Source organism: Capsicum annuum, chromosome 9, assembly GCF_002878395.1.
Source record: "Capsicum annuum cultivar UCD-10X-F1 chromosome 9, UCD10Xv1.1, whole genome shotgun sequence".
NCBI classification, from domain to species: domain Eukaryota; kingdom Viridiplantae; phylum Streptophyta; class Magnoliopsida; order Solanales; family Solanaceae; genus Capsicum; species Capsicum annuum.
In genome coordinates, this window is record NC_061119.1 from 29,599,370 (window position 1) to 29,671,458 (window position 72,089).

Here is a 72,089-nt window from a genome sequence, read left to right on the forward strand (position 1 = left end):
CTACATTGTCTCATAATGTAGGTTCAGGTGCTCAATCTCAGTAGAACGAGTGATTCTTCGAGCATCTCTTCTACATCCCTGCAGTTGGTAAGTCCTCATTGTTCGAGGACTTAGTTATTCATACTTCCAATTTATCAGTAGATGTTTCTTTATTTATTTTAGACAGTTTGAGTAAGCTAAGGGGGCTTGTCCTAGTGACTCTCTAGATTCAGATAGTAGAGGCTTGTCGGACTACCATATTTAGTATTCAGGTTTTGTTCCATTATTAAGATTTTTAGCATTTTTTTATTAGACTGATGAGATTAGTATTATGAGACGTACTCAGATAATTCAGATAGTTTTTCCGTGTTCATTATGTCTTTCGATTCATATTCTCCTACTTTGAAATTCAGACTTAGTAGAAAGCAGCCAGGATTAGCTTAGGACTACTTATAGTTTGGAGCATCGTGTGGCATTTCAGAAATAAGATTTTGTGGAGTTACAACATTTTAGTGTGTAATCTAGGTCCATCTGAGTACAATAGATTGTCAAATTTTACCACTGCCAAGCAAATCTGTGATGCCTTGGCTAATGCACTTGAGGTCACCTCTTATGCAAGAAAATTCAGAATTACTCTTCTCTTTACTGAATATGAGGATTTTAAAATCAAGGAGAATGAATCTTTTCATGAGATGATGACAAGAATTACCGCTTTAACAAATGAATTAATTTTCTTAGGAAAAGTCATCCCTATTGAGTAACAAGTTGAAAAGGTTTTGAGGGTATTACCTAAGTCTAAATGGGATGTTAAGGTTACTGCTAGTAGGGAAGAAAAGGTTCTCACTCGGATGACTTTAGATAAACTAGAGGAAAATCTGAAGGCTTATGAAATACAAATTAATGAAATCAAGAATTAAGTAGCAGCTCCTGAGAAAACTTTAGATATGAAGGCATCTAACAGTGATGAAGAAATTAAACTGGATGAAGAAAAAGTTTCCTTCATAACTTAGAGCTTTAGAAAATTCTTCAAAAAGAAGAAAGGAAAACGTAGCAAAAAAAATATTCCAATAACATTCCTACTAGATGTTACAAGTATGATAAGACTGATCATCAAAATCGAGATTGTCCTGTCTAGGAAATTGAATAGAGAAAAGAAAGAGATGAGAAGGAATTGAAAGAAAAAGCTAAGAAAAAGGAAAAAAAAGAATATTCTATGGTAGCCACTTGGAGATCTGATCAAGATGAGTCAGATGACGAAGAGATTGATGAAACTCCACTCATGGACATTGGAGATCTAGACTTCAAAGAAGAAGATGGTACTTCTGACGTAAGTGTTCTTAAGGTTAAGGAAAAATTGCATTTCTTCTCTAAAAGAAAACTCATTTACTTAATGAATGCTCAAATTGATAATTTCCAAGAATTAACTTTTGATCGGTATTAGTTATTCAATAGTCTCGGAAGTCTCAATTTTGACTTTACAAATCTAGAATCTTGCAAGAACATTGTTGAAGAGGAAAACTGCACTCTTAAGGAATAGGTTGGTCAACTGGATTCTTCAAATATGATTCCAAAATCTTAAATCTTAAAACTGAACCTTCCAGAAAAAGGGAAAAGTGTCAAAAGGGAGGAACAAGAAAATATTGAACATGAATTGACTAAATTCAAACAAGAATGTAGAGATGAAAAGGAAAATGTAAATAGATTAAACCAAGAAGTCTCTAAACGGAAACTTGATCTTGAAAGGGAAAATAGGTGGATAAATTCCTCAAGAATTGTTCATCAACTGAGTGAAAAAAGTCACGGTGAAAGGGCTGGGCTGGGGTTTTACAAAATCTTTTTGATTACTAAGGATTAGTACCATCTATTTGGTAATCATGGACATTCAACTACTGAATATCTAGTTGTTGCCAAAGGAACAACTTGGAGGACAAATCTGGAAAATAAATATGACTTCAACATAGCTCTGACTAATAAAAGGAAAATCAAAACTGGTCAGACGTCACACAACCTGTTGCCTTCATGGGCTAGAAGAAATTTGATTCATCTGTTTACTCATAAGAAAGGACCTAAGCTTGTCAGGATTCTTAAATTTAACCGCTGATCTTTCTTATTTTACAGGTGAGAGTGAAAGAAAGCAAGAAGCAATGATACTTGGATAATGCTTGCATAATACATATGACTGGTTATAAGATAAAATTCCTTTCACTTTCCAAAATAAGTTAAGGGGGAGTATTTTTTTGTAATGGGATAATGGGAAACATTAAAGGAGTTATAAAGATTGGAACCTTTGAATCAATGACACTGGAAGATGTCTACCTTGTTGAAGGATTGAAGCACAACCTGCTTAGTATATCACAACTGTGTGATTAAGGTAACAAAGTAATTTTTACTTTTGGAAGTGTCAAGGTTAATAGCTTGGATACCAAGGAGGTTGTGCTTACCAAAGTTGATAGACTTTATTGGCATTGTTTGACTTGTTTGAATATGGATAGAAGAGCCTTGATTGAACAGTCAATTGATGACATGAGATACTAATATGTCATGATTGAAATGGACCAATTGTGGCGGTTAATGATGAACCTTGAAAAATATATATGTATTCATACATATTTATACTATTTTTGTTGATACATGATATCTATTGTCCTATGGTGCCCATTGACTTGATTTTTATGAACTTTATTATGCATTTTAAAATGCTTTTATCTATTCTTCTGATGTCAAATGTTATGGTGATGGAATGATTCTAACGATTTGATATCATGCAAAGATGGTAAAATAATTCTAGCTTGTAGTAAAGCTGAAGCAAGGATAAAAAAGTGTTTCAGTAGGTTTATGGACCTCGCGAGTTCCCCATGAATCACTTCTCCTGAAAAACCTCAATGGTGGAAGAGCCTGTGTATACCAGGTTATTATTGGCCATTGCAGTGCATAACATCTTACATAATTTTCATATGATTTGTCTAATTGAGCATGGAAGAATAGATGATTTCTTTTTGGCTATTTTCCTTGAATTGTGTATTTATATGCTTACGATGTCATCAGCGGTAAGTTTCATTCTTAATATATTATAATTTTTGTACTTGACATTGTGGGCTTATGATGCCTACTAAGTAGAAATGTTTCTATATCTATACTACTAATGCTGCACTCTTTTGTACAGATTGGATTTTACGTACCAGTGGTTGTTGTTGAGTTCAAGAGTCCAAGTCTTGTTATCTGGATATCTCTCCGTTAGTTGTTTGATTTACAACATCAGACTCCATATATTCTTTATCTGTCTTTTCATTATTTTAGACAGTGTCCAATGTTTAAACAATATTATTTATTCTTAGATGCTCTTATATGCATGGCACAATGAATCTTGGAGGTTGTATTCTTTTAATATCCGCACGCTTATTTATAACAAATCCTATGGATTTAACTTATACTTGTCTTGTTTTTTTTTGCATTCGGTTGTATTATAGTCCAACTAGTTTGGTGGGTATTTTTTCATACCTACCGGGTGGGGATGTGTCATCATGACTCTTATGAGTTTTTGGTCTGAAAATTACTATCAGATAGCATTTCTAGATTCACCAATTTAATGTGTATGTGAGCAGGTATCTGGTAGCATGTTGCATATCCTTACAATGACGTTTGTATCTATCTTTGAGGGTCTACGAGGTCTTCAAGAAAATTCTATTCCTTGATTTCGAATTGTGCATAACTAGTTCCTTCTTGAGGTTCCAAACAATTTGTTGCTTCATTCTCTCATATATGGTGGAAAACCGATATGTAATATCTAGGGATAAATACCCCATACCCCTTGTATGTGGTGGAGTTAGAGTACAGAGACAAGGAAGAGGTAGAACTAGGGTATCATTGTCCCCAAGAACACAAGCTAGAGATTTATCTCCGGGACTAGAAACTACTCAGGATGATAATCTGGTTGAGTCAGTGGAGTTGTATTTAGAATAGACATCACCAGTGTTTATTACTACTCCATACTACAGGATGTGCTGGTATCGATGTTAATCTTTCAAGAGGGTATTTCTCATCAGAGTATTGTGTCAGTTTCAAACCGTGCTTCGACTAGGGTTGAGATTCATACTCCCGGCCAAAATATCACCCGAGTCCTTCAAGTTCCAGAGGCACAGTCAACCGCAGTGAGATACCCTAGAATATAGTTATTTCTTTGTCAGGTATCGCCCTATGCCCAGTGACTTTATCTTTTATGTCGATGGAGGGGTGGATGAGGTTCTAACTAATCAAGAGAGTGGACTACTAGTAGCTTATTTAGAATCCAAATTCATATGGATTATTGATCCATTGACATGAGAGTTATATACATTGGACTTGTTAAGCTTGAATGTTGGAGAACCATGTTAGGAGGCAGACCAGCTGGATTACTTCCCCGTATATGGTATCAGTTTACTCAGGTACTTTTTTAGAGGAGTTTATCTTGAGAATAGAGCTGATGTTGTGCTACTTGTGGATGAGGATAGGCTTTTTAAGGCTCTACGCAGTGGTTTCAGACATTGGGGGATGTTTAAGTTCTTCAAGGCCATCTCAGAAGACCATGACTAGAAAAAAAAATGTTAAATTGTGTAGGTATGGCCATGTTGTGAGAGTTTGTCCAAAAAATGTTTATGTTCGCCATACAGGAAAGTGTCACAACCATTTAGAGGCCGAGGTGGCTTGCACTCAAGTCGAGGTGGTGCATAAATCAACACTAATAATGGTAAAGGCATTGTTCACTTTGGGGGTTGCCATACCAATTACTCTGGTTTCCTTGTAAATTCGAGGAAGAGGCCTCCGACGTTATTATTACAGGTAGTATTTCAAATAGCTTGACCTGCTACAATTTTATTCGATTATGGGTTTATCCTATATTGGTTTATCTACATAATTATCTCTACTTTTGGCTATGGTTTATGATTCTGTGTTTGTTCCTATGTGTAATTTTGATACCCATAAATAATTCCTTTAGGGCAGATGTGTTACTATTTGCTTTAGGACTGGAGTATTTATTTTTTATTTCCTGCATTCCTTTTTTAAGTTATTAGGAGGTAGTTAGCATGGTTAGCACCATGACTTTAAAGTAGGGCCATTATCAATTTCAGGTTTTTCAGAACACTTTTATGTAACTTCTTTTTTTACAGAAAGAACATTTCCCTGCACAAGTTTCTCTCTCAGTTATCTTTTGTTATTCTCCTAGTTTTTTTCTGTAGCAATCTAGACATCGTTTGCATAGTGTTATGTGTGATTTAACAGCTTAAAACTAACATTTTGTATCAGAGCTTTCATCTTAAAGAATTTGTGATTGTGTTGAAGAAGACATGGATTCAGAGACCAGTTTCTCACCAATCGCTCCGCCAATTTTTATGGAGATAACTATCAGGTTTGGAAAGTACAATTTGAGACGTACTTGGATGCTTTAGATCTATGGGAAGCTGCAGAAGAGGATTACGATATTTCAGGCCTATCAAATAATCCCACCATGGCTCAGATTAAAGCACATAAGGAAAAGAGGACAAGGAAATCGAAGGCCAAGGAATTTCTATTTACTGCTGTGTCGTCAACAATTTTAACATAAATAATGTTTCTAAAAACTACTAAAAAAGTAAGGGATTATTGGCCAAAAGAAGTATGCTAGGGAGATACTTAAGAAATTCCATATGGAAAATTACAATGAAACAAGCACACCGATGAATCCAAAGGAGAACTTGAATAAAGAGGATGGGACTAATAAAGTTGATGAAGGAAATTTTAGAGCTTGATTGAATGCTTGATGTATTCACTGCTACATGACCCAAAATTCTATTTGTTGTAAGTCTTTTATCTAGGTTTATACATTGTGCTACGAAAATGTTTTTGCAAAAAGCAAAAAGAATTATAAGATACATCAACGGTATTATCGAGTATGGGTCAAATTCAAAAAGTGTGAGAATTTCAAGTTGTATAGATTCTTAGATAGTGATTTGGCCGTATCCACTGATGACATGAAAAGTAAATCAGGCTATTACTTCAGTCTAGGATCAGGGATTTTCTGTTGGTGTTCCAAGAAGTAGGAAATTGTGGCATAGTCCATAGCAGAGGCTGAATTCATTGCAGCAACAGTGTAATATCCCATATTTTGGACTAGAATAAAAGTCCGTCATTCCTATGCATAGACATTTCAAAAGCCTCGAACCCTATGTAAATTTAGTGTGATAATCAATTATGTAGTGTGGGGATCTATTTTAGCATTAATTTAGATTATAGAGGTTCCCTAACTGATGTTCAAGTTGAAAGCTTTCCTATCATTCAAGTTTTAGTGAACATCAAAACTTAGGCCAACTTCAATTGGCCATTAATTCTTGTATATATTTAATTAGAGGGATTAATATATATCAAATGAAGGAACTTTGAATTATCTTTCCAACGATACTAATTTTTCTAAAATCCAACACCAGAGCAAGAAGTTATGACTTTACAAATTGGAGTACATTGCCTGACATACGGTGTGCGATGCACAACCTAAGGTGTGCGATAAGGAGTACTACGCACACCCTAATATGTGCCATAAGATGTGCGACTCACACCATAAGGTGTACGATAAATGTGTGCCACACATGTCGGTGTCCAGGTTACTTAAAAGTCCGTTTTTGGGGCAAAAATGGTCCTTTTTCCACCCCTATATAATGCCTAAACACGGAATTAAGCCCTTATTTCAACAAAACATATTCTTTCTCTCAAAATCCTCTTAAGAACACAAGATAGGATTTTCATAGAAGATTCAAGCTCAAGTAATTCTCTCCATCAATCTTCATGAAATTGAGAAATAAGGTATGTGTAGTGTTCATCCACGGATCCCTTTCATCCGTGGAGATCAAGAATAAAATTTTAAATAGTAAATTATGATTTTCATGATGTTTTATGATTATATTCATGTGATGATTATGGTTTGAGTTTCAAGGTTGTATTTTTACGTGTTTCCATGAAATATGTGACTATGATAGTTGAAACCCATGAATTTTGGATGGAGTAAGAATGCTATGTTGATAAGTATACCTATGCCCAAAATTACGCATGTAAGGTGTTTGTTAAAATGCCTAGAATGATAAAAAATCATGTATTATAACTTAGGGGTGAACTATATGATAAATTTATGCTAGTGTATTATGTTCAAAGAGCTCACTTGTCATTGTTGTGCAATATATGTGTTAATAAAATGTACATGATGATTGGGGAATGGATTTATAGTGTGTCTATATGTCTTCCATGCAATGAAAAAGATCATGATTTCGAAGTAGCACATGAGTTATCCAAAAATTATTTCAATATGAACAAAATGTTACATGTTCGCTATTCCCTTATGGTTAAATAGTTTCCATGCCATTGTTATGAATAGTATATGTTGGCGGAATTCCCATGATATTAGAATATGATATTTATGACTTGATTATAAGCATTACTATTCATGTTAGATATTATGAGACCATGTACTTCATGAAATCCCTCACTTATGTATTATGGATTGTTATTGATGGTCATATACTCAAGAAAGTCAAGTTGTGTCAGTTTCCTTCCATCAAGTCCTGGGGGTACTTGTACCAGAAAAATATAGCTGTGTGCCTAGAGACATGTGATGTTATCACGATACTCAGTTAAGCCAAGATCTACAGAATTCAGTCACTCATGTGACTCAGGAAAATTCAGAAATCTCAGCAATCGCAGTAGTTTAGTAATCTCAGTAGTTTAGAAATCTCAGTACTCAGTTAGTCTTAGATAATCTCAAAAATCTCAATACATAGTAACTTCAAAAATCCCTATAATTCAGTACTCTCAGAAATATCATGAGCTCAGTACTCAGTAAGATCAGTAATATCATGAACTCAGTTAGCTATTCGATATCAGTATTATTCCATCAGCTACAGAACTCAGTAAACTTAAAATCATTTTATTTTAGTTAATCAATACAATCAGTTATTCATGTTTCGTCTCTTCAGATGAGAGTAGAAGTTAGCACGGAGTATACCCAATGATGGGAACTCACCTGTCAGTTTAGGGTGTGGTTCTTAGAAGCAATCCTTGTGTTCTAGAACAACGTAGCCAGCATTGGTTGAGACATCTACCTGTCATTTTAGGGGAAGAGGTGGCTCAACCTATCAGTTTAGGGTTCCCACTATTCTTATTTTGAGTACCTGCCAGTAAGGGTTCTCACAGCTGTTCTTACCAGTGGTGCGGTATTGACACCCCTCCAATCGGGGCAGAGATTAGACCCCAACTTAGCTATATGCGTTATTGGGGCATGTCAGTTAAACAACTACCTCCTATAGTTTTAGTTACCAATTTTGGGACTGTCAGCTATAGTCACCCAGTCTTAGTAAATAACTCAGATAGTTCTTCACATTTCAGTATATCAGGACTGCTAGATAAAGTCAACTTAGATACAGTACGGGACTCAGATAGTTCCATTAGATTCAAGACTGTTAGATATAGTCATCCATGTTATCAGCATTCAGTAGCAGGGCTATCAGATATAGTAACTCATGTTATCAGTTACATCAGTTGTTAAAACTCATGTTATTAGATATCAGAACTCATCTATCAGTTATATTAAATATCAATAAACTCATGCTACCAGTATTCTCTTTCATGACTGTCAGAGATGATCAAGCATATCAGTTCATCGTATTCATGGTTAACAGATATAGTCAATCAGACTTATTGTTTATAATTAAATTGCTAGATACAGTCAATCAGGCCAATTCTTCATAATCAGAACTGTCAGAAATAGTTTTTCATAGATCAATAATATAGTTTAAATCCTTCAGTATTCAACATTATAGTATCAGTTCCTCACTTATTAGTGATTCACATATCGATATCATTAAACTCAGTCTTTCAGTATCTCAGTAACAATAAAGTCATGTTGTCAGTATTCAAACTCAGTAATCAGTATCTCCATGAGTCCAGCTACAGTTACATATGCATGTATGTATTCTCACGTTCATATCAGTTAGCATTATTCATGCATGTAAACCTTTTGCATTTGGCCTACCTCACTCTTATACTCAGTACATTCATACCTACTGATGCATTTGCGCTATGCTGCTTTCTCTTATGTTACACCATAGGTTTAGAGGCACGAGCTCCAGATCAGTAGTAGCATTCCAGTGTTCAGAGTTTGTAGTGATCCCTTCTCATTCAAGGAAGATATGATTATTTCTTCATTTACTATTTTAGTTCAGTTGATAGATGGAGTTAGTTGGGGACATGTCCCATCAACTCCTTAGTCAGACAGTTTAAAGACTTTCCAGAATATAGCATGTCAGACAGTTATTTTAGATTTGTTTTGGAATTGTTATACCATTTTTAGACATTGTCTTATCAGATTTTTATTTAGATTTGAACCTTATGGATATTCAATACATGTTTCCGCATTTTCATGTTATATTATACAGTGTATATGTATAGATATCAGTCATGGGTTAGCTTGTGGTCCTTCGAGGTCATAAGCACCGTGTAGCATTCTGATTTAGAAAATTGAGGTGTTACAAACTTGATATCAGATCCTAAGGTTCAATAGAGTCCTAGGAAGTCTGAAAGCCACATCTAGTAGAGTCTTGTACAGGCGTGTGTTGTGCACCACACTTATGTGCAAGAGGCTATGAGATGTTTTAGGAACAGTTTTCCTTCTTTCAAGCCTCAGATCGTACTATAGTAAGGTTCTCTAAGAAACTCATGTAGATTCTCATCATGCTTCACTCATGTTAATTCCACCTTACTTTCAAGGTAACAAAAATAGTGAAGCTCAAGTCCTAAAGATAGGGATTTCTCAGACAGTATCCCATCAGTTAAGTTATGTTCCAAAGTTGTACGAATCTCATTCATGATCATAAGAACTCATTCTCGAACCTAGATTTAGATATTCCATCAGATCCCTTCTCAAAATCATATGATAGCATATGACGTAGAGTTATAAGCATGAACCCAGGAGTTTAGCAGTAGATAAGTTGTGATACGATATCAAGACAGAATAGATTATGTATTTATAGAATAGTTGTGCTATAGTGAATCAGTAGACTTGACCAGTGTGAGTTAGAAATTTAAGTTTATTGACTTGAAATTAAGCATGAAGGTGTGAATGTGATATTAGTAGTATGTGAGAAAACAGAGGCAGATGATGTATTTAGTAAGGCGAGCATGTGTTAATCAGAGTGTAAGTATATGATGATGGTTTCAGTGTAGTTCTGAGATTAGTTTAGTGTTCATAGACTTATGATGATGGCCTAAAGCTAAGGGAGAGATGATAGATCAAGTAACCAAGTCAGGCTCTCAGATTCCAGTAGTAGTGCCAGTATGTACAGAAAAAGCAGTTAGGGAAGGTGATTCCTGATCCATCCTTATCTCAGCATAAATCTTTGTACTTCAATCAGCATAGTGCCTATGCATGCTTCATGTATCAGATTCCATGGATATAGCTTATGTTCACACGTATTCCATAGAATTGTATGCGCTTTCAGTTCCAGTATAGGATGTTTAATTGTAGGGCACTCAGTATTACAAATCATATTCCATGAACTCAAAAATTCCAGACTCAGGTCATGCAGCTCATGACTCATGTACACGTATCATGCTCCCCAATATACTCAGTTTCCATGACTCATGCTACACCCCCACTAATCAGATAAATTCAGACTATATCATGTATAAACTTCATTCAAACCTTTTTTGGTAAATCCATATTATTGACATTCTATTCCTTAAATTTCAGTCATGTGTCAAGTTCAGTCAGCATCTATTCATGTTTTAGGTTCTCCTAATTTAACTCTTCATAAGCTCTCCTTATGGAATAGTGTAGTGGTGAGCAGTCACTTAGATGGGAGAGAGTTAATGTTTTATGTTAAGAGCAGACTGTTGCATGTATGTTTTATATGAGGGTGTAAATATAAAAATAGTCTTGAATATCCTGTTAGTATGCAAGCAAAGGGCTAGCGAGAGGCAGTACTTAGAAAATTGGAAAAAAATTCATAGTATGAATGTATATTCAGATCCTTGACTTATGTCAGCCTTCATTATGCGACTATCATAACATGGTTTCCATCTCAATTACAGTTCCAGTTATCAAGACCCAGTATTTAGTTACAGTATGGATCCTAGGTATAGTCTTAAGATATAGTGTCAGCTTCAGATCAGTATTCAACTTAGAAATTTAGTTCAATTTTAGACTTGCTTGACCATAGCATACAGTTATCAGCTACTCAATTATAGATATTCTAATACCCCAGTCTATGGAATATTTTCAAATAATGTAATACACTTGGTCCTGCATTTTCAGACAGTATAGCTTTCATGAAATCCATGATCAGTTACCTCATGTTACTCAGTTAGACCCTTTTCATATGCATAATACTTTATGGCCTCAATCCAACTACTCGGATTAAGTACAATTGAGTATTGCATACCCAGCATTCAGTTACCAGTTACTCAGTTAATCAGATAAGTCAGTATGTCTATGCATTCGTGCATTATGCTTCAGTTTCAGATCTCAGATAATTAGTCACGATTTCCTATCTAGGTGCCTTGTGCATCACCTCAACATTCTCTACCCCTCAGTAAGGTCAGTCCAACATCCTTCAAGGGACCTAGTATCCCAAGGGAGAGATAAATGATAGCCCCCAAACTTTCATGATTCAAACATGTCATTTCCTTTGATGAATCCAATCTAGAGTAGGGGTATTCGTAAGTGGTCCTCTATATCCAAACTCAGTAGTAAGCCATGTACTCAATGGATCAGTTTAGCCATGATACGATACTCTATCCATGTCACAGATTACAGACTCATTTCAATTTATGTATCATGTTCCAAACTCAATTATGTTCTTATGTTTCTACTCATGCATATTGATTAATCAATATTAGGCTCATTAGTATTTTTAGTTCATGGTAGCATTCTTTTTTGAGCTTACTCATTCTCATGTTCAGATTTCAGTACCAAACTTGGTATTTAGTTCCATGCTTATTTTTTAGTTCAAACTTTGTATCTTTACCACTGCATGATCACGAGCCAGTTCAATCATATATTCTCGCATAAGATATGCGTGATCAGCTTATCATACTTTTAGTTATGCATTCACGTATCATGTCAGTCATATAATCATGTATCCGATATGCATGGATTCGACTTATCATTTATGCATCGAATATGCATTCTTAGTTTGAGAAACTCAGTTTATCAGAACACTCATTCCTACACTCATAAATCAACTACCCATACATTATATATACATGTACTACATATGCTCAGTTTTCAGTCATGTCAGCTATGAAATCATGTTTAGTAGTTCATGCTCAGTAGTCACTTCAGTTGTATTTCTCCCCTATCAGTTAGTCTCATTTGAGGATGAATGTTCTCAAGAGGGAGATATTGTAATATCCCATATTTCGGACTAGAATAAACGTCCGTCATTCCTATGCGTAGGTATTTCAAAATCCTCAAAACCTATGTAAATTTAGTGTGTTAGTCGATTATGTGGTAGGGGATCTATTTTAGCATGAATTAGATCATAGAGGTTCCCTAACTTAAGTTTAAGTTAACAGCTTTCCTATCGTTCAAGTTTTAGTAAACGTCAAAACATAGGTCAACTTCAATCATCCATAACTCCTTGTATATATTCAATTATAGGGCCTAATATATATCAAATGAAATAAATTTTAATTATCTTTCCAACGATACCAATTTAACTAAAATCCGACACCCGAGCAAGAAGTTATGACTTTATAAAGTGGAGTACATCGCCTGATATAAGGTGTGCGATGCACAACCTAAGGTGTTCAATAAGGAGTGCAACGCACACCCTAATATGCACGATAAGATGTTCAAAGCACACCCTAAGATGTGAGATAAAGTGTGTGCTGCACATGTACGTGTCCAGGTGACTTAAAAGTCCGTTTTTGGTGCAAAAATGGTCCTTTTTCCACCCATATATAATGCCTAAACACGAAATTAAGCCCTTATTTCACCAAAACATATTCTTTCTCTCAAAATACTCTCAAGAACACAATCTAGGGTTTTCATAGAAGATTCAAGATCAAGCAAATCTCTCCATCAATCTGCATGAACTTGAGAAATAAGGTATGTGTAGTGTTCATCCACGTATCCCTTTCATCCGTGGAGCTCAAGAATCAACTTTTATATAGTAAATTATGATTTTCATGATGTGTTATGATTATATTCATTTTGATGATTATGGTTTGTGTTTCAAGGTTGTATTTTTATGTGTTTCCAAGAAACATGTGACTATGATAGTTGAAACCCATAAATTTTCGATGGAGTAAGAATGTTAGGTTGATAAGTATACCTATTCCCAAAATTATGCATGTAAGGTGTTTGCTAAAATGCCTATAATTATAAAAATCATGTATTATAACTTAGGGGTGAACTATATGATAAATTCATGCTAGTCTATTGCATTCAAAGAGCTCATTTGTCATTGTTGTGCATTATATGTGTTAATAGAATGTGCATGATGATTGAGGAATGGATTTATAGTTTGTATATATGTCTTCCATGTTATGAACAAGATCATAATTTTAAAGTATCACATGAGTTATCCCTAAATTATTACAATATGAACTAAATGTTATATGTTTGCCATTTCCTTATTGTTAAATAGTTTCCATGCCATTGTTATGAATAGTAGATGCTTTCAGAATTCCCATGATATTAGATTATGATATTTATGACTTGATTATAAGCATTCCTATTCATGTTAGAAATTTTGATGACTATGTACTTTATGGAATCCCTCACTCATGTATTATGGATTGGTATTGATGGTCATGTACTCAAGAAAATCAAGTTTTGTTAGTTTACTTCCATCGAGTCCTGGGGGTACTTACCCAAAAAATATAGTTGTGTGCGTAGAGCCATGTCATGTTATCACGATAATCAGTCAAGCAAAGATCTACAGAATTCAATCAGTTATGTGACTTAGGAAAACTTGAAAATCTCATCAATCACAGTAGTTCAGTAATCTCAGTAGTTCAGAAATCTCAGTACTAGGTTAATCTTGAAAAATATCAGAAATCTCAGTACCCAGTAACTTCAGAAATCCCGATAATTCAGTACTCTTAGAAATCTCATGAACTCAGTTAGCTATTAGATATCAGTATTATTCCGTCAGCTACATAACTCAGTAAACTCAAAATCAGTTCAGTTCTGTTAATCAGTACAGTCAGTTATTCATGTTTAGTCTCTTCATATGGGAGTAGAAGTTAGCACCGAGTGAACCCAAGGATGGGAACTCCCCTGCAAATTTAGGGTGCGGTTCTTAGAAGCAATCCTTGTGTTCCAGAAGTACGTAGCCAGCGTTGGTTGAGACATCTACCTTTTAGTTTAGGGTTAATGAGGTGGCTTAACATGTCAATTTAGGGTTTCCATGGTTCTCATTTTGAGTACCTGCCAGTGTAGGGTTCTCATAGCTGTCCTTACTAGTGGCGCGGTATTGACACCCCTCCAGTTGGGGTAGAGATTTGGCCCCAACTTAGGTATATGTGTTATTGGGGAATGTCGGTTAAACAGCTACTACCCTTAATTTCAGTTACAAATTTCAAGACTGTCAGTTACAGTCACCTAGTATCAGTAAAGAACTCAGATAGATCTTCAGATTTTAGTATATCAGGACTGTCAGATATTGTCAACTCATATATAGTATGAGACTCGAATAGTTCCATCGGATTCAAGACTGTAAGATATAGTCATCCATGTTATCAGCATTCAGTAGTAGGGCTGATAACTCATGTTAACAGTTAAATCATTTGTCAAAACTTATGTTATCAGATATATCAGCTATCAGAACTCATCTGTCAGTTATATTAAATATCAATAAAGTCATGCTACCAGTATTCACTTTATGACTGTCAGATATGGTCAAGCATATCAGTTCTTCATATTCATAGTTGTCAGATACAATCAATCAGACTTATTCTTTATAATTAGATTGCCAAATACAGTCAATCAGGCCGATTCTTCATAATCAGAACTGTCATAAATAGTCATTCATGTATCAGTAATATAGTTTAAATCCTTTATTATTAGGTAATACAGTATCAGCTCTTCACTTATTAGTGATTCATATATCGATATCAATAGACACAGTCTTTCAGTATCTCGGTATCAGTAAACTTATGTTGTCAGTATTTAGACTCAGTAGTTAGTATCTCTAAGAGTTCAGTTACAGTTAAGTATGCATGTATGTATTCTCACGTTCATATCAATCAGCATTATTCATGAATGTAAACCCTTTGCATTTACCCTACCTTACTCGTATACTCAGAACATTCAGATGTCCTAACGTATTTGCGCTATGGTTCTTTCTCTTAGGTTACACCATAGGTTTAGAGGCACAAGCTCCAGATCAGCAGTAGCATTCCAATGTTCCTAGTTTGCAGTGAGTCCTTCTCATTCGAGGAAGATATGACTATTGTTTCATTTAATATTTTAGTTCAGTTGCTAGATGGAATTAGTTGGGGACATATCCCATCAACTCCTTATTCAGAAAATTTAAAGGATTTCGAGACTATAGCATGTTAGGGAGTTATTTTACATTTGTTTTGGAATTGTTATACCATTTTCAGACATTGTCTTATTAGATATTTATTAAGATTTGAACCTTATGGCCATTCAGCACATGTTTCTGCATTTTCATGTTATATTATGTAGTGTACAGGTATAGATATCATTCATGGATTAGCTTATAGTCCTTCGGGGTCATGAGCACCGTGTAGCATTCTGATTTTAAAAATTGGAGTATTATAAACAGCAGCAGTAAATCAAACCTTATGGCTGAGAAAAATATTTTCTAATTTGTATATGGAAGAAAAGGTGAATACTGAGATTCATTTCAATAATCAAGCTACAATAGCTATTTAACATAATTCAGTCTTTCACAGGAAGACTAAGCACTTCAACATTAAGTGTTTTTTCTTGAGGGATGTGCACAAAAAAGGAGAAGTTATTCCTTTTTATTGCAAATCCGGAGATCAGCTTGCAGATGCATTTACAATAGCCCTTCCTATCAGCAAGTTTAAGTTCCTAAGGCAACAACTTGGAATTTGCATCTCCTGAGGAGTGTTATTAGTTTCTTTAGAACTGCAGTATTTATGTTTTATTTCATATATTCCTTTTTTAAGTTATTAGGAGGTAGTTAGCATTTTTAGCACCATGTCCTTAAAGTAGGGACATTATCTATTTTAGTTTTTTTCAAAACACTTTTATGTAGCTTCTTTTTTTACAAAAAGAACAATTCTCTGCACAAGTTTTTCTCTCCTATTTATCTTCTTTCATTCTACTGCTTCTTTACTGTAGTAATCTAGACATCATTTGCATAGTTTTATGTGTGAGTTGTCTTCTTAAAACTAACATTTAATATCAAATCTTTCATCTTGAGGAATCTATTATTGAGTTAGAGAAGACATGGATCCAGAAACCAGTTTCTCACCAATCGCTCTGTTGGTTTTTTATAGAGATAAGTATCAGGTTTTGCCAGTATGAATGGAGACATACTTGGATTCTTTAGATCTATGGGAAGCTGTGGAAGAGGATTACGATAGTCCAGCCATAGCGAATTATCCCACCATGTCTCAGATTAATGCATACAAGGAAAAGAAGAAAAGGAAATTGAAGGCCAAGGCATGTCTATGTACTGCTATATCATCAACAATTTTTACCTGAATAATGTCGCTAAAAATTGCTAAAGAAGTATGGTATAATCGGCCAAAAGAAGTATTCTAGGGAGATACTTAAGAAATTCCATATGGAAAATTGCAGGGCAACAAGCACACCGATTAATCCAAAGGAGAAGTTGAGCAAAGAGGACGGAACTGATAAAGTTGATGAAGGAAATTTTAGAAGCTTGATGTATCTCACTGCTACATGATCTGATATTCTATTTGTTGTAAGTCTTTTATCTAGGTTTATGCATTGTGCTACTAAAATGCATTGGCAAGCCAAAAACTGTGAGAATTTCAAGTTGTATGTATTCTCAGATAGTGATTTGGCCTGAGTGACTGATGACATAAAAAGTACATCAGGATATTGCTTCAGTCTTGGATTACAGATTTTCTCTTGGTGTTCCAAGAAGCAAGAAACTGTGGCACAGTCCACAAAAGAGGCTGAATTCATTGCAACAACAGCAATAGTAAATCAAACCTTACGGAGGAGAAAAATATTTTCTGATTTGTGTATGGAACAAAAGGTTAATACTGATATTCATGTTGATAATCAAGCTGCAATATCTATTTTGAATAATTCAGTCTTTCGCAGAAAGACTAAGAACTTCAACACTAAGTTGTTTTTCTTGATGGATGTGCAGAAAAAAAGAGAAATGATTCTTTTTTATTGCAAATTTGAAGATCAACTTGTAGATTCATTTACGAAAGCCCTTCCTGTCAGCAAGTTTAAGTTCCTGGGACAACAAGTTGGAATTTGCAGCTCCAGTGGAGTGTTATTAGTTGCTTTAGGACTGCAGTATTTATTTTTTATTTCCTATATTCCTTTATTAAGTTTTTAGGAGGTAGTTAGCATGGTTAGCACCATGACTTTAAAGTAGGGCCATTACATATTTCACTTTTTTCAGAAAACTTTTACGTAACTTCTTTTTTTACATAAAGAACAATTCTCTGCACAAGTTTTTCTCTCTCAATTATCATTTTTCATTCTCCTACTTCTTTTTTGTAGTAATCTCGACAACCTTTGCATAGTGTTATGTGTGATTTATCTGCTAAAAACTAACAACATCAATTACATCGATCTTTTGGTGCAATTACCATGGTAGTGTATGACATGTGTGTGGAGCTGATTATACTTGATATGATCGATTTCGACATCATCTTTGGTTTTGATTGTATTTTACCTATCTTGCGATTTTGGGATGTCAGGTCGAGGTTGTGACTCTTCCGACTTTGTTCTGTGTATGGTTTTTTCAGGGATGATCTTGTTTGTGGAAAAATCTTCTAAAGATGCTTGATTTTTACCAAATTTATGTCATCTTGTTGTTGTTATATGGATGTTAGACTATATAAGGAGAAGATAAAGAATATATCCTTTTGGCTGTAATGGTCACTGCTTTTCCATTTTTTCTTTGCCATTTTGCAAAATCTGGAATCAACTATAACAACTACTTCACTAATAATTGTTTGCATCTTTCTACTTGATATCACTACATTTTGTACTGCTCCCATCTTTATTGGGTTTGTTCTTTATTTTTTGCAATTTTTATTCTCAATCTTGGTATACTGTAGATTTCTGTCACTATATTTCAGCCGTTCTTTAAATGTAAATACAATTGAGCTAAATGAACATGAGTTAAGTAATCTAGGAAAGTTCTTACTTTCAATATGACAAGTTTAAGACCACAAGACTTAAAGTACTACATACATCAGTATTTAACACCACAAGATCCAATAGTCCTTTTTTTTCCAAAACTTCGTGTGCAGTCAAACTAAGACATTTAAATTGGAACGGAGGTAGTAGTTAATTTGTATCAACATATTTTTCTAAGTTCTTTTAATAGAGAGACTTTACTTTCAATATTCACTCTTTTAAGGGAGGAAATGACTTAATTTACTACATTAAATAGGACGGACTTGCATGAAATAAACTTTACTCGTGATCAAAAGCATGCTTAAGTTATATGGTTCTAATTCTTTGGTCTAGTATTGAAAGTAAAATGGTACTAAAAATTCTTTATGAGGAGTTTGGGACCAGAGAAACAGGTGTTTGTATGTGGAAATGAGGGAGAGGCAGCGGTGGCGAGCTAGAAAAGATGGTTTGTTGTGGTCATAGGTTAGACATTATGGACCAAAAGAACGGCGCCTTGTATCACAGTGTATGAACACACCCCTCAACATGGACGCTAAGTCTAGTTTGGAAAGGTGGAAAAACTGAAGAGGAGTGGCGTCTCTTTATCCAACTACAGACCAAATATGGTAACAAATGGAAGAAAATAACAGCTGAAGTGCCAGGTCGAACTGCTAAAAGATTGGGAAAATGGTGGGAATTATTTAAATAGAAGCAACAGAGAGAGCAGAAGGAAAAAAATGAGGTTATTGATCTAGTGGATGAGGGAAAATACAACCACACTTTTGAGACCTTTGCAGAGAATATTGTGAAAAAGCGGAGTGTTCCAGGATTACTTATGGCTACATCTTACGGAGGTTTCCTCCATTCTGATGCACCAAATCCTATGATACTCTTCTTCCTTCATTGCTTTATAATTCTACTGCTCCTTCAACTACATGTTCGATCGTCATATCCATCCGTGACTTTAAGTCACTCTCTGTTAACAGTCCTACATACTCCTACGCCTGGCATTCCATGGCTACAGACAGATAGAGCACCTGAAAATGCGCCCCTTATCTTAACCAGTTTTCCAATCATGGGGTTGCCCCTCCTTGTGGAGAAAATCCATTTATTACTGAACTTGAAGAATGCTGTAAGGAACTAGATGAAGGGCATTGTACATGGACTGCACATAAGAAGGAAGCAGCCTGGGGGTTAAGGAGGGTGCAATTACATCTAGAATCAGAGAAAGAAAGCAAAGTTAGGGAGAAGATGTAGGAAATTGAAGAAAAGATGAATGCTTTGAGGGAAGAGCAGAAGGCAACTTTAGATTGGATTGAAGCAGAAAACAAGGAGACACTAGAAGGCTTGAGGAGGGATGCAGAAGCAAAGGAGCATGAATTAGCCGAGTAATGGGTGTCCAAACACCTACTCCCTGCTAAGTTGCTTGAGAAGATGGGATGCTAATCAAGACTTGCAGAACCTAATGGTGGCTGCTGAAGCAAAGCCAAGAATTCTGGTGTGTCCTAGCCACCTAAGACGATTATTTTGAATTGCTACAACTTTTCTAATGTAAACTTTTTGTTTGATCGCTGCCTTCTGTTTGGTGTACTATGTTTTTGTTTCTGCTTTATAATTCAATAATAGCCTACAACTTGTATTTTTGGAATTTGCAAAGAATATGACGCAACTTTCTGACAACATTTTGTGCCTATATCTTTTAGAAGTAACATCTACCAACATCTTACTTTCTTGTGTTGTTTGGCAAAGTAGGGGAAATATAGGAGAAAAACAGAAAAGTACGAACTTATTATTGATTCCAATACAGGTATATTGAATGAACTCTGAGTGGAAAGTACAGAGTTGTGAGTGGATTTTCTGTAGTTCTTGTTAAAAGTAGCTGTCTTTCCATAGTTTGGATAAGTCTTTGATGGATATTATAATTTAGGCTTACAATGGAATATTCTAAAACTTATGTCTATTTTTCTTTATAATCATAGTGTTAAGGTCAACTTGAAAACAATTTTATTAATTCCACAAGATACCTGCAATCTTCTATCAATGAAAGTATTGAAGAGAACTATTTTTGCAGGCCTTCTCTAATCTAGATACTAATTTGCAATTTTTCTTCTTCCACCTTAATTTAATGTTCTTAGCACAAATTCTTGTTCTGTCTCTGATTCTATGTTCAATAATCTTCAATTTGTAGCACTCGGCCTTAAGGTTCTCCTAAAACAACCTTTTTGCCTCCATGACTGATACAAGGATGACTACGAAAACTGAAATAAACACCCAAAACAATCCACTAGTCAAGGAAAGCATGGACCCTTTGGATGACCCCTCTCGGATTCAACCAAAAACAACAAGAACACAATGTATTGTGGTGTTTAACGCCTAAAAACAGACAACAACAAACTATGTTAACAATAACAAGATGAAGAACAAAACCAAAGGAACAAAAACAACAAGTCATGGGTTTGGATTACAAGAACACAAACAAATGATTACAACAAAAACAAAATGGATAGATAGTTAGACCTTGGTTGGTATAATATTAAGAATCCAATAATATGGTACTCTTGGACCCATAACACTACATACAACGGTTAACCTAACTCCTACGTTGACACAAGAGGAACTTTTCCACCTCTAAAGACCAGCGGATCAAGCCAACATTGAAACACAAGTAATATCCTTGTTGCCCTCATTTCGGTGTGGTTGCTATTCCAAGCCCTAAAACTAAAGGTGTTTCATGTTTCAAGTCTTACATCAATAAACAACTAAGTCCTAAAAACCCTATCTTGTTCTATTAATATTACATTACAAAAGAAGATAAATGACTACACTAACCTTAATGAGAGGGGTGGCCATGGAGTGCATTTTGGGAAAAGTAAAATGACCAAAATGCCCTCAATGAAGATGGCCTAAAACCGTGAGCTATTAAGTCTCCAAAACCGTGAATCCTCGAGTCTTCAATGCTCAAAGAAATTTTCCACCCACGGCCTTGATGAATGGTATGCTAAATGATAGTCTCAAAATGGGTGTTCCTTTCATATTCGAGTGCCCTCGGGGTGACCAAGTCTTGAGCCTTTAAGTTATGGTCTCTAATCATGTCTTCAAAAATTAGGGTGGCCATTTGACTTGTATCATCTTCTACTTCTTGAAAAGGATTCGACCTCAAATCCAAACCTTGCAATAATGAAGAGAAGACTAAAAAGAACCATATCCTCATGACATGTGAGTTAGAGTTAGTACAGTAAACAACATCAACATGCCAAGGAGGTACACACTTGAGATGTAGTGTAATACCCCACGATTTTCCTAAAATATCAAGGATTATCTTCTAGAATGAATGATGTTCATTATTGTGGAATTATTTAGATTTGTACTTTCCATGGTGTAGGAAATTTAATTAGCTTTCCAACGATATAAGATTCGCCTAAATCCAATAATCGTGTAAGAAGTTATGGCTATTTTAAGTTTCGATTGCAAAACACTGTCATTTAGACCCTCAGCGCGTCGCGGAGCGGTGTAAAATCCTAATTTTCACTTTCTAGATGCCCTCTGAGATATTGGCGGGTCGCGGAGAGGGCTAATTTCCCAATTGTCAATTCCAAGAGATCCAGCGCGGTAATGGCGTGTCGCGTCATGTGCCAAAATGGTATTCAAAAGGATGACTTCACATCGCAGAGTCTGCCCAATTTCCATTCGTCGATTTCCAGTGAGCCACCACGATAGTGGCGCGTCACAGTGGCCACCTAGATCGAAAAAAGTGTAAGTTTTCCAGTTTCGTGTAAAAGTTTAAAAATGGTATTTTTGGTAAATCCCTAATCCCTAATCCATCCAAAACAGCAGATTTATCATATTTTAGAGCACTTTATGCTCCATTCATCCCTCTCTCAAAACCCTGAGGCTCATACTTCCTCTCTAAGGAACTCAAGGTTTCCTCCATTAAAACTCCAATATAATCCAAAATTATGGATTCCCAATATAAGAACACTAAGAATTCATCTCTAAAGCACCAAAACGAATCCAATATTAAAGCCTTTCATCAAAGATCGTCAATTATGGTATGTGGGGTTTGAACAAGGATAATCCTTTCATCTTTGTGCCCAAAACTTTATTTTTTTTACAAATTTACTGCTATTTATATGATTTCACATGAAATTCAAGTTAGGGTTTATACCTATTATCATTCTTTGCAAGATTATAAGATTTTCCATGATTTAGAAGTTGAATTACATGATTATGTTTATGTTTCCATACATTTTGCAGAAATTTCCAGATTTTAAGATGATTTATGAATGTCTACATTACCAAGTATGAATTGTCAGACATTTTAACATGAGATTGATGCTTGGGTCAATCGACCCCATTTAAAGATTGTTGTTTCGAGATTGTTTGTGCTATAAGAACCCCATGAGTAGATAATTTTCAGATTCTAGATAAAGAATTCACTTTATTTCAGAAGACTTGAGATTTGAAGAAAAGCGAAGCATCGTTGGTTTTCTACAAACTCTTGTGTAAATTCTAATATAGATTTCTTAATATTTTGATCTTGAGATTGGGAGAAGTATTTTGCACCAAGATAGATAAGTTACAATGGTTTCATACCCTAGAACTACATGCCACCATAGGTACAAATTATCAGATTATTCCCACTTCTACGTGGATGACTTAGATTGTAATCACTCAAATTAGAATTTTCTATTCCGATTGCAAGGGTAGAACAACCCTACCTAATGGGGGCCATACGTGGGACTTTATGGATGCTCACATGGTGTATTTTAGTTAGAAGTACCTCCCAATAGATGTCTCCCACTCTTCAATAGTTTGTTGATTTAAAGATTTAACATAAAAGCATGTGTTTCGGAAGTTATGGTCTTAAGATTTTAAGTCCTGATATAAGCTATTTTATAGACTTCAAAACTAAGTGTAATGGCTCACAAGATTTATGTTTATGTCTTATCAATCATGATTTATGATTTTTTAGATTTCAAATTTCTCAATCCTGTATGAGTCATTTACATTTAACATGCATATTCATTTTATAAACTGTGTTGATATTGTTTACTTATTGCATGCACCCCTATATACTTAGTACATCCTCAAAGTACTGATCCACATATATGTCTATGTGCTACATTGTCTCATAATGTCGGTTCAAGTACTCAATCTCAACAGTGTGAGTGATCTTTGAGCATCTCTTTTATATTCCTGCAGTTGGTGAGTCATCATAGTTTGGGGACTTGATTGTTCACATTTTAAGTTTATTAGCAGATGTTTCTCATTTTATTTCAGATAGTTTGAGTCAGCTGGAGTCTATCTTAATGACTCAATAGATTTAGATATTAGAGTCTTGTTAGACTACTAGTTTCAGTGTTAGACTTTTGATTTAGTATTTAGATTCTCAGCATTGTCTTACCAATTTGTATGAGATTTCTATGTTTTAGATAAGACTTCAACATCTATTATGTTTTCATATACATATTTCCCCAATATTGAGATTCAGATTTAGTAGAGAGCAACCCTCAGGACTATTTGTAGTTCTGAGCACCGTGTGGCATCCTGGGAACCAGATATTAGGGCATTACATATAGCCACACATCCTTGTCTTTAATCACAAGGGGATTAGCAAAAATATTACAAAAGGGTGGTGCCCTAATTGAAATTAAAGTCCATGCAACACATATAGCAATATCACTCAAACAGGTGGACCGACCAGTAACTATCCGTCCTTCACACCCTACAAAGTTACTAGGGTAAAATAGAAGATGTAACTAAGGGCTTGGGTCTTGTCCACTCTCACTTTCTCCTAAGGTGTCATCCTCAAAATTAAGCAAGCCCTCTTTATCACTATTGGAAATATCATGATAAAAAAGAGGGTTGAGAAAGGTGTTCCATAAGTCAACTTAAAATAAAGGGTTCTCCTGCATGCACTTACTACTAGTTTCAAAATCTCCACTCGGAATATGTCCAATATAAGAAATACATAAAGAAGAAGTAGATGGCATTTGTAAGCACATATCACCTTCTCTTTCACAAGAGTAGTCCTCACATACATACAAACCATCACGGGTAGCCAAAGGAACACAATCTAAATCATCTTCACAATGACAATCACTACTCTTTTTTTCTAACTATTCAAGAAAATCAAGATCATCTACGCTCGGTTGATTAGTTTTCTCACATTCACTAGTTGTTTGCAATTCACATACCAACGTAGACTCACCTTGTTTTTCATAAGGGTCAACTAGTGTTTGAATACTCTCGTCACTTGGTAATGGAACCTTAGTCATGTTGTAAGTTCTAGCACTAGAATGACACAAATCATTCTCATGAGAGGAGTTAATTTTATCATCTAAAGAATCAACTAGTGCTTGCATACCTACAACAAGAGTTTGGTCCTCATGTGACCTAACCATATCAAGAGGATCACAAAATGAAGACTCATGCACTCCTACACTAGGCAAAACTGTAACTATATTCTTAGGAGTGTAGGGGATAGAATTTTTACCTCGTAGCTCACACGAGCTACGTTCATCATATTAATGTGTGTTCGGGCAGCCCCCTTTCTCCCTTAGAACTCCCATGTGATCCAACCTTTCATTTATTACTTCCATTGACGGGTAATGGCTTCAAGTTTAGCCAAAATAACACTTGCAGCTGCAGGTTCCATTGTAAATGCACCTAAAAAAAAGAAAATAAAAGAAAATCCTGCAAATAAAAACACAGGTTAGTTTGAAACAATCTCACCACACTCTCACACACTTGATCATCTCACACTTGGATTCACCAGTGTTACAAGTCGGCTTGTAGTTCGTTATGAGTTGAGGGGTGAGTCTTTTACTTGGTCGGAATGGACTCTTTATTTGAAGACTCAAGAAAATAATGTTTGAACTAGAACTAAGAAGTACTATGATATATAAAAATGACAAAAGCACAAAAGAAACGTAGACATGAATAATGGATGCAAAAGACTAATTGACAATATAGTAGGAGTTTACTAGTTTGTTAATTAGTTCTAGGATCAACTAATGAAACCAAGAATAAACAATTAAAAATTAGGAAAATAAAAATTTGATCTTAATATTGATGGTGAATAGTAATTAGGGTGATGTGGCAGCAAGTAATTGGTCTCGGGCCCACACAACTTTAATCACAAATTTGAAATTTCAGTTTTCAATAATTTGGAATGGAAGACAATTGTATTTGGAGGGAAAGTATAAGTCTTGAGTCCTTTGTAAGTTTAATCTCAAAATGATGATCTTGGCTTGTACTAGTTCCACCAAACAAGGCTACTTCATTTTAGGATAGTTGTTCAAAAAGTTGATGGCAAGTCTAGCAAGTGATGGCTCAAGTCTTCTTTCAAACACACTTTACAACTTTTATCTTCACTCCTTTGAATCTATTTTAACTTTTTGTTGGTTTAAGTATGAGAAGAGATGCAGAACAATATGAACACAACAACAACCTTTCAATAACACATCAACAACATACTGACAACATCCTCCAATCTTCAACAACAAGGCAGAGCAGACAGCCAACTTCAAATCACAACACACGGCCACTTCAAGTTCATAACAACAAGGTCAATAATATAAGCTCAATTTTAGATCTAGGCACCTTTTGTGTTAGTGAGAAAGAAACCAACACAAGAAACACACAAGAAAAACAAATATCTACTAGATCTAGTAAAAATCTCAGCCACGACTACTTCACAAGAACAATAACTTTCAGCCAATAACAAAGAAATAGATAGATTTTACCCTTTTTCTGAAATTTTCAGTTTTTTTCAGTTTTTTTTAACAATTTTTTTTCAATTTTTTATATTTTCAACTTTACCACCCCAAGATTGATCTTGTTCCCACAAGATCAAGCCATGCTCTTACACCAAATGATAAAAGTATGGCAATAGAAACATGAAACAAACACCCAAAATAGTCCCCTAGTCAAGAAAACTGTGGACCTTTTGTATGACCCCTCTCGAATTCAACAAACAACAACAAGATCACAATGTATTGTGGTGTTTAACACCTAAAAACAACCAGAAACAAACTATGTTAATAACAATAAGATGAAGAACATCAACAATGGAACAAGAACAACAATTCACAGGTTTGGATTACAAGAACACAAACAAACGATTACAACATAAACAAAATGGATTGATAGTTAGACCTTGATTGGTATAAGCAATACCCCACAATTTTTCATAGCTTAAACTCATCCTGAGAATGACCAGAAGTAGCTTATAGAATGATCAATGTTTATTTCGTGTGGTATACCTTAGATTTAGACTTTCCATGACGTAGGAAATTCAATCAGCTTTCTAGCGATATAAAATTTTCCTAAATCCAATAACTTGGTAAGAAGCTATGGCTATTTTAAGTTTCAATCATAAAACACTGCCATTTAGGTCATTAGGGCATTGAGGAGGAGTTTTAAATAACGATTGTCAATTTCCAGTGGCCCTCTGCGATATTGGCAAGTCGCAGAGAGAGCCAAATTCTCAATTGTCCAATTCCAGTAAAGGTCTGCGATAATGGCGCATCATGCCAAGTTTCCAAATCCCATCCAAGCTGGCAACGCGATACCACCGCATTGTGCCATCATGTATTTTCCAAGTTGGCATTTTCCAGTGGCTAGGCACGATAGTGGCATGTCTTGCCAAGGCCAAATATCAGAATTTTTGGGTCATTTTCAAGTTCCGATTTAGAGTTTAATAGGGGCATTTTGATCAAGACCCAAATCCATCCAAAACACTTTATTAGTCAAATGCTAAGGCACTTTATGCTTATTTAATTACTTTTCTCTCAAAAGTAAATCCTATTTCATCAACTTTCTCCGAAAGAAATTCCAAATTCCTCCATTAATCATCAAAGGAAATTCAAGATTTAGAATTCTCAATTCAAGAACATTAGGAATTCATCCCTAAAGCATCAATAGGAATCCAAGATTCAAGTTTCCATCAAAGATTATCAATGTAAGCTATGTGGGGTTTGAACAAGAATAATTCTTTCATCCTTGTACCCAAAACTTTATTTTAATTATAAATTTACTATAATTTATATGATTTCTTATGAAATTCAAGTTAGGGTTCATATCCGTTATCAATATTTGTAAGATTATGAGATTTTCCACTATTTAGTAGTTGAATTACATGATTATGTTTATGTTTCCATGCACATTGCTGAAATTTCAAGATTTTAAGATGATTTATGAATCTTTATGTTGTGAAGCATGAATTTTCAGATGTTTCAACATGAGATTGATGTTTGGGTCATTAGATCGCAATTCAAGATTATTATTTCAATAATGTTTGTTCTATAAAGCACCCCATGACTAGATTATTTTGAGATTTTTGATAAAGATTTGACCTTTTGATCCCAGAATAGATATGAAATCCACATTTTAGATTCAGACTTACTGATTTAGATCTATAGATTTATATTTGGTTTTTATTATTAACCATTAGATAACTTTAAAGAAGATTTTATTGAGATTTTGAGCATAAGATTGGAAGTAGTATTTAGCACCGAGCGAGAAGTATGGGATTAGCGTGACCTATCTTCCACAGAACTTTGTGCCATCATAGGTATAGATTTACATTATTCCCACTTCTATGTAGATGACTCAAATTGTGATCACACCGATTAGATTGTTCTATTCCGATAGCAAGGGTAGAACAACCCAACCTAATGGGGGATAGTCGTAGGACTCAATGGGTGCTCACATGGTGTATATGTCCCTTAGAAGAATCTCCCAAACAGATGTCCCTTACTCTTGAAATAGTTTAATTGATTTCAAGCCTTAAGATATGCAGAATAAGTTTTCAGATTTCATTTAGCCTAGATGATTTGAGAATAAAAACAGGATAAAAATTTCATAACTAAGTGTAATGGCTCACAATATTTAGATTACACATTTATTATTCATGATTTGACTTTCAAATTTCAGATTTCTCAAGTTTATGTGAGTCATTTGCATTTAGTATCCATGATATTGTCTATAATGCGTGATGGTATTTTCTACATTTAGCATCCTCAAAGTATTGATCCATATATACATCAATATGATACATTATCTCATAATGTAGGTTTAGGTGCTCAATCTTAGTGACGGCAGTGATTTCCGAGCATCTCATTTATATCCCTGCAGTTGGTGAGTCCTCATAGTTCAGGGACTTAGCTATTCATATTCTTAGTTTATTAATAGACATTTCTGTTTAGTTTAAGAAAGCTGGAGCCTGTCCAGTGACTCTCTAGATTCAGTTTTTAGAGGCTTGTCGAACTACCAGATTTAGTCTTAGATCTCAGTGGTCGTATTCAAACTTGTAAGTATTTGTTTAATCAGATTGATGTGATTAGTAATTTCAGATATATTAAGATAATTCAAATAGTTGTCTGCATTATATCATGATTTTATACTTATATTTCCCTGATGTTGAGATTCAGATGTATAAAAAGGTAGTCAGGGTTAGCTCAGGACTACTTGTAGTTTGGATCACCGTGTGGCATCTCGGGAATTAGATTTTTGGGCATTACAAACTTTGTATCAGAGGCTAAGGTTTAGAGAGTCCTAGGGAGTCAGACAAGCTGCGTTATATAGAGTCTTGATCATCGGTGTGAAGCACGCTACATCTATGAGCAAGAGGTTGTGGGGTGTTTTCGGAAAATCCTCTTTTTCTTTCACAATCCATCGTGCTTAGAATTATCTCTATTTGCTATTAACTCATGCTCTTTTATGACAGAACATGCCTCCTCGTAGAGCTAATGCCCATCAAAATGATAACTAACTACCTCAGCCTGTAGATCTTTTGAATGAGAATGTTGGTTCTCTATCATATACGCTTAAACTACAAAATCAAACATAAACTAATCAAAAATAACTAAATTTTCTCAATACCTTGCAATTATTTAGAGCTAAAATCCTCAAATTTGTTAGCATATGCTCACACATCACCTTGTTCTCTAGTGCCCCTAGGATTTAATCTATTTTTTTCTCTCCTGTCTCCAGTTCCTAGATATCTTCATATTCTTCTTTTTGGTGATTATTTGCAGATCATCTATTGCTATATAAATGAAATCGCCTTTTTCTTATTCTTAATTTTTTACTGGATTTATTTCTTACATTATTATTATATTGATTGTCTTGGTGATAGCCCAATGGTCATGATTTGAGAAGAATTAAACTTTTCTGATCTAGGGTTTGTTACTTTTTGATGACGCCAAAAGGGGAAGACTTTAGGTATGCAATTTTTATAACTCATAACTAACCTGTTTCCTATTAAAACTTTCATTACTTAGTGCCTGCACAAAAAGTCACAATTTGCACAACGACAGAAATTTGTCATCACAAAAAATGGTGAATTTGATGGGATTGTAAAGTTTTGCTGATTGACATGAAAAATGAAACATGTTAGTGGAAGTGGTTCACTGAACTAATGTGTATAGTCAAGGTAACACAAGTTTGTTACTGGAAGATATAGACAAGTGTGCTTGAGATCATAACTTGATGAAACAATAGATTAATTCATAAAGCCCAATCACATGTGGAAAAAAAAGTTGTGATTGACTACAATGCAACACTTGAATAAATAATAAAGAAGGAGTTTTAGTCAGATAAGGAGATTGAATTGAAGGACTTCTATTTGACCACTTTAACATCCCGTATTTTCCTAGCATTATCTAAGCCCCAATTCATAAGTATTCCTATATAAAACTTTTGAACCCCTAATTATTGTTTAGATTAGAGTATGCCATTGCGTAGAAAATTCTATTAGCTTTTGAGTGGCATAAAATTCGCTGAAATCTGATAACCAGGTAAGAAGTTATGGCAATTTTATGTTTCAGTTACTAAACACCATCGTTTTAACCCTTAGTGTGACGCGGAGACAATCCAAATGAAAATTCTCAAATTCTAGTGTGACTCCTCCGTATTGGCGTATCGTGGAGCAGGCCAATTTCCAGTAGGCCTTTGCGATGTTGGAGCATCGCGGAGGTGGAAAGATTGGCATTAAAAAGGATTAACATGATAGCTCTGGATTGCAGTATTTGTCTAGGTCCCAATTCTTATTTTCCAGTGGCTTGGCGCAATAGTGGCGCATCGAGCCATCCCACTAAATCGAGAAGTTTTAGTAATTTTGAGTTTCAAATCTGAAGGCATTAATGAATTTTTCCCCTCACCCTAATCAACCTTTAACACGAAATTCACCCTAAATAACCTATTACTTCATTATATCAATAACTTTCCCCCCAAAGCAATAAGGAATCTCTCCTAATCAAGAACCCTAACTATCAAGAATCAAGGTCAACCCCATGAATTTCTCGAAGAACTCTAAGAACACGTCACACTAAGGTATGTTACATGTTCTTCCATGGATCCCCTTCATACATGGAGCCCAAGTAACCTATTTTAATTACTAATTTATAATCCTTCCAAGTTATTATGTTTTAAAATGTGATTTCATCGTGAATCTCCATGTACTATTGATTTTATACCATGTATTAATGTTAGAATTTATTGAATTAAACCATGATTTAGGGCTTTTCATGTTAAATTCATGTTATTTATGCAAGTTTCACTGTATTCCCATCATATGACTAAGCTATGAACTACAAGTGTTTGACAAAATGCCTACAAAGGTAAATGTTTTATAAAAGCCTTCATGCTTTGTTCGCCAAGATTTAGTGTTATTTGACAATTTTTCTTTTGAGACCTAGGGGTATTTAATACCTGAAGACCATGGTTGTTTATTTAGTCTAGTCTCAGTACATTACAGAATATTCTTCAGAACATACTATGAGCATTATCAGAATAGTCAAATATAAGTCAGTTAAACTTAGAACAATCTAGTATTTAAGTTGGGTGTAGGATTTAGCACCGAGCAAGTGTAGAGATGGCGACTTCCCCATCAGATAGCAGAGTCATTAGTAGCAGTCCCTATACTCTAGAACTATATAGCCAGCATAGGCTATGAGTAGTCACACGTGAGATTAGGCTTGACTATATCACAAGGGTCACCCATCAGTCAGGCTTGGCACCCTTAGTCCTTTGGACATTATATCAGTTTAGTAGATCCACACAACCAGTGTTAGTACCTATGGGACAGTACTGATATCCTTTTAACTAGGGTTATAAGTTGGACCCTAATTAGCTTAGATTGGGGCATGTTGGTTAGGTGATACCTCCCACAATCTTAGATACAGTCTCCATTACAGTCTCAGCTCAGTTATTCAGTCTTAGTGTTGTTTGACCAAAGTATACAGATATTAATTATTTTCATATTTTATATTACATACTTTACTCAATCCATGTTATATGCTTAGTCATGCATCTCCAGTTTCTATAAATTTTCACATATCTTCAGTATTTATAGAATTTCATTCATACATAGTATTTACAGATCTCACCTAGTTCCAGTATCTATAGTTGTTTTATATATTTACTCATATAACTATCATTTCTGTCATGAAACCATGCATACCAGCCTACCTCATTTAGCATACCAGTACATTCAAAGTACTGATTGCATACCTTTCTTTTGTGCTATGATGTACTATATCATAGGTACTGATACTTAGTTCCCGAACTGCGCTTAGACTTCACTTCGCAGGCTTTCAGCAGTACAGTAGCAATGGAAAGTCCTCATCATTCGAGGACAGATTATTTTATTTCATGTCTTAGTTTAGTAGTTAGTTGGAGTTAGTTGGAGCTTGTCCCATCAACTCATAATTAGTCTTACAGTTTAGAGGCTTTTAGACACTATAGTCAGTTAGTTATTCAGTTTATCAGTATTTTTCTCAATTTTAAACAGTTTTTTTCTATAAATTTATATTCCAGTATTAATTCAGTAGTAAAACCTCATGGTAATATCAGTTGGTTCTTCAGAATTTATGACTATATTATTCAGTGATCACAGCAAGTACTAGCTCATGGGTTAGCTTGTGGTTCCTTGGGACTATAAGCACTATGTGGCTACTAAGGGGTAGTCCCGAATCGTTACAAACTAGTTATTAGAGCCTAAGTTTTAAAGTGTCCTAGGAAGTCTGAAAGTCGCATTAAGTATAGTTTTATGCATGGGTGTGTAGCGCGCCACACTTATGGATGAGAGGCTACAAGGCATTTAGGAAAGTTTCCCTTCTTTCAGTATTCATGTCGTGCGAGTGAGAAGGAGCTCAAGTTAAACTCCCTGTCTTATCCTTTTCTTCCTTCCATTTATAGAACATGCCTCCCAGGAAGAACGAAAGAAGAATAGGAACTCATCCAGCCCCTTTACCCGTCCAAGCAAACCCTCGAGCATGTCTCTCATGCAAAATTTAGAGTTGAGTTCACTACTTTAGTGAAATCCATAGTAGCTCAAAATGAACGGCCAACTATTGTTCTAGCCAACCCTATGGCCAATAATGCTGTTCCAGAATTTGGGAGTTTACCCGGATGAATCCTCCTTCTTTCACGAGATCCAATTCTGAAGAGGATCTATAAGAATTCTTATATATGGTTCAGAAGGTAACAGATTCTATGGGGGTGAAATCTAGTTTGATTGTGGAGTTTGATGCATATCAATTGTAGGATGCATCCCATACATGTTTTAAGCAGTAGAAAGTTCATAAGGGTGTTGATGCAGGGCCTGTAGAATGTGAAAAGTTTGCCATAACTTTCTTAGACAAATTCTTCTCATTGGAGTTGAGGGAGAATAAGGTGATGGATTTTATTAATTTTACGCAGGGTAGCATGAGCGAAAGGGAATATTCCCTCAAGTTCACTCAGTTATCTAGACATGCTCCTCATGTGATTGCTGATAATAGGTCAAAGATGAGAAAATTTATGTTTGGAGTGTCTGATCGTGTGGTCGAGGAGTGTAGGACCGCAATGTTGATTAGTGAGATAGACTTGTCTAGGTTGACAGTCCATGCTTAATAGATAGAGAAGTATAATATTAAGGAGAGAGAGAGAGAAAGAGAAAACAAGAGAGCTAGAACGAGTAGTTTTAACTTAAATCAGCCAAAGTCAAAGGGTGCTAACCGTCCTCAGTTTCATCAGACCTCTTCAGCCCCAGCACACTCTTTAACCAGTGCTCCCGTTCCCAAATTTAGAAATGAGAATAGGTAGAGGGCGCCAGGATCAAAGTCACAAGTCAGTGTTAGCAGTGCTCATACAAATCATTTATGTAAGAAATATGGTAGACACCATTAGGGTGAGTTTAGAGCGGGTAGTGATGTGTGCTTCGGGTATGGCAAGCTAGGATATCAAATTCGGGAGTGTTGGGTATTTTCTTAGAAAGGTAGGGAAGTACGCCAATAGAGCAAGTCCCATCAGCCGTCAGTTCCATCCGGTCACCCAACTCAATAGGGTACCGCTTCTAGTGCTCCTAGTGGTCAGCATCTGAACAGAGTATATGCTCTTCATTCCCACCAAGATTTGGAAAATTCTTCTGACATAATTACTTGTACGTTGTAAATCTTTCACTTACATTTTTATGCTTTACTAAACTCTAGATCTTTTCTTTCTCTTGAAACTCCATATATAGCCATCAATTTTGGAGTCAGCCCTGAAACTCTAGCAGAGACCTTTAAAATATTTACCCCAGTATGTGTTTCCAATGTAGCCGACAAGTATACAAGAACTGTCCGGTCATAATATCTTAGAAAGTTACCTCAGTTGTTCTCGTGGAGTTAGAGATGACAAATTTTGATGTCATTCTCATCATGGAATGGCTTTACTCATGCTATGCCTCAGTTGATAGTAGAAACAAAATAGTTTATTTTCAGTTGCCAAATTAACCAGTCCTTGAATAGAAGGGTAGTAATACAACTCTTAGGGGTCTGTTGGTTTCATACCTTAAAGCTAGATAGATGTTATCCAAGGGATATGTCTACCATCTTGTTTGAGTCAAAGACTTAAATTTAGAAACTCCAACTTGAGTCAGTTCCAGTGGTAAATGAATTCTCAGATGTGTTTCCTGAAGATCTTCCCGGAGTTCCTCTCGAATGGGAAATAGACTTCTTAGTAGACTTTCTTCTAGATACTCAACCCATATCTATTCTACCATACAGAATGGCTCCAGCTAAACTCAAACTGTTAAAGGAACAGTTAAAGGAACTCCTAACTGTTCTATTCATACGTAAGAAAGATGGTTCTTTCAGAATGTTTATTGACTACCATTAGTTAAACAAGGTCATAGTCAAGAATAATTATCCACTTCCTAGAATCGATGACCTATTTGACCAACTTCAGGGTGCTAGATACTTTTCTAAGATAGACCTCAGATCAGGCTATCATAAGGTCATGGTCAGAGAATGTGACATTCTAAAAAAACTTTCCGAACTCGGTATGGTCACTTTGAATTTCTAGTCATATCCTTTGGTCTCACGAATACCCCAACAGCCTTCATGTACTTGATGAACCGAGTGTTCAAGCAGTACTTAGAAATATTCATCATAGTCTTCATTGATAATATTCTTGTTTACTCCCATAGTGAAGACTATCATGCAGACTACCTTAGAATAGTACAACAAACTCTTAGAGCTCACTAGTTGTTCGCTAAATTTAGTAAGTATAAATTCTGGCTAAGTTCAGTAGCTTTCCTTGGACATATTATATCAGGTAATAGCATTAGAGTTGATCCTCAAAAGACTGAGCTAGTGAGAAACTGGCCTAGACCCATCTCTCCATCATATATCATGAGTCTTTTAGGTTTAGCTAGCTATTACCGTAGGTTTGTTGAAAGGTTTTCTTCTGTTGCATCCCCCATGTCCATATTTACTAAGAAGAAAGTAAACTTTCAGTGGTCAAATTCCAATGAAAAGATTTTTCAGAAGTTGAAGAATCGACTCACCTCAGCCCAATTTTTACCTTGTCAGATGGTCCAGATGGTTTTTTTGTGTACTGTGGTGCATCTACGGTAGGTTTGGGTGGTGTCCTCATGATTAGAGGTAAGGTCATATTATATGCCTCAAGATAGCTTAAGCCCTATGATATGAATTATCTGACTCATGATCTTAAGATAAAAGCAGTAGTATTCGCCTAAAAGATTTGGAGGCATTACTTGTATGGAGTGCTGTCACGACCCAAATCGGGGCCCTGGCTGTGACGAGCATCCCAAATCATGAAGGCCTGAAACACCCCTGTCTATCTGGTAATCATACACATAATTCATATGATAAAAGAAATACGGAAGATACACAATAAGTCTAATAAAATCAATGGGAAATAAAGTCCCAAAATATCTATCAACATCTAAAATCTATCTGCAAAATCTCTACTACATGACTAATAGCAACAGTCTAAAATCTGGGACAAGGGCCCTAGTAGACCAAAACACGACTAAAGATAAATATCTGAAAGTAAACAGACCTTCTGGAATATAGAATGCTCACCACTGCACAATCTGATCTGTGATCTAAAATATCTACTATTCATCAGGACCCCTAGACTGAGTCTTAAAACCTGGAAGGAGGGGGGGTCAGCACAAAAGTACTAACATACAAAGCAATCCAAAATAGATTAATTGAACATATATATATATATATATATATATAATATGTGAGAGAAAATGTTCATCAAACATTATGCTTAAAATAGTTTCTGAAAAACACATGGGCATCTTCTGAAAATATGTAACCTGTCTGTAAATCTAAAACTCTGATCTGTGTATTACTTCTGAGTTAGGTGGTATTCCCTATAAATCTGATATTCCACAGGCTATATGGAATCCTCCATTGACTCAGCGGGTAAGCCTCCAACCCGAGTAAGCTGCAAGGGTTGGAGTTCCTGAATCTGATACGCCACACGATAATTAAGTCAGCGTATAATAATATACCTGGGTCGGTAAACCACGATTTTAGTAAATGAGTTTCTTCAACTCAAGCCCTCTTCAGGGAGCCACCTAACATCTCTGTATTCCCATTTTAAAATTTTTCTATACTTGCAAAATTCTAAATATCGAAAATCATGATAGTCTGAAATGTCTATTATCCTAAGTCTGATATGGCATTGGTCCAAATTGGTATCATCATACCTAGTCTTGCAAGCCATGATTTCTGAGCTATAATACATTAAGCTAAATCTTTTAATTTAAAACATAGATTAGACCACCAAAAACATGCAACTGATATTGATTATTTCATGTTCTGAAACTTCAAGTCAAAGTCATCCAAAACCTTCATCGAACATATGGTGGTCTAGTACCTTTAGAAAATCAATGTACTCTTTCATCACATGCATTATGAACATTAAAAATTCATGCTAAATTCCCTCCTTTGTGATTTAAAACCACCTTTAAATCATAACAAGAGTTCAAACATTTCATATAGTACTTTTCAAGAATGCATTGCAAAATAATTCATATGCTATGAAAAATATGAAAATTCATAATAACGGGGAATTCACCAAAATTCATGCTCTCAACAAGAATTCATTCTTAAATACATGTTTTCATACATACATATTCTCAAATCCCTTTGGGGAAGGTCAAAAGACCAAAACAATGATGTTAAAACATCTAGTACGTGAATATATACATAGTTTCAAAAACCCCATTCTAAAACATGATTTTTATATGCCCATGAAAATTTAAGAAAACCCCGCATACCTCTATTTTGGAAAATAATGGGTGCTTCTTGAAGCTTGTGGATTGGGGATTCCAGATCTCTAATCAATTTTGAAAACCCACGGTTGAATCTTGATTTATTTGGGTTTTTATTTTGAAACCCTTGAGAATGTTCTTGATAATTTTTAGATGAATGTGGCTGTATTTTGGAGAACTAGGGACTGAATTTCGTGTTTATGGCTGAATAAGGGTGAGAAAAGGACCATTTTGCCCTAAATATGGAGTGTTTAAGTCACTTGAAACCATTACATAGGCTCCGCATATGATATCGCCTATATTTACATAGGTGCCGCCTATGCTATCGCCTATATTTACATAGGCACCGCCTAAGCTATCACCTATATTTACATAGACGCCACCTATGCTATCGCCTATGCTTTCCAGTGGCCATGTGCGATTGGTTAGGCGACGCATACTACTTTGATGGGCCATAACTTCTTTCTCGGGTGTCGTATTTTAGCAAAATTGGTATCGTTAGAAATTTAACTCAAAGACCTATCATTTGACACATAGTAGGCTATCTAATTCGACATATACGGAGAGTTATGGTTGATGGAACCCGACACAAATTACAACGTCCAGTAAAACTTAATCGATCAAAATAGTTTCAACTAATCCTTGAGTCAAAGGACCTCTATAGTATAAATTTAAGCTTGAATGGATTCACATACTATGTAAATAATTAACATGCCATGTTGGCATAGGATTTATGGCTTCGGGATTATTAACACATTGGAATCATAGTTAATATTGTAGCCCAAAATGAGGGGCGTTAAAGGTGCATGTAGATATGTTCACATATCACAAGACCCTTCAATATATCTTATCTCAAAAAGATTTAAATTTTTGTTAGAGAAGGTGGTTAGAGTTATTAAAGAATTATGACATAAGTATTTTGTATCATCCAAGCAAGGCCAATGTAGTGGCTGTCGCTCTCTGTAGACTATATATGGGTAGTGTAGCTCATGTTGAGGTTAGTAAGAGGAAGTTAGCCTAGGAAGTTCATCATCTTGCCCGAATAGGTTTCCTCCTACTTGATTCAGCAGAAGGTAGTGTAAGGGTGTAGAGTAGCTCAAAATTATTTCTAGTTTCTGAGGTTAAAAATAAGCAAGATAGAGATCCTAGTCTATTAAAGTTTAAAGAATCAGTCAGAGGTCAGAAAGTGGAGGTTTTCTCCCTAGGGAGAGATGGTGTGTTATATGTCAGGGTAAATTGTGTGTGCCAGGTATAGATGACTTAAGGCAACGAATTCTTATAAAAGCGCATAGCGTGCGCTACTCTATTCATCAATGGGCCACTAAGACTTATCGTGATTTATGAGAGATCTATTGGTGGAGTGTGATGAAGAGAGATATTGCAGAGTTTGTAGCTAAGTGCTCTATATGTCAGCAAGTTAAAGTTTAGCACCAGAAACCCAGTAGGCCCATGCAAAAGTTCAGTATTCCCACTTATAAGTGGGTGGAAGTGAACATAGACTTTGTGATGGGTTTGCCTCATACTCGTCATCACAATGATTATATTTAGGTTATCATAGACAGAATGACCAAATCAGCTAATTTCTTGGCAGTGCATACCTCTTATTTAACTGAGGACTATGACTAACTCTATCTTAGAGAGGTGGTCAAATTGCATGACTTTTTCCTCATCTATCATCTTAGATAGAGGTTCATAGTTTACCTCTCATTTTTGGAAAGTATTCCACAAGGGTCTTGGTACCCAAGTCCACCTCAGTATAACTTTCCATCCTCACGCAGATGGTCAAGAAAAAAGGACCTTTCAAACTCTTGAGGATATGCTGAGAGCATGTGTAGTTGATTTAAAAGGTAGTGGGGATGACCATTTTCCTTTGATTAAGTTCGCATATAATAACAACTATCATTTTAGTATCCATATGGCTCCATTTGAGGCTCTCTTTGGCAGGAGATGTAGATCTCTAATTAGTTGGTTTGAAGTAGGTGAGGCCGTAGTAGTAGGTCCTGACTTAGTGTTTGATGCCTTAGAGAATGTTCAGTTGATCACAGAAAGGCTTAGGGCTGCCAGAGACGACAAAAATTGTACACAGATGTGAGGAGAAAAGATCTTGAGTTTAAGGTCGGTGATTTTATGTACTTGAAAACCTCTCCTATGAAGGGAGTGAATAGGTTTGGCAAGAAAGGGAAACTCAGTCCCCGATATGTAAGTCCCTTTAGAATTCTCAGTCGTAATGGAAAGGTAGCTTACGAGCTTGAGTTGACTTCAGATTTACCCTCATCACACCCAGTGTTCCATGTCTCATCGTTGAAAAGTTTTATTTGTGATCCAGGTGTAGTTTTTCCTTTAGAAAGTGTAGATATTCAGAACAGTCTTTCCTTTGAGGAAGTTCCATTCGAAAATCTTGATCAGTAAGTTCGTAGACTAAGAAACAAAGAAGTTCCATTAGTCAAAGTTCTTTGATGAAATGATTCCGTTGGGGGAGCCACTTGGGAAGCAGAGAAATATATGCGGACCATGTACCCTCGTCTTTTCTTCGCGAATCCAGATTTAGTATAAGGTATTAACCTTCTTAAGATTTCTCTAGATCATGTTCAGTTTTAGTTGCACACCATATTCATGTCAGTCGTGCATTTATAATTTAGTTCAGTAATTTATTCTATGCATTAGATTTGCATGTTTAGTGTGTAAGTTCAGTCCATCAGTTATTCTCAGCTAAACCAGTTTCATTCAAGGATGAATGAACCTAAAGGGGAGATAGTGTAACACCGCGTATTTCCCTAGCATAATCTAATTCCCAAGGCTTGAGTATTATTTTATAAAACTTTTGAAATCCTCATTATTTTTTAGTTTAGAGCCTACCATTACGTAGGAAATTCAATGAGCTTTCTATCCATATAAAATATGCCAAAATCCAATAACCGGATAAGAAGTTATGGCAGTTTTAAGTTTCAGTCGCTAAACACTGTCGTTTTAACCCCTAGTGCACCGCGGAGAAAGTCCAAATGACACTTTCAAATCCAGTGTGACTCCGCAATATTGGCGCATTGCGAAGTAGGCCAATTTCCTGTTTGGCAATTTCCAATTGGCCTTCACGATGTTGGCGCATCACGGAGGTGGCCAAATTGGCATTTCAAAGGATTAAGACGATAGCTCTGCGTCGTGGTATTTATGTAGGTGCCAACTGTAATTTTCCAGTGGCTTGGCGCAATAGTGGCACATCGCGCCAGCCCGCAAAATTGAGAATTTTTCAGTAATTCCGAGTTTTAAATCTGAGGGCATTAAAGTCTTTTTTCCCTCACCCTAGTTAGCCTTTTACACGAAATTCACCCTAAATAACCTATTACTTCATTATTTTAATAAATTTTCCTCCAAATCAAAGAGGATTTTGTCCTAATCAAGACCCTAACTCTCAAGAATCAAGGTCAACCTCATGAATTTCTTCAAGAACTCTAAGATCACATCAAATTAAGGTATGTTAGATGCTCATCCATGGATCTCTTTCATCCATTGATCCCAAGTAACCTATTTTAATTACTAATTTATAATCCTTCCAAGTTATTAAATTTAAATTGTGATGTCATCTTTAATCTCCATGTACTATTGATTTTATACCATGTTACCATGAAATTATTGTTATTATTCAATCCTCCATGTTTTAGTGTTATCATTTATTGAATTAAACCATGATTTAGTGCTTTCATGTTAAATTCATGTTATTTATAGAATTTTTATAGTATTCCCATGATTTGACTAAGCTATGAACTACAAGTGTTTGAAAAAATGCTTACAAGGGTAAATGTTTTATTAAAGCCTTCATGCTTTGTTCCCCAATATTTAGTGTCATTTGACTATTGTTGTTTTGAGTCCAGGGGGTATTTAATATGCTAAAACCATAGCTATTTATTTTGTCTAGTCTCAGTACATTACATAATAGTCTTTAGAACATACTATGAGCATTATCATAATAGTCAGATATCGGTCAGCTAAACTCAGAACAATCTTGTATTTCAGTGTCTTTTAGTTGAGAGTAGGATTTAGTACCGAGCGAGTGTAGGAATGGCGGCTTCCCCGTTCGATAGGCAGAATCATTAGTAGTAGTCCTTATACTCCAGAACTACATAGCCTGTGTAGGATATGAGTAGTCACCCGTCAGATTAGGCATGACTATCTCGCAGTGGTCACCCGTCAGTTTAAGCTTGGCTCCCTTAGTCCTTTGGATATTATATCAGTTTAGTGGATCCGAACAACTAGTGTTAGTACCCGTGGCACGGTATTGACACACTTCCTACTGGGGGTTACAGGTTGGATCTCAATTAGCTTAAATTGGGACATGCTGATTAGGTGATACCTCCCACAGTCTCAGATATAGTCTCAGTTACAGTCTCATCTCAGTTATGAAGTCTTGGTGTTGTTTTTCCAAATCATAAAAATATCAGTTATTTTCGTATTTTAGATTATAGATTTTACTCAGTATATGTTATATGCTTGGTCATGTATCTTTAGTGTCTACAAATTTTCACGTATCTTCAGTAGTTATAGAATTTTATGCATACACAGTATTTATGCTTGCTGAGGACTCACTGCTAAATCTATTATTGTTGGCTGAATCTGGCAAAGCGCGGTCAGGGAGTTGAGTGTCCAAACCTATGATATGAGACGTCATTACGCAAGAAATAGGTATACGGTTAGTGCGTGGGAATGTACTGGTATGCTAAATGAGGTAAGGATAATACATGGGTTCATATACATGAACAATAACTAACTGAACAATATACAAGATTTGGATTAGCATACATAGAGAATCGGTAACCACTGAACATACTGCACCAACTGTAACTGAGTATACTAGAACTGAATACTGAGTATTGATAACTGAATATGCTGATAACTGAGTAAATGTAGATAACAATCCCTAATCTGAATTAATGATAACTGAGTGATTGTATCTGATAGTCCAGATTCTACAGAACTGAACTAAGTTTTATTCTGAAGACTAAGACTAAAACTAAAACTGTTAGAGGTAATCATATAATCGACATGCCCTAAATCTAAACTAATAAGATAACTGAGCTGAGGTTCAATCTGTAACCCCAATTGGAAGGGTGTCAGTACCATGCTAGGGGTAAAGGAAAGCTGAAGAGTCAACCTCTACTAGCAGGTTCCCTAAATGAGAACGGTGGTACCCTCTATTGGAAGATAGAGCACCTCATCAACCCTCAACTGCCAGGTTTGATGTATCAACCTACGGTGGTTACGTAGTTTTAGAATGCAAGGATTGCTTCTAAGGATCACTACCTCTGCTGGCAGGTAAGCCCCTATCCTTGGGTTCACTTGGTGTTAAATCCTACTCCCAACTGAAAGACACTGAACGGATTAACTAGACTGAACTAGATTAATACTGAGATCACTGAGTTTTCCTAGGTTCTATAACTGACTGAATTTTATTGAGTTCTATAACTAACTGAGAGTATTATTGATCCTGACATGACTGATAATATTCTATAACTGACAGTGACTCTAGGTAAACAGCTAAATTATCATGTATTATATACCGCCAGGACTCGATATCGTAAAAGTGAAGAAAAGCATAACCTTGAATAACATAACAATATTCACTTAGTCATAATTCATTCATAGAGACATTCTATCAAACACTTGAAATGCATTAACATATACATGAATGGGGAATATATGCTAGCATGCTATAATGTCATTAGTTTTATCCTCATTAACAATTTATCAAACACATGGGAAGCATGCTTGGATCATTAAATCATAAACACTTAGGGTTAACATGGATACAACAATAAACTTGTAAATTGAAGGGTTTATCATGAATATCATGTAATTCAACATATACTACGATCAATTCTTGAAACTTGAAATCTAAATCATGGATTAAAACTCAAACAACATCATGAACATGAATTCAATCCAATTCAAACATGGAATTCATAAATCATAAATCTTGTATTTTGAGAAAAGATTCTTGGGCTCCATGGAAGGTAAGGATCCATAGATGAACATCTAACATACTTGAGAAGAAGAGTTCTTAAAGGTTCTTGGAGAGATTCTTAGGATTGACCCTGATTCTTGAACTAAGATTTTTGCCTCTTGAGAGAGAGGAAAAGTTAATAATGGAGGGTTTTACATGTTTTTAGGGATTAAATCCCATATCTGGGAGGAATAAAACTATGGGAAAAGGCTGGTTTAACCTTGGGTATGACTTTAATTTTTTTATAAAATTTTTCTGATCTAGACTCCTGGCACTACGCAGCGTTATCGCTCCGTGTCACTGGAAAATAAAGACTAGAAAATTGCATGGTGGTGCGACGCAGTACAATCGTGTTGCCACTTTGGTTGCGAACTGGCAATGCACTACGATGCACTATAACCGCGTTGGTACACTAAAAATTGACAATTGTGAACTGGGTCTATGAAGCGATATGCCAATATTACAGAGCAACACTGGAAATTGAGAATTGCTATTAAACACACTCCGCGACATGCTACTGGCCAGAATGACGATGTTTAATGACAGAAACTTAAAATCGCCATAACTTCTTACCTGGTTGTCGGATTTAGAAGAATTTTATATCGATGGAAAGATTATTCAATTTTCGACAAAACAAAAAGTAAAAATATTAAAAATTCCACATGTAAAAAAGCACATTCATCTCTAAAGCAAGTCTTTCACATTTTTGGGACAAATTTAAGCCTAGTAAAAGTACAGAGTGTTACATCAGACTACCTCATTTAGCATATTAGTACATTCAAAGTACTAATCGAATACCTTTTTTTTGTGCTATGATGTATTATATCATAGGTTCTAATGTTCAATTCTCAGACCACGCTTAGACTTCACTTCTCAGGCTTTCAGTAGTACAATAGCAATGGTAAGTCCTCATCATTCTAGGATAAATTATTTTTTTCATGTCTCAATTTAGTAGTTAGTTGGAGTTAGTTGGGGCCTGTACGATCAAATCATACCTAGTATTATTGTTTAGAGGCTTTCACACACTATAGTCGGTTAGTTATTCAGTTTATCAGTATTTTTCTCAAATTCAGAAAGTTGTTTTCTATAAATTTATATTCCAGTATTGATTTAGTAATAAAATATTATGGCAATATTAGTTGATTCTTACACATTTATAACTATATTATTCAGTGCTTACAGCAGGTACCACCTCATAGGTTAGCTTGTGATCCCTCAGAACTGTAAGCACCGTGTGACGACTAGGAGTTAGTCTCAGGTCGTTACAACCACAAACTCTGATGAATTGAGAAATTATTTGAAGATGGAATTCTTATCCATTGAAGGACTATTCGAAGATTTGTCGTTGAATAAAGTGATTTGAATAATAACTTATACACTCACAAAGAAAGCAACAGTTAGCAAATCATCTCTGCAGTCAATAACTTGAATTCACAGTTAAACTTGTTCCTACTACTTAAAGTTAAAGTGTCTTAGACTTTATGTATTAGGTTGGTTCTTGAGTTGTATTATTATTTTTATTCAAGTCTTAGATTTTCTTCATATTATGAAACTCACAGACTTCGGAATACTTACCATGTGTGTTTTGTAGAAGTAGGAATCAAAGTTTGTAATTACTAGTTAACAAGTGTCTTATAATTTATTGATTATTCAAGTATTATAGTGAAGTTGGGGTTAAGTCCTGTAGGGGTACAAGTTGTGATTTTTTACGCCTTTTTGAGCCAGGTGTTTTTCATAAGAAAATCACTGTCTCTTTTGCTTATTGTTTTAGTTATATTGAAACACATTGATAGGCAAATGCTAGGCTAAATGGAGTTAAATTAGTATGGTACGTATTCTAACAGATTTTAATTTAAGATAAAACTACCCATTATGCCAGCATTGTGGCAAAATAGACCAGTCTCTATTAAAATATTGGAAGAGACTAGATGCACAATCCAAGATATGCAATCAAATTGGCCATGAAGCTGTGATTTACAAAAACAAAAATCAAAAATATGAAGTAGAAGCCCAAGTCACCACAGAAGAAAAAGAAGATCACTAATTTATGGTAACATCTTTTTCAACCAAGAAATCTGATTTTTGAATAATTGATAGTGGTTCTACAAACCACATGACATATGACAAACCTTTTTTTAAAGAGTTTCTGCCTTTGGAAAATTAGAAAATCAGAATTGGGAATGGTGACTCTATTGCAATCAAAACAATTTCAGAGATAAAAATAATTTCAAATGTCCTTTATGTGCTCGATATTGAAGTGTTGGAAAGCTAATGGAAGAAGGATTTACATTATTATTTAAAGACCAATATTGTCGAATCTTTGATTTCTCTAATCCTGAGATTTTACAAGTTGAAATTAGCGGGAAAAGTTTCTTATTTAATGCAACAGAAGATGCACACAAACCTTGCAATACCAAATATGAATTGACAGATTTATTCAAGAGGTCAAATTTAGTCGAGCTTGCAATCTACAATTTCTGGTCCAAGAAGGAGTGTTGAAGATAAGTATCAAAACTAAACCAGAAGTAGATAACTATTAGTAATTTTAAATTACTATAGTTTTATGTGGCTTAGACTTAGAAATTTGTTATCGCTTTGTTATTTGAATTGATGTAGAGTAAGAAATTAAGCTATAAATATATGTTTTGGGTTATTAATAAAATAATTTTCTTTTCCAATACAATTGCAGTATTTTTTTTCTCCAAGTCTTTCTCTATCATTTCTTTAATTTCCAAGCTAAAAAACAGCTATTACAATAGAAACGTTTAATTATACTAGTAAGTTTTACATAGAAACAATTGTTGTAATTAAATATACTAACCTCTTTTGTATTTATGGTATAAATGTTGTCTTCATCTTCAGAAGGTACAATTACAAAGTCAACCAAATCCTTGCCTTTGACTTCCTCATAACAGGTTGTTGGGTGCTATAATAGTTTCAACATTACTCTGCAATTAAGAAAATATGCTAAAAAAATTTTCTATAAATTAAAAGATATGAGACATCAAGAGTTAAGTTACTTTTAAATATAGAAATGTATCATTTTTTTTTTACAAAATTAATAACTGGATAACCCTTTTATTTTTATGAAGAAATTCTCGATATAGAAAAAAAAATTCAGAAACCTTTTTAGAAAATTCTTTCAAATGATTCACACATCATATGTAAAAAAAATACAACAACAAAGAGAGAGTGATCTTAGTTTGAAGAAAACATACCACAATTTCCACACTACTTATCATTTGAATTGGTGGCAGACAGAGAACTATGTTCTGAAAAGTGTTCACTTCATGTTATGAAGACGTCATATCTATAAACGAATCTGTAGAGAAATAAAATTTATCTAAAAAACTCAAAAGCAATTGTTGAGAAGAAATTGGTTTGACGGATATAACGAGGTGTATGTATAGATAGTTCAATTGAAAAAAGAGAAATTATTATTTAATATAGACGAGGATGTAATTAAGATGATCAAATTTGTTGAATTATCTCTTTCAAAAAGGTTATAGTGTCATTCTCCATACTTGGACAGTTATTTAAATTTAAAATTTGGTCAATAATTATTTATTGGTTTTTACTAGGTTTACACTGGGTATGTTGTTGTTGTATGTAGCTAGCTAATATGATAGATTCACATAATTTTTATTTTGATGTGAACATACTTTATTGGTCAAGATACAATATACTTGTTGAACTCTTTTAAGATTTTACTTGTAACAATCCTCATTGCGATTTTCTATTTTTGGTGTCTTCTGATTATTTTACCCCTTTCTATACTTGCTTCATAATAATTGTGATCTGCGAGTGTGAGTAATACAATTTCTGAGGTAGTTGGTTTAATATTTTTTGACTTTTTCATTTTGAAATATTTTGAAGTTGGTATGCTTGATTTTAACTAATATTTGTAGATTTTTAGGTCTTATGAGAGTTTCATTAGTTTTGTTGGCTCTGAAATGTAACTTTTGGTCAGTAGGACCTTCAGTTCAAGTCTAAGGTGTTCGAATTAATTTTGGATAGTCCATTGGAAAGTTGGACATTAAAGATTTAAGGTTGTTTTGATCAATATTTTTTGATAAAACCTTTAATCGATGATCTGACGACTCCATTAAGTTCTATATGTCAATTCCTCAGGTGATAGTTGCTTGTGGTCCTGCACAAATGATATGAAGAGTATCTATGTTTGTATAAGTGTATCTTAAAAGGGTTAAAAGAAACTAATTGACTGTTAGACTGTATTTCTGCGATTTTAGCTTATGTGTTGTTATTATTTGATGATTTAGTTATTGGTGCCCTCATTTGATATTTTAGCGTGCTAGGACCATAGAAACGTTATCATATATTACTGGGGATGAGTTGTGAATTGAGAAAACCTTTTACCAATTTTTATAATTCTAGGTTATTGTTGACATATCCCACCGTGTTTCATCACATTCCTTACATGCAGATTATCATGGTGTCAATCATATTTTTCCGTGGCCTTCAGGAAAATCTGAAGGTTGTGATTTATTTCTGTCCCCAAGACTATTGTAATTCTCTTCTTGTCCCTTTGGGCAGATTTGGATTACACTGATATGTGATTATTTACAACGGGCATTTTGGATGGATTCTGAGGGTGTTTATAGATTTCACGAGTCTCCATGAATCCTAGATAAATCTATACAGAGTAGCGGATGTATATAGGTAGGACAGACATGGACCATTTACATCATTCTCTTCCTCCCCGTCTGTTGTTTGTCAAGCATCGTTCTCATCATATCCATTTGGTTAACATGTATTTGTGAGGTGAGCACTTAATTCATTATGAAAGTGGAGTTTTTATTCTAATACAACGTTATGGTGTTTAATGATTGGTCAGGTTCTATGCAATTTGTTGTTTGATCTTAACTGTTAGTCAAGGCATGGCCTTCGTGATTGCATGTCTAAGTGAATTATATCATAGATTTATTAATTCAGTGGTTCTCGCCATCCCGTTGTATTAGGATCGATCGATGCTACTGCTGAGTACATGTGAATTAGTAAGAATGCCAGTTTATTTCTGTACTTTACATGCAATTACCACGCTATTCCCTCCTAGTCGTTGATTTTGAGACTTTATTGGGGTTTCATCCTTGAGATCCAGAGGTAGAGACTGTTTGATCCCAGAGCCTACCAAATCTCTCTATGTTTCATTCATGTTGTTTTTCCTTATAGCTGAGATGTTTCAGACTTGTGGTGAATTTCAGTTTTTAGGATGATTTTACATTCAGTTGAGTTTTGTCATTAGTATCAAGTAGTTTATATACCCGCGTGATGCATGACAAATGATAGAGAAACAATTATGATAAATTATATACGCAACAATAAGTTTATGTTCTTTATTTTTATTTATTAATTGTTTACTATTTGACAACTAAAATTATAAATTTAAACTTTATGGAAGTTCAAAATTCTACAACTACTCATTTGAATTACATTTATTTTTTAGCTTACAACTACAAATATCATTTATTAGCTTTCGTTGTAATTAATACTCATCAATATGAATCTGCCGCATTACATAGCAAAGCCACAATAATATTTAAATTACATTTTCAAATGACAAGCTTGTAATTAAATCTTAATACGTGCTATTTTCTTTTACTCCTATAGGCTATATACATACAAATTTTTGAGATAATTAATTTACATAAAAACATTTAAAGAGCAAAAATAACACAACCTAGTATTGTCTTTTGACTTTGATGAAATGAACTCAACCATATCTCCCACCCATATGTACTCTCTTCCTTCTTTTATGCATTTCCCTACTGCAAATATTCCACCGAGAAGAACTCTAAAATGAACTTAAAAGTGCTTTAATACAAAATCACGATACATTACATTTTCGTCAATGCATCAATTGCCACCACATCTAGAAACATCTTATTGATAACTAAACTTGGCATGACAAACGCCATCGCGTCAATATTGTTTGATAAGATGTATAAAAATTAAAGCTGCAAATGATGGACAACTTGGTAAGTCGTTTACCTATTGTTACCTCATTTTTGACACATATGCATTGTCTTGAGCTCCTGAAAAAAATTTAATCGAACACTCTTCCATATAAATCACACATGACTCAACTTCTAAGTAAATGAGTAACACTATATAAATTGATTCTTTTTTTTTTCCCTTGCTGAAGTTCGCAGCAAGAAGACATACATGATATTTGTAAATACGTTGAAATCCCCATGGCCTATCCCAAGTTCTGTTTCGAGTTAAAAAGAATTTAGTAACATCTTATAAGCACTTGATACTGGTAATTCTTAAATGCTGCCACTTGAATAAAACTGTTATGAATAAATTTGCTATTGAAAATTGTTTTGTCATATAACATTCACATAATAATTCATAAAATTGAAACAAACTCTTCAATTATCGGTTTCTAACTTTCCAACCTAGAAATTAATAAAATGACATGTTTTTCCCATGAACTCTTCAACAGGAAAGCATATGGAAGACACAAAGAACATGTTTTCATAACCTTACTCATTACGACGGTAACAAAAGGATGACCTCCTTTTCAATTAAATACATGGATTCACAAACCTTTTGATGGTTGCATGGATTTGATCTCCTGCAAGAAACAAAAGATCCTAATCTGTATTGGTGTATTATTATTTGCTGGGAAATCATAGGACATCAGGAACTATGCCTGAACCTCGACTTAAAAGATTATCAATACCTCTCAGTAATGCATCAGTTCGTGGCCTTTTTTAAAATGGCTGCACCTGTTTGTAATTAATTGTACGTTCAATATTGAATGCTCATGCACAATCTATTAAGAACTTACTCTAGTATTTCAAGAAGTTTAAAGGTGTATGGATTAAAATTAGACGTCCTGTTTTTTGTATTATAACTGAAAAGGAAGAGTGAAGTAATTAAGAAGAAAGACATTAATTTTCTCTATTTTTGAGGCTAATTTTTTTATCAAAGTTGTTTTCTTAAGAGCATGAGGGGCTAATGCCAGATCCTGCCCTTCTCTCTGTTGTTTCTATCAGCTTCTAGCATGATGGTTGTGGTAAGAAGATACAGACTTCACAAATAGAAATTTGCTGGCTAGATATTGAAGTTGACATGCTTTCTAACAGGTGAGCTCCAATAGAAAATGCTTCATAGTAATTGGTAACCAAATCGAGATTAAGCGTAATAAGATAGATACATTTTTACCTATGAGAGATAGCCGAATGAAAAAAAGTTGATATCTTATGCAGTTTTGTTCTTTTTCTGGAAAATTTTTGGAAAATTCAAAATGATATGCACTAGATTTATGTTGGACGCATATTTAATAGGTATAATAGATTTATTAGGTTAGTAGTGAATCTATTTTTATTTGTGCGTGGATATTTTGTTTCAATATCTTTTAATAATTTACTTTTTTCGTAAGATATATTCATTGATTATTTTATCCTGTAGTAATTACAGAGTTACAAATTCTTGTATAATAATTTATCCTATCTGTGCTATAATGTATATCTAATTCTAAATTTTCAATGTTATTTATTATTTTGTGTTGTTCTTCTCGTAGTGAGTTTTTTAAATTATATAAACTATCACATGTACTTTTATCTAAATTTTCTAAGGTTTTTTCTATCCATATTAATTTTTCTTTTAGGTCTTTCATTATTTGTCTAATTCGGTTTCTATAATTAATTTCATTATTTAGATTTTCTTGATTTTCTCTAGTTTGTCTAATATATTCTAACATTTTTTAATCAGAATAATATCCTTCTGGGTAAATTTCTTCGTATAACTGTTCTAGATAATTTATAGTTTCAATTTCATAGTTTATTACTTTTTCTAATATTATTTTCTTAATATCTATAATTTCTATGTTTTTAAGTATATATAATATTAAAATTTTAAGATAATCTAAATGATCTATTTTTAAAATTGTTTTGTAGCTGTTTGTTTTAGTTTTAGTAGTTTTTGCATATTTTTATCAAGAAATTTTATATCTTTGTTTTCCATGTATTTATTTTTATTTTTATCTATTTTTCTAGTAACTGCATTTTTTTTTATATCTTTTTCTAAAAATTTTATATAACTTATCATCTTAAATATTTGTAAGAGTAGTTAGGTAGATATGGTATATAACTTACTCTAGTCATATAATATTCACCAAAAGCTTTTTCTAATATGATTTTTCTTATATCTGCTACGTTTATATTTCTAAGTGTATACAAAATAAGTGTATTGAATTTATCTACCATCATATCAGATATATTATCATTCATTTTCATAAATTTGCTTTTTTCAAAATATTCCCTTCAATCATGTACACAACAAAATATGGTCATATTGGCTTACTATATGCTAGATTATTTTTAAATAATATGTTCTTCCGTCACTATTAACATGGTAATCCGGATACTTTTTCCCTTAAACAGCGCCTCTACTCTGGTTACTCCCCGCCACGGCTTCTTGCCTCATTGGTTTCACCTTTAGGATGGCATAGTCCTTAGGGATATTTCTCCGTTTCCTCTTTGTTAATAAACTTCTTAACATATTATTCTTCGAATAATTCTACTATAAAGTAACTAATATGAATTTATTTTATCATATCATGATTGTTGGGAATTATGAAATTAGCTATTCATAATTATAAATAGATATACCTGTTCGGGTAGCTTTGATGTTTCTGAATTTTGTTGTTCCATAGCTTTTTCCATTGGAGTATATTTATCTAATTAACTGAGTAATATTTTTTGTGGAATGGGGAGAGAGATTTGCTTCAACGCATGAAGGCTTGCTTTTTGCAATGCCTTCTGCCTCTGTATTTATAGAATGAAAATGTGAACTTTACATGTTCCCTATTTCTAAAAAGTAATAAAAAGTCAAAAAAGGGGGCCTATCCCCATCTAACTTTCCTAATTTTCTAATCTACTTTAAAGTTTCTTACAACTTATTTAATGTACATCAAGACTTTTGTTACAATAATTTAATGTACATCTACAATAATTCTGTTTTTGTACAGTATCTTGTCTCCGTTGATTTTGTCGTATCTGCTCCATTATTGCTCTGTATCTGCTCCATTATTGCTCTTTTATCTTATCTTTCCAGCTGGCATTTTGTCTTCTTCATTCTAGATATACCTCTGGAATAATATTATCTTCTCCATTGCACCTCGAACATTGGTGGTCTGGATATTTATGTCCAATTATTTTACAGTATCTTGTTAGTAGTCCGTCTGAAATAAATCCCTTTTTTATTGCTCGCGCGGTAGATTGTTTTTCTGGGTTAAGTAGCGTCAGTATCCATTGTCTTACGTCTTCCATATCTGCTTGTCTTAGTTCTTTCAAATTTGAATATATCATTTGGTGATCTCTTGAATAGTAGCTCCATATTGGATTTCCGTTAGCGTAGTTATTTGCTAGTTCTTGTATGATCGTAGCTAGTCCAATAAGTCTTTTATTTGCATAAAAATCTGGTATCTCGATTCTAGGTATCTCCGGTTGTTGCGATATATCTTCTGGTATAATCATATCTCTTGTCAGTCCTATCTTTACAACTTGTATCACTGGTTTTATCTCATCATATAATATCTCTGCTGGTGCAGTATAACATTTTATATAAAATAAATTTCCTTTTGTTATTCTTTTATAGGTAGTGAATATCTTGTATAATTCCTCCATAGCTGTTAGCTCTTCTCCGTCGTGGGTATATATGGTATTTAGTAGTCCATAGTTAAAACAAGTTTTAACTAGGCTTGGGTTAGTTTTGGGTAGTGCTATCAGTTTATTGTATCCTTGTAATTTTTGGGTTATATAATTGGTATTTGGTTCTTTGATATCTGTAGCTCTAGGGTTATGGTTTAGAAAGGTTTGGACTTTGTATATATTTTCTATGTATTTTTGGGCTGTGTAGTTGTATATTTTCTTGTCTTGGTTTAGGCTATCTCGGTATGTATTAACTTATGGGGGTATGAATAAATGGTCTTTTTGTGTTTTAGGGGTAAATGGTTTTTCGAATATTTTATTCATATTTGCATTCTGGTATCTTGGCTTATTAACTCCTTTGCTTGTACCTGCAGAAGTAGATTGATAAACGTTATGGGTTTTATGGAGTGTCCCAACGTCTCCTTCTAGCTCTGGATTTTTAATGTCTTCCGATCGACATAGCTCTGCACACTGCTGAGTTAGCTGATTTGTAGCTATAGACTTCAGTTTACCTTCATTAGTCTTTAGCTTTTCTATCTCATTACCCATACTGTCCACTTTCATTGAAAGCATAGTTAGGGTGTTAAGTATTTTTTCTAGAGTATCTTCCTCTACTATTTCAGTCTGTGTAGCTTTGTCTTGATATGTAATCTGCAATAACATTTTTGTTAGTACTGATCACTTCAATTGTAAATGTGAAATTTAATATATTTAAAACTAGTCTTCGAATCTCTTTTGTTGTAACTGAATTTTGTATTTTCTTTGTTAGCCACCAACGTACCTGTGTATTATCTGTTCGTACAATAAATTTGTTATATACAATATATGGCTCAAATGATAATAAACACTTATATAATGAACATAACTCTTTTCTATTTATTTCCCATTTTATTTCTGTCTCGTTGAACGTACCTGAGTAATATCTACAATGATGTTCTATTTTTTCTGCTTCATATCGATATTTAAGTACTCCTCCGTAACTATATTCACTTGCATCTGCTTCTACTATATATATAAATTTTCTATTTTCATCTGGAAATTGCAATTTTGGTAATTCTCTACAAAGTAATTTTATTTTTTGAACTTGTTTTTTTATCTTTTTCATCATAATTATATTCTATATCCTTTTTTAATTTTTTCTGCAGTGGTTTTAAGGTTTCTGCTAACTTTGGAATATATTCTCTTACTTGGTTTACTAATCCTAAAAATGATTGTAATTTCTTTTTTGTATCTAATTCTTCTTTCGAATTTATTATTTTTTGTACTATATGTTGTTGCATTTTTACTCCACTTTTATCTATTTGTATTCCTAAAAATTCTATCTGATTTTTCATAATTTCAGCTTTCTTTTTGCTTAGACTTATTCCTGATTTTTCTATTATATCTGTGAACTGTTCTAATAATTTTAAATGTTCTTCTTTGGTTTTTGTATATAGTAATATATCATCTATGTATACTATACAATTAGGTAATTGTTTAAAATAACTATCCATGAAATGTTGATATCTACCTGGTGCATTTTTATATCCAAATGGTAACACGTTCCATTCATAAAATCCTTGTGGTACCGTAAATGCGGTTAATTCTTTAGATTCTTCTTCTAGCTTTAGGTGGTAAAATCCTGATTTACAATCAAATTTGCTAAAATAATTATATCCTTGAATTTGTCTTATTTTTAATATCTTATTTGGTATCGGGTAATTATATGTTATAGTTTTTGCATTTAAATTTCTATAGTCTATAACCATCCTACTTTTTCCTCTTTTTTGTTCACTATGTTTATTTACTATAAATGCTGGACTGTGATGTTTACTATTACTTTTTTGTATATATTGTTTTTCTAATAATTCATCTATGTGCATTTTAAATTTTTTTAAATCATCAAAATTATATGTTAATGGTTTTTGTGTTATTATGCTATTTTTATCTATTAATTCAATTTTTATAGTAGTTTTGTGTTTTTCCCATCCTTTTAATGGATCTTCACTATATAATTGTTCTAATTTTTTCTGGATTATTTCTATTTTATTAATTGAAAATATAGTTATTTCTGTTTTATTTATCGAAAATACTACTAGGTCTACTGTATCTTCAGTATTGTTTATATTTTCTAACTTTTGTGTAATTTTTTCACTTCCTTTTATCCAATCAGTTTTCTTTCTTATTTTATTATTAACTCTTTTTGCTCTTACTTTTTGTTTGCATGGTGTTGTAAACCACCAGTCTGTTTTAGTTATTATATGTGGGTATAATTTATCTAAAAATGGCATTCCTAAAAGTATATCTTTTGATGTTAATTCATAGTTATAAATTTCTTCTATTGTTAATATCTTATCCCATACTTGTATTTTTACATTCCTAGCTTTATAAGTAATTAAGCTTCCTTCATTATTAAATCCTTTAACTATTATTAGTGTTTTTAGTTTATCCCATTTGCTTTCTGGTAGGCAATTATATCTACATAAATTAGCTTCTGCTCCTGTATCTATCATAGGCGTATAATATCTACTGTAATATCCTTCTACTACTATCTTCATTAATACATGTATCTTCATTTCATGTTAAGGCCCTTTTTAAGAATAACTTTTCTTGGTTATATGTTAAGGTTAATTGTGTATGTTCTATATTATATGGTTTTACTTGTTCTAACCATTTTATTCCTAATATTATATCTGCTTTTTGCATTTCTTCTTTTACTTCGAATTCTATTTTTATTTTTCTAACTCCTAATATTATTTCTTTTTCTGCTAGATTTTTATTATTTATTAAACTTCTTGGTAAGTCTGGGCATATATTATTGTCTGTTTTTATTTCTTCATTTTTTACTAGATATTTTGCTATATAATTTTCTTCTTGTCCTGTGTTCAAAAGTATTAAATATTCTTTTTCATTTATTTTTCCTGTTATGTAATATTGGTTTAAATTACTTATTGAGTTTGTTTCATAACTTGTTCTTTTTTATGAGCTTGATGACTCTGGCTTTTCATTAGCTATTCTTTTCGTTGTACTTATTCTATCATTTACTATTTCTAAATTTTCTTCTGTATCTATGTCTCTATAGGTATAATCATTATAATCTATTGTTTTTACTATTTGTTCAAATGGGCTTTCTATTTGTATTTTGTTAATCTTATTTTTTCCTGTTATTTTATGTTTTGTTGTTAATACATATAGATTTTTACATCTCGCTGTAAATATTTTACTTCCTGGGGTTAACTCTATTCCTGATATTTTCCAATATAATACTAGTGATTTATCTATATTCCTATCTGTTACTGCTACTGAATAATTTGCACTTATTATAAATTTAAATTTTTGGTATATTAGATTTCCTTTTACGGCAGTTATTATGCTTTTTTCTATAGGTTTTATAATTCTATCGTCTGCTAAATATAATTCTATTGGTGTATCTATTCCTTCTCTAAAACATGCTTTTATTAATATCTCTGTACCTCCAAGATGTACATATTTTATTGGATCTCCTTTACTTTTTATATCATTTATTTCTTTATTAATTATTCTTTTTGTTACCAGTGGTATACTAGCTTTTCCTTTTGCATATCTGCAGTCTATTACATGTTCTTTTTGACATACTACATAATATTCATCTTTTTTCCTAGTAAAAATATTTTTTATTGTTGGTATTTTAAATATTTTTTCTACACTTAAATCTAATTCTTTTCCTTTTATTTCATCAAATATATTACTGTCAAATATTATCTTTTGTTCCGTTCCTTCATCATTTAAATATTCTTCCTTTGTTATTATTTTTATATCTTCTTCAGTCATTTAATTCATCTATTTCGCTATCTGTTTCATTATCTGTTTCGTTTTCTGAAATTTCATATATACTATCTTCACTTTCTAATTCATAATCTATATAATCTATCTGCATGTATTCGGTATTTTCTATTTTTATTTCTGATATTTGTTTATTTTTTGGATTTTTAGGTAATTTACAATCTCTAGCTAAATGTCCTAACTTTCCACAATTATAACAAGTACATTCTTTTATAGATTTCTTTTTTCTATATGGTCTCTTATGTTTATAATTTTTTACATAATATCTCTTTCTTGGTTTTTTATATTTATATTTTGATTTTTTATATTTCTTATATTTCTTATGTCTTTTTCTTTTCTTATAATATCTTTCTTCGCATCCAAATTGGGGTGCTGTTTTATTTTTGCAACAAGCTAAATTTCTTATTAATGTTTTTTCCATTTTTAATTCTTCTCTATATTTTTCACATAAGTTTCTATACCATTGTTGTAAATATTTTATTCTTGCTCCTAACGTATCTACTATTTTTGCTTCTTCCCAACTTTTTATTATTTTCGAACTAAATGGTTCGGGTAATTTATTAAAATATAATTTTCTTATTTCTTTACTTTCTTCTATACTATATGCTCCTTTGTAATAATATTCTTTAAATGCGCAAGTATATTCATCTATGTAACACATATTACATATTGCTAATTTTAACATTAAATTTCTATTTGTATCTTTTTCTTCATTTTGTTCTTCTTCGATTGTTGTCGTACTACCAAATTCATCTTTTATAGCTGTTTCATATTTTTTTAATAATTCTATAGGTGTTAGTTTAGTTGTTGTCGATGATGTTCCTTCTATAGGTTTATTAGTTCTTAATACTTTTTTGCTATTTTCGGTTAGATTTGCAAACCATAGTTTTACTGATCCTATTAGTGTTTTTTCTATATATTCCGGTGCATCTGTTATATTTATATTATTATCTAATAATTGTTTTGTCATATATCCTATCCATAATTGTATTGTTTTTTCTGTATCTATTACACAATCTAGATCTAAAAAGTTATAATTTTTATTTACTATTTGTTTTGGTATCCATTTATCATATTCATTATATTTTTTAAACTTATTCTTATAATATATAGGTTTCCTTATTTCTGTTGTTTTAGGTATTATATTCTCATTTTCTTTTTTATCAAGAGTATTTATTTCTGTTTGGGTATTTTCTAAGTTTTCCTCATTAATATTTTGTTCTTCATTGATTTCTAAATTTTTTGTATTTGTTAATATTTCTGTGTATGTTTCACTATCTTCGGACTCATAATTATCTGTTTCTTCAACATCTATATTATTTATTTCTAAGTCTTCATTTTTTATTTCTAATTTTTTCTTAAATTGATTTATCTCGTTTAGTAATTTCTGTTCTCTGTCTTTTTCTTCTTTCTCTTTCTGTCTTTGTTCATACAGTTCTTTTAACATTTGTAATTCTTTTTCTAATTCAGCAATTCTACTATTTTTGGTTTCTTCTATTTTTCGTATTTCTTCCGTAGTTTGTTGTTTTATTTTTTCTATTTCTTTTTTTCTATCTATCTCTTCGTTTTCTTTTTCTATTCTTACCATTGCTGTTAATTTATCTTCTAATTTTAATTCTTCTTTTTCTAACATTAGATATAAATGTTCACCTATTTTCTTATATCTTCGTCCTAGATTAGAAAATACTATTTTTATTTTTGATCCTTCGTAGTTTTCATATATTTTTTCGTCTATTATAAATTCTTCTTTGTTCATTTTATTGTGAATAGTTCATGTTGGTATATATATTCTAAGCTATCTATTTGTGATTCTAATTTTGATATTTCATCCTTTTGCGTAATTATTGAATTTTTACTAACTCCGGCAAATATATTATAATTTAGTCTTTCTATTCTTATTTTTAATTCTTTACGTTTTTCAGAGATAATTTGTTTTAATTCTTTATATTGTTGTACCTTATTCATTTTAAATTATATTTATAATATCTCGGTGGATATCTAAATCTAATTTTATTATAATTAGGCGGTATATGTTTCATTCTTCTAGATTTTAAATGTGTTATTAATTTTGATTCAATACTAGATATTAATGTAATTAAATAGGCTAGTTTTTGTGGATTTTCTTTTGTTTTATTTAGACTTATATATTCTGAATAATTACTAATTAAAGATTTTTTTATTTTTCTAAAAGCTTCTCTATTTTTAAATGGTCTTCGCATAATTAATTTAGTATTTTCGTAGGTAAATTTTTTAACTTTAAATCTAATTCTGATTCTCTAACTCTAACTCTAACTCTAACATAACTCTAACTCAAGAGAGGAGCGGAGAGAAAATTATGTGCTTGGGTTTGGTGTAAAATTTATCTAAGAATTTAAAATTACATCAATAGAAGTTATCTGCTTGCCATTAATAGTTTAATACCAAATACAAAGACACGTACCATTAAAAGATTCATTCTCTTCAATATTAAAGTATGTTTACAATTTATTTATCCAGAATAGTATCTTGAATATCCTTTTAATATCTGTAACTAAAATGTTAAAAGAAAAAAACGAATGGTAAAAGTATCACCTATAATCTCCTAATATTAATGAAATTAATCCAAACTGATCTGAAAAGTAATGTATAACAAAAAGGAAATTAAACTAATTTTTTAAAATATTTTTAACAGTAAATAATTTTTTTGTGGTACTGACACGTGGTAGTTTTGCCTCTGTTATTAGATATAGATAGATATAGAATAGAATAGAATAGAAAAGGAATAAATATATATAATTAAAAAAATTGTTATATTTATTCAAAAGCTAACTATTTTATTTTATATAAAGCGAAATGATTCCTAAATATTAAGTAACTGTAGGTTTTTATTTTGTTGTAAAATAATTACGTAGTTGCTATATTGTTGAAAGAAGTTTTATATTTTAATTTCTCTATTTAATATTATTAGATAGATTATTAAATATTAAATGTTGTTTACCGAGGTCAATTTATAAAAATAAATAGTAGTTCTTAATTAAAGAATGTTTGTTTAATAGTTATTTAAAAAATAGTTATCTGTTTAAAAACCTGCAACTATTAATTAACAGTATAAATTTGAATTTCCTAACAAAATTTAAAAAGTAAAATTAAAAAATAGGTAACTAATAACTAACCTAACTACATTGTCCGAAAATGCCACATATTGTTTTACTGTGCTGCCACATGGCTTAATGTATATATATATATATTATATATATATATATATAGATTATAGATTTTTCAATTTACTTACCTTGCTTATATTATTGTTTGAGTCTATGGTTGCCCTAACCACCAGAGGGTATTGTGCGATGGAAGCTGCCATAACAACCTAGTTTTTGAGTCGTGACATCACTAATCACATTTTTAAAGTTGAACTTTAAGTAACTCATTTGTGCTTGCTTAAAAATCATCATTTTTGAGAGACTAGACCTATCAGGGCCGTTTGTACTTGTAGATGCATAAACACGTGTTTTATACGTTCATGCATACTATTAATGTTGGATTTCACTTAAAGTTAAGTTATTAATTTGTTACATATAGAGATATGTTTTTGGTAATAGTAGACAATCGATATTTTCTTATAAATCAGTTGGATGCACCACGAACACATAACACATATTAATATAAGCTCATGCTGCATCAACATTAATATAGAAAGATATAATCTCCACAGAGATTGCTTCAAATAATGTTTAAAGAATACTTGGCTTGACTCTATTCAGGAGAATTAACTCTATATATTGGAATGATTATAAACCTTAAGTATTCAACTCAAATTGTAAAAATCTAGAACTAATCATGGGAAAATTTAGTCGTGCAACAACAATTAATTATCAATGGGAAAAGTAGGAGCAATTGATAATACACGTGAAATATAGTTATCTGGGATCTAACTTAGTTCAAGATTAACTTTTAATGACCTATTTATTCTTTCCTGCAAGCACAGAGCAGCCGCCAAAAGGGGTTCCGTAGAGTGGTGTAACCCTAGGGTAATCGTTAGAGCTTTCTCCATACCCGACAAAGAGAATTTGGTGTGAATCGGGGTAGCTAGCTACCAGCTCATCTAATTAATATACTAATGTAAGTTCATGAAAATATGGCTACCCGACGATAATTCCATTTCCTCTTCTTATTACTTTAATGCTCTTTCTGGATCTAGATGTATATTACTCACGTACATCATAGGAGCTTTAGCTAGGGAAATGGGGGAGGACGAGGTCGTGGAAGAGGAAATGCAAGGCCTGCCGAAGTACAAATATTTTTCTTTGGTCGTTCTGGAACGACCATCACAACATATATGTTTATAGCCCATTTTCCCTGTTTAGACCCTTCCCATAACTTTACTATGCCTCAATGATTTGTTGGCACAAATGACATAATTCTCAAGGTGATTGGTTGCACATCATATAAGATTTAATTTTGAAAAGGTACATATTTGGAAAATTTGACTTAGGTAAACACTTTGGTTTGATGAGGTTGGGTCTTACATTTTTATGATTCTACTAAGTCAGGAAGAATTTTTGACTTTATTGGATGATTTGCATGGATTTCAAGTTTCCAAAGTGTGATATAGTCCATTGAGAAGCAACAGGGAGAGCTGAAATAAAACAATAAGGTTGTTGATCCAGTAGAAGAGGAAAATAAAGCCACATTCTTGAGAGATTTGCAGGGAAGCTTGTGAAAGAGTGGAATGTTTCATGTTTACTTATGACAACTTCTAATAGAGGTTTCCTCTGTCACTATCCAAAAACTATGTTATGATGACACTTATTATGGCATAAAGTTGATAAGTAAATCGATCACCAAGACAAAGGTAATAGGCCAGCTCTTAAGTAAAGACATTAAATAGGTAATAGAAGGACCAAAGTCAGCTCTTAAGTACTAGAGCATGCCATTACCTCGATCACCGCTCGTATAAGCACGAATTAGCTATTATGGGAAGTGCTCATACTAGGATCTTTATCGATAGATAACAATAGGAGTGAGTACAATCCACTGAGTAGGTATCAGAGGCCAGTTGAGCTGTAACACCCCGCACATTTGGAATAATGTTGAACTGTCTTTCCTATATTTATAGACCCTAACCCAATAGTTTATATTAATATATAAGATTTAATAACATTTACTCAGTATGGGAACATCCTTGGAGATGAATATACATCGTAAAAATCTCCTAGCTCAAAATTTAAGTTGACCACTTTCCTATTGATTGCCTTTTAGTTGACTATTTTTCAAGGTCTAAATTCCATTGATCATTTCTCTTTGTATATATCAAATTAAATCCCTTCAAGTTTTCTTTCCAACTCCACTGACCATTCATCAATTCGAGTCCAGAGTCAAAAGTTATGAGTGTTTGAATGAGACACAGTCTAGGGAGTGTAATGTCCATCCACCCCACACCAATCGCAAAAGCACACTTCCTTAGATATGGCTTGGCCATGCAATACACACCCTAAGGTATATGATATCTATATGATGTAATGTTATTCCTGGGTGTCAAAGAGTGTTCCATTTGATTTATTTTAAGGGTATAAAGGTATTTTACCATCCCTTAACCATTCCTAACCCTCTTTGGATAAAATTAAGGCATATTATACGTTATATTGCCTCTGTCAAATCCTTAGTCATCTCTTCATTAGGAAAAAAGGAGAAACTACCTATGGTTTAAAGATTTTGATCTCCAAGGTTAAATATATCTATGTTATCTCCGTCAAAAGGTACGTGAGCTATCCTAAATCTGATGGGCAATAGTTTTATAATTTTTACAAGCATTAAAGTTATATATGTATGTTTACGCAATGGGTTTTGAGAAATTATTTTAAGAGCATGCTTCATGGACCCAATTCGATGAAAATAAGTATTTCACGTGGGGTTTTTTCCCATAATCTTGACTTATAATCTCGTGCATATGTGATTTGAGTTTGAAAAGTGATTTATTAAAGTGACTTGTGAAATTCCTTTCCCCATTATGAAATGTATGGTCCTTGCATGTTATAAATTGTGAATTATGTTGAGAGTTTGAATTAAAAAGCCTTTTTTTTAATCATGAGATTTATGTATAACCAATGTTGGGACTGGTTAATTACTGATGACAACTCTTGAATTTAAATGCCTATTTAACCACTATGCATTGTTGTTTGTACGCTTTTAAAAGGGGTATGTCTTATGCTAAAGGCTTTTGTGTCTTAATTGACATAAATCCATGTGTTTAATAAATAAATTGGCCACTATTTGTTAAAGATTTGTAAATAGAGTATGTTGCATGAGTTTACGTATGCTTTTGAAAATAAGAAATATCATGTGATTTGATAAAATCTTTTGGGTGGTCATATGCATATTTTCAAATTAGAAGGGTGTATACGATATGGTATCATATGAATGACTTGCAAGTCTAGGTATGACGATACCCTAAGATAATATTCCCTTAACAGAATAAGAACTACTGAATGTTTTTTAGCATGAAGCATGTTTTTAAAAGACTATAACTAGGATAATAAAGAGTTAGATGGTTACCCAAAGAAGGCATTAAAGTGTAAGGGCTCATTGCTAGAAACTGTTGGCTATGGCCAATTTATACTTTCCCTTGAGGCACTAGTATACTAGAATAGAATTTAGGACCCCATTCCTTACAGCAAACATTGATTAGGGGCCTTGGCCAATGAGTTAATGGCGGACCCATATAGCTAGTGGGTACTAGAAATGTAGGGTGTCCCATCTTGCTCAGAAGTAACAGAAAGAGTTGAGTCATCATTATAAGAAAATGTTTTGGAGCTTCTAAAATTATGCCTATGTGTTTTATGTATATACTATGCTAAATTATTTTCTAAATGCTCTCGACTATTTTATATGAAATACATATTTTTAGTTGGTTTCGCACACCAATACATTCCAGGTATTGACCGTCCTTTGTAGAAGCTACATTGTCTCGTAATATATGTTCTGAGGCAGATTTCCATGGTTCCACATGCTTCGGAAGGCATTCAATTCATATTTTAGTTCAGTTGTTTTATGGTCTTGCGAGGGGCCTTATACCGGTCTAGGTTGAATAGTAATTCAGTAGAGGCATTCGTAGATGAAGTTAGGTATTGTATTTCATATTTTATTAACACAGTCTTATTATAAATTCCTCTAAATTACATTATATCTTCCAAACTTTTATTTATGTAAGAATTATATGTATGATAGTTTGTTAAGGGGTCTCTTGGGCATTCGTGGTTTAGGATGCCCATCGGGCTAGGGTCCCAACTCGAGTCGTGAAAAATTTGGTATCAGTTCTAGGTTCATGATCTCAGGGTTTCTACAAAGCCAAGTCTAGTAGAGTCTTTCTTATGGGTGTGTTGTGCACCACACTTCTAATCAGGATGCTACTGTGTTTTTAGAACTTGTTTCTCATTCTTTCATACTCTAGTTTGTCCTATAGAATCGTCCATATGGAAGTTATCCAAGTTCCTTCGTTCCCCTAATGTTATGGGCCATGCTTCATTGTCGAGGTGATATAAGTCTAAGGGTTTAGATTCTCAACAATTTGGTCCCTTCTGATTGAGTTATCCATGAAATTATGAGATAGAACAAGGACTTTAGAGCAGTCCATCACTACTTCAAAGTGTATTGATTCGAGTGTATACCTCTATCTTTATGCAATCAAGCTTTTTATCTTAAGGTGTGTATTGTATTCAATCTCTTTCAGAATCCTTATTGCGGATGTCATGCTTAAGGGTAGAGATATATAGAAGAATTTTGGAATAGTATTTTCACCCAAGTAGTAGTATATGTAAATATGTCATGACCTATTGGTAGTAAGATGGACTAGAAGTTAGTGATATGAGGTAACAAGTTTAGAAGTTAGAGTGAGGGTGACTTTTGCATAAAAAAGCTGGTTTTAGTTGTGTAATCCTTGATTAAGGGATGGGTTGCCATTTTTTCGTGTTAGAATAATATTGTAGAAAGATTTATAGATTGTATGGCAGTCTTTGAAGAAAGTGATTGACTGTGATTGTTATTTATTCAATATAAAGAGGGAGCTCGGAGTTCATTGTTATGGTTGTTGTATAAATTATTTATAAACGGTAAATGAAAAGGGGTAGGTTAGCCAATAAGTTATAAGTATAGATTAACTTGGTGAATAACTTAGTTATGTTTTAGAAATTTTTGGAAGTAGTGTAAATGCGTATATGGGAAAGTAAAATATGATGTGAGAAACTAGGATATGTTGATAAGATCGTAATGGATTATACTATAAGATTAAGATAGAGTATCCTTATTATGTAACTTTGTTCTTTTGATTTTCTTTTCTCTAGTAGTTGCAAATTAGTATTGCATATGTGAAGGTATGTAATAGATTTTGAGGTGTGGTTGTACTGTCATGGAGGGGATGTGATTGTAGGTAGTAGTTACATTAAATGAGGTATATGGGTTGATTACCCAATTTGATAGAGTAGTATAGTAGATGACATGCTTCATCGGTGGCACTTGAATGATGCTTGACTATAGGCTTTAACTTTAGATGTGGAGTATGGTGCTAAGACTAGTAGCTTCAGATTACTAATTCATGTTTTGTGGGAAAGAATTAGTATGTTTGATGTGAGGTCTGAAATAGCCTAGGTTGGCAACTTATGGAAAAAAAGATTGGATAATTGTTATATATACATGAGGACTAAGATAAAACGATGAATTTTAGTTGAGCCATTAAGTGGGTAAAGGCGTAAGTATATAAGGATAAGTTGAACCCCCAGATAGCAATTTGTTAGATAAAGTTTTATGTGTAGAAGTGTCATGTGTACCTAGTTAATGTTCATGAATTTTTGTAGTATGGAGAAGTTTAGGGAGTTGTCGTATGGTGTTCTTTAGAGTTAAATTAAGGAAATATAGGTAGGCAATATGCGCCTTTGGTGTAATTTTACAAATTTTGTTAAGTTGTAAGTTGTGTGATTATAGATCTAATGTTAGTATGATAAGTAGTGGAGAATGGATAATTAAGTGACAAGGAACGTGGATATTTATGTTAACGAGAGTGTGAGTTGTAAGGTGATGGATATAGAGTCTAGCGAAAGGTAAGAGTAGCATTTTAAGAAAGCAACACCTTCAGACTATAGTTTATTAGGGGGAGTTTAGCGTTTATGTGTATGGTGATACCCCATTGTGGTGAATGTTGTGCTTGTAGATTTACTGAGAGGTTATGTCTGCAAATCTATGATTGTGCTTTTTCTCTAAGGGGAAATAATGAGTTTAGGTAGTTCTCGAATTTTCTTGCTGTGTCAAGTTTTTGGGGAGAGTCATGAAAAATCTATTCCTATTCAACAAAGATCCTCCTACTTCAATTTAAGAGGTCATTCTACTAATGTCTTTTGCATTCAAGTCATGCCTATACTTATGGTTTGAGTTCTCTATGTAAGTCATGTCATGTTCTGACCTCCAAACTAGACGCAATGATGTATTAGTAAATCATACTTTCATGTATTCAAGCTCTATGTTATGATGCTCATAATCCATAAACATCCATGTCTAATATCATGCTTAGTTTTACGAAACTATGCTTTCCATATATTACCGATTCATTTTATGTCGAGATTAGCCAAAGTGATAAGGTTCATAGAAACTCATGACCGTCTCATTTGTAAAAATGAGAATTAATAGCTTCAAGTATCAATTCTTGTCTCAATCATTGACTTCATGAATTTTGGCCTAATGTTAAATGACTCATAATGTATGCGCTTATGTTTATCACTGGGGTCTACCCTAATAACTTATGTTATGTTGTGTTTATGCCAGACGACTCTCTACCTATGGTCCAGGTACTTGAAATATGAAACACTTTGTATCTATTGTACCATATCTTTACCTCTGTACCACCTTGAGTAGTGTAACAAGTATAAGTTATAATCAAATAGTGTTACTCTCATTCATGATGCTTATGCTCGGGTCTCTCAATGACCCTCGTATGTTAGTATGATAGAGGTTATGGAAGCATAGTAATGTCTTAGGTAGGGAAGTAGATGTTCTTGAATGTGAAAATTTTTATGTGATTTTTCAAGCTAAGGTGATAGGTGAAGGGGGAAAGAAGGATATGAACCTTTTTTATGTCAAATAGTTAGGAAGGAGACATCTGGCAAAAATCTATGTAAGAGTGATAGAATTTGCTGATATTAGTAGGGACATCCATGAAGTGGGTGTAGTAATGATAGGAATGAATGTTGTGATTGATGAAAATACAAATGAATATTCTATGTGGTTAGTACTCCTTGAATTAAGACATGATATTGTTGGATTATAGTGATAAGGTGAAGTAATATTTTTAAATGGTGCAGAGTATGGGGTCCATAGGTTAAGCTAGCACCTGTTTTCTCTGAGTTAGGCTTCAACATAGAAGTACTATGTAGTAGGACTCAAATTCTTGTGGTTTGGTGTGTGATAGGAGAATTATAAGTTGGAAAAGATTAAGTATGGTATTTATTTTGTCGGGGAGTAGTCGAGTAGTGTCTCTAAGTTTAAGGTCTATTCATTGTATCTTATAAGGTATAGAATGCTTCTATTCCTATATACCGCGAAACCTTATTCCATGAAAATTATTAATGTAAATTAGGCGTATGATCACCAAATAAAATCAAACCATATGTTATGATGATCATGATCCCTAGAACTCAAGTGTAAGGTTATCTCTATATAAATTCTAATTATCTAACGCTTCTTGCTTACATGATTCACTAGGGTTATCATGAAGCCCTTTTGATAACTTTGCCTATTTTGTTGTGGAAAATGTTCAATACGAGGTTATGTTCTTTATTCCATACTTTTAGATCTTCAACGTATTCCTATCCATTATTCGGGGATGAATGATCCTAATGAGGAGATAATGTAACATCCCATACTTTTAGGCTAACGTTGAACCTTCTTTCAAACTTTTATAGACCCGAACCCAATGGTTTCTATTTACATTAATGAGCGAATAAAATTTACTTAGTTTGGGGAAACCCATGGAGAAGAATATACATTATAAAATTATCCAAGATCAAAAGTTAAATTGAGCACTGTAACGCCCCAAAACTTGGTCCCGAGATGTCACACGACGCTCAAGACCACGAGTAGCCTTAAGATAACCCTGTCTGCCTTCTACTAAGCTGAATCTCATAATAGAGGAAATGTTGACATAAAAGTCATGCTCCAAGTGGAAAACTTTCTAAAATAACTGATAATTTTTTAAAATACTAATATCAAAAGTCTTACAAATCAATACTAAATATCTAAATCAAATCTAGTAGTCTGACAAGCCTCTACTACTAATAACTAGAGAGTCACTGGGAGAAACCCCCTGAAAAATTGAACTGTCTGAAAGAAATACTGAATCATCTAATCTGTTAAGTAGAAAATAAACTGAATGACTAAGTCCCAAACTATGAGGACTCACCAGCAGTTGGGATGTAGATGGAGATGCTCGAAATCGCTCACGCTGCTAAAACTGAGCACCTGAACCCACATTATGAGACAATGTAGCACATAGATGTATATGTGGATTAGTACTTTGATGATGTACTGAGTATATGGGAGTAAATGCATAAGTAAAACATTACCTTATCTTCATAATTTGTGAAACAATGCATGCTAAATGTAAATGACTCACATAAGCTAGAATATCTAAAATACTAAAATCTATAATCATGAATAGCAAAACATGCTTTATAAATCTAGTGAGTCATAACATTTAGTTCTAAAAGCTGCACTAATGTTTTGTCTGTAAACCATACTCCCTAACTATAAAAGGACTCAATTCTATATCTAAAATCTGAAAGCTAAATTCTGTTGTTAATATCTTTCTGTAAAGTATAATCTGAATAAATTCATTATCCTTTACACTTAGTTTTCTAAAAGCTTTTCTATTATTCTCTTTTGAAAGTCTTTACTATTAGGGAAAATATTTTATCTGAAGCTTATTTGTAAGGGAGGTTCTTCGAACCAACATAAACCATGTGAGCTAATATGGAGTCCAACGTCTCGTTCCCCTATGGGGAAAACCTCATGATAGGGAGAGGTATCATACTCTTGCCAAGAAGTATAACGTAAGCCAAGTGATCACATATATAACTGTCACCCATATTGGAATGTGAATAATCTCGTAATGTGTACCTATGTTGGCTACATATTTCTGTGGAAGATAGGGAACGCTAATCCCACACTTCCCGCTCGGTGCTAAGAACTAATCCCTTTAATCTATATACTCATTCTGTCGGAAATTCACTTTAAAATTTAGTATAATGATTTATTATGAAACCAATTATGGTTTTATCTGAGTCATTCTGTAAATAACGTTGTTCTGATTTCTATAATCTATAATAAATCTGTAAAGTGGATTCCAAATCTTATCTGAGGATCAAAAGATCAAAGCTTTACTGAAAATCTATAATTAATCTGATCATAAGATGCTTAAAGAATCATCTTTCTGGAAATATCAACATAAACTTGGGCTTGATAATCCATGCATCAAATACCTGTTAAAACATCATAATAATTATGCTTGATAATGGAAACAATGATAATTCATCTCAAAATCTAGAATTTACTGCAATAGGCATGAAAATATGAAAATAAACCTACAATTCATCTTCTAAATCTCTTGAAATCTCATAATCTTGGAAATAGAAATAATGGGTATGAACCCTAATTCAAATCTCAAGAATATTTATTCAAAATCATATGAAATTGTAAGTAAAACTTGGTTTTGGACCAAAGGATGAAAGAAGATCCTTGTTCATAAACCCTGCATAACTTAATTAATGAAATCTCTAGGAAAGCTTGAACTTGAATCTCTATTTGAGCCTTTGAAGATGAACTCCTGGTTATCTAGATTTTAGTTTTCTTGGAGAAACAATGGTGGAATTTGATTTCTTGGAGAAGAAGCTTTGAACTCTAGGTTTCCTTTTGAGAGAGAATGAATGAAATTAGGTATAAAGTTCTTAGAATAGGCTTAATCTTAAGTTTTGCACGGATTGAGGCTTGGGAATTGACCAAAATACCCTTTTTAAAATTTTAATCGGAACTGGAAAAGAGAAAAAAATTTCGAATTAACATGCCACCGTGATGTGCCACTATCGCGCTAGCTCACAGAAAATTGACATCTGGGACCTGGGACTTCAGCACGATGCGTCACCATTGCGGTGCTCTATAGAAATGCCATTTAGGCCACCAACACGATCCAATGCAATCGCGTTGGCCTAATGGAAGTGACAATTGGAAAATTGGACCTCTCCGCGATGTGAGCTTATCATGGAGGTCCATTGGAATTCAACAAATGAATTTACCCTTCGCTGCGATGCGGTGGTTGCCCTGATGGTACACCGCTTTACTAAAATCGACATAACTTCTCAACCGAGTATCAGATTTAGACGAATTTGGTATTGACGGAAAGCTTATTCAATTATATATACAATGGAGGGTGAAAATATAGAAAATTTCATGTATAATAAAATTTATTCAGATTTTAATCTCACCTTTAACATCCTATGAATGAATTTATGCTAGGAAATGTACGGGGTATTACAAACACTTTTCTATCGATTGACTTTTATTTGACAATTTTGCATGGGTCAACTTATAGTGACTATTTAACCTTCCATTTAAAGAGTTTTTTGAGATACAATATATCAAATTAAATTCCTTCGGGTCTTCTTTCCAACACCACCGACCGTTTGAAAATTCGAGTCTTGAGTCAAAAGTTATGAGTGTTTGAATGAGGCACTATCCAGGGTGTGCCATGGCCATAAGAAGCACACCAATCGCAACAGCACACAACGTCAGCAATGCTTTGGTCGTGCTATGCACACCCTAAGGTATCCAATAGCCATGCGAGACAAAGCCATTCCTAGGAATCAAAAAATGTCCCATTTGATTTATTTTAAAGGAATATAGGTATTTTAACATCATATAACCATTAAAAACTTGCTTTAGATGAAATTAAGTCATATTATATGTTATATTGCTGTCATGACCTAAGACGAGGCTCTGACTGCGATGGACATCCCTAACCATGGAGGTCCAAAAGTTCTTTCTAACTAGAAATCACAAATAAAATTCATCTACTTTATAAATGCAGAAAATGAAAACAGACACATGGTCATCATCTAATTTCAAACTAGTCAACACAAAAATGAGTTCATAAATATTCAAAAACATCTAACATCAGTCTACGAAATATCTATCAATACTGGAAACAACATCGGTCTGAAACAGGAACAATGCCTCCAGCCAGACCATAAACAAAAACCAAATGAAAATATTGCATGAGAATAGGCCTTACGAAATAGGGTAGGCTCAGCAACTCTAAACATCTGACAAATGATCTATTGCTTAATGGGACCACGGGACGGAGCCTCATTTACTAAAACATAGGGGGTCAATACAATTGTACTGGTATGTAGAAAAATCAAAAAATAAAATTTATACCACATAGGTGAGAGCATTTCATAAAATATATCGACATATAACATTCAAAAAATGCATGGGCATAATTTGATTACTTTCAAAACATCTTATTGGGATCATGACTCTAATCTTTATTTCTCTTATAAGCTAGATGGTATACCCTACAATCTATAATTCCATAGGCTATATAGAATCCACCCTTGACTCGGCAGCCAAGCCCTCAACCTGAGTTTGCCAAAATGTTTGGAGTTTGTAAATATCTTCTATGCCCCAGGGCCATCGCCAGCGTACAATCCCACTTTCGAGACAATAAGAACCTGGGTAGGCAAATCATGGGGGGCAATGAGTTATCTGTAGTCATGCCTTCTTTGGGTAACCATCTAACTCTCTTAAGCCAAATTTAAGACTCTTTAAAACATATCTTCTTCTTAAAGTTGTATCTCTCTTATTCTAGTTCGGGCACATCATAATAGGGTACCGTCATACCCAGACTTGCATGCCATATCTCAAAATCACTACTGCCATTCATTATTATTTCAGAAAAATGCATTGTTGACCTCCCAAAGGATCTAGAATTAACGATATTTCATGTTTCAAAACATATGAAAACTAGGCACTCTCTCTTCATTATATTACGGTCATCTCTTTTATCAAACACATGCAATCCTCAAATTGGAAAACATGGCCATTTGCAAAACAAGTAAAACACCCTCTCATTATCTTACAAAAATAGTCCAATTTATACGTAATTGTAACCTTCAAACACAATATTTTAGCAATCCATATGATCAACCCACAACATGTAAAAAAAATGAACATCATAGTAAGAGAGGGGTTTATATAAATCATGCTCTCATTTATCTTCACAACTCTATATCCCATGAACTGATGAAAATAAAATGTTTCAAACTTTGGGTATCACACCACAATTACTAAAAGACTTCATCAAAATATGGGATTTTCAATGCATGTTCTACAATAATCTTGAAACCAAATTCATATGGTCTATATATATATATATATATATATATATATATATATATACATACTCTTTAAAACATGTTTAAAATAGTAAATCCATACCCATAAAGCTTAGGATAGTCCTACATACCTTAGGTTCCTTAGTTTGAAGAATGGAACCCTAATCCTGACACTTTTCTTGAGAATCTCGAACTTAGGAGGATTGAATTCTTGTTCTTTGGGAAAGAGGGAAGGGTTTTGTATAAGAGTAAATTGGAGCGAATGGGTAATTCTGTGCCCTAACTATGTTATTAATCATTATTAAATGAATAAACTTAATGGGAA

The 72,089-nt window shown here is 33.5% G+C and overlaps 1 pseudogene; it reads left to right on the plus strand.

The window, feature by feature from the left end:
* The first annotated feature begins 18,692 nt into the window (after positions 1 to 18,692).
* LOC107841607 lies at positions 18,693 to 19,905 on the plus strand (annotated as a pseudogene).
* The last annotated feature ends 52,184 nt before the right edge of the window (positions 19,906 to 72,089 follow it).